The 72089-nt window shown below is 36.9% G+C and overlaps 2 protein-coding genes across 7 annotated transcripts; one reads left to right on the top strand and one right to left on the bottom strand.

Moving 5' to 3' along the window:
- The first annotated feature begins 38503 nt into the window (after positions 1-38503).
- On the top strand, positions 38504-53026 carry LOC149152929 (PRA1 family protein B1-like). 6 transcript variants are annotated; one of them, XR_016262682.1, is made up of 4 exons: positions 38504-39331; positions 46864-52262; positions 52356-52448; positions 52631-52841. XR_016262682.1 is itself a non-coding variant. In XM_089440104.1 (4 exons), exons 1-4 carry the CDS (start codon positions 51951-51953, stop codon positions 52816-52818), a joined length of 501 nt encoding a protein of 166 aa, XP_089296230.1. In that variant the 5' UTR covers positions 48386-51950; the 3' UTR covers positions 52819-53026. The 6 variants fall into 6 exon arrangements, 2 of the variants coding, with proteins under 2 accessions (XP_089296229.1, XP_089296230.1); XR_016262683.1 differs by having other exon boundaries at positions 38505-39331; positions 52176-52262; XM_089440104.1 differs by lacking the exon at positions 38504-39331 and having other exon boundaries at positions 48386-52073; positions 52176-52262; positions 52621-53026.
- LOC149152930 (uncharacterized) lies at positions 39417-42847 on the bottom strand. Its single transcript, XM_089440102.1, has 2 exons — positions 41992-42847; positions 39417-41912 (listed from the first exon to the last, which is right to left on the bottom strand). The coding sequence occupies exons 1-2, from the start codon at positions 42742-42744 to the stop codon at positions 39912-39914; spliced, it is 2754 nt and encodes a 917-aa protein (XP_089296228.1). The 5' UTR covers positions 42745-42847; the 3' UTR covers positions 39417-39911.
- Positions 53027-72089: the final 19063 nt, after the last annotated feature.

Here is a 72089-nt window from a genome sequence, read left to right as displayed (position 1 = left end):
CCCTTTGGTGCTAAGAGGGTGAAATAGATATTAGAGCTTGTGCATATTGATGTGTTTGGACCTATTTTAGTTCCATCACTAGGTACGTCTGTGTACTATGTGTCATTTATAGATGACTTCTCAAGAAATACATGGATATATTTCCTTAGGAATATATTTGAAGTCTTTGACAGGTTTCAATAATTGAAGGCTTTGGTGGAAAACTAGATCGAGAAGAAGATAAAAGTGATGAGGATAGATAACAATGGAGAGTTCTTCAGGAAGGAATTTGATGAGTTCTGTAAGAAGTGTGGTATAGCACGGCAGAAGACTACTCCATACACACCTCAGAAAAATGGATTTGCAAAAAGAATGAAAAGGATGTTGATGGAAAAGGACAACAACATGCTCAGTGGTGCCAGGTTAGGAAAAACATTATGGGCAGAGGCTATGGAGAATGCATGTGACCTATTTAATAGATCACCTCCATCTATGTTGGAGGATAAGTCTCGAGAAGAGGTGTGGACTGGTAAGAATCTCTCTCTTTCATATCTGAGGGTATTTGGTTGTGATGCATATGTACATGTTCCAAACAAGAAAAGAACCAAGTTGGATAGTAAATCTGAAAGGTGCATATCTATTTGGTATAAGGGTGCTTTAAAAGGTTATAAGCTTTGGAATCCATAAACAAGGAAGGATGTGTACTTCCGAGATGTGGTGTTTAGAGAGGTGAATGATGTTATTAAACATGAAGTCCTACCAAATGAACCTGAGAAGATAGGTTTTGAGCTAAAGGAGAACGAATCAGACTCTACAACAGAAGAGGAATCAGAGGATGAAGAGCCATAAACTCCAGCTATGAGAAGATCATTTTGAGAAAGAAGGCAACCAAAAAGGTATATTTCATCTGCTTTCTGCTCAACCTTTTCTTTATCTATTACTGATGGCGATCCCAAAACGATCAGGGAAGCAGTAGATTGAGAGGATGGCAAACACTAGAAAGAGGTCATGGTGAATGAAATGGCATCTTTGGACAAAAATGAGGCTTGGGATTTGGTGAAGTTATTGGCTGGAAGGAAACCCATTGGAAGAGAATTGTTGTTTAAGAAGAAGATGAATGTAAAAGGCAAGGTGAAGAAATAGAAAGCTTGGTTGGTGGCAAAAGGTTACTCCCAAGAGCTAGGAATTGATTTCGGTGATATTTTTTCTCTTGTTTCCAAGGTAGCTTCTATTAGATTACTTTTATCTTTTGTTGTTGCTTTTTATTTTGAGGTAGAACATATGGATGTGAAGACAACATTTCTTCATGGGGATCTGGAAGAAGAGATCTACATAAAACAACCTGAAGGCTTTGTGGTGAATCGTAAGAAATAACTAGTATGCAGGTTAAAGAAGTCTTTGTATGGGTTAAAATAGTCACCAAGGATCTCATATAAAAAATTTGATACATATATATGGGGACATGTCTGCACTAGAAGTAAAGAAGATCACTGTATGTATTTTAAATTAATTGGTGACCACGTTATTTATTTGGTCTTGTATGTGGATGCTATGTTACTTATTAGGAATAACAAAGAAATTACCTAGGAATTGAAGACTGAATTGTCCTCCAAATTGAAAATGAAATATATTAGTGCTAGAAATTATATTTTGGTCATGGAAATTAAATGAGATCAGGCAAAGAGGAAGCTCTATTTAAACCAGAGGAAGTGTGTTAAGAGAATATTGTAAAGGTTTAATATGTGGGATATGAAACTGGTGAAGGTTCATATTCACTTAGGTGTAAATTTATCTGCTGAACAGTGTCCCAAGGCACAAGAAGAGGAAGAGGACATGTCTCATGTTCCATATACAAGTGTAGTCGGAAGCCTGATGTATGAAATGGTTTGTACTAGACCAGAAATTACACATGCAGTGGGAGTATTGATCAAGTTTATGTAAAAACCAATGAAAGAGCATTGGACATGAGTGAAACAGGTTTTTAGGTATTTGCGTGGGACTGGTGATTACAGTTTTTGCTAGCAAGGAACACTAGGATTAGATAGAGTTTTGGACATCCGTGGCTTTTTTGATGTAGAGTGCTCTAGAGATCTAGATTAGAGAAGATCTACAAGTGGGTATGTGTTTAACCTATTTGGAGGTGCAATTAGTTGGATGAGTAAGAGACAAAGGACAAATACATGGTAGCCAGTCATGCAAGAAAGAAAGCAGTCTGGTTGTAGAGATTATATTCAAGTATGAGGTTAGTACATCGATATATAAGGATAGACTATGATACTCAAAGTGAAATTTTCTTGGAAAATAACCCTGCTTATCATTCAAAGATAAAGCACATTGATGTTCAATATCACTTTGTGAGGGATATTGTTGAGGAAAAAAAGGTGTTGCTGGTAAAGGTGGACACTTTAAAGAATACTGTCGATCCATTCACAAAGTCGATTAGCACTGAGAAGTTTTCTTGGTGTCGAGAAACAATGGGAATTGCAGGGATGGACCAATGACTAAGCTCTCCTATGACCCCCTGTGTAGAATGAAGAAAACAAGTGGGAGAATTTTGGGTTTGTATTATATTATTTCCATGACTAGCCCCACACGCTACCTATGTTTTTTTTCTTGGGTTTTCTCACATGATTTTGGGAATGATGTTTTTCTTCCCATGGTATCTTGTAGATCTAGTCAAGGGAACTGTAGTTATGTTCTAATCCAGGGTTAATGGATTGGGGTTTATGGATGCTTTGGCATGTATATATATGTATTATAACATTAAAAGGAATATAATGAAAAAACAATCTGGTAGTCCCAGTTTTGGGATCCAGTGGAAATATCTGTGTATTTGTTTTATATTTCTCACCATTGTATATTTTTTGTTTTTAGAATGTGTTTCCAGGTAATTTTTGTTCATGGCTAAAACCTACTCTACAAAAATCTTATCCTTCTTTCCCAAATGATGTGAATGATCTAGATATTTGGAAGTTCACTCTTGTATATGGTCAACTCATCTGTTTTCTATCTCCAAGAGCTTCACAACTTCCTGTGCATTCTTATAAATGCCAATGAGAGGAGCCATGACCTACTATATATGTATCATATTAACATATAGTCCTACCATAATATCTTCCATTAGTCCCACCTCTTCTTGCATGGATTACTGCAATTATGTTGTGTTCAAGTTCTGTTTTGACAGTCACTATTTCTCTGCTGTAAGATATTCTACCTTTTTCTTCACCGCAATTTTTTTTCTTCTCAACCTAGAATTATCATTTAAAAAGTACTTTGAGTTGTCCTGTGTTGCTGTAGAATGAATTTTTTTTTGCCATGAACGCCCTTGGATTTCTTCTAGTCTTGGGAGAGGTGACCTTGTTTATGGACACTGAGACTCGATTTCTAGCATCCATTGAGAAATATCTATACCTTTCTTTCACACTCTTGTTCTTTAGTTGATCAAACGTTGCACTTCATACATTTATGACTAAGGCTATTGGTGGGGGTTTGATCCCCATCTCTTTGAATGGAAGATAACTTCTTGTGAGAGGACACTCTCCTGGCGTACCTGGTTCTTCCTCAATTGGATGAATGGTATCTTCTTCCTCAAACTTCTCCTCTTTGAACTCCTAAGTCAACTATTAAGCTGCCAACCTTTGTGTTGCTTTGTCCTCCTAGGACTATTCTTTTCTTCTTCTATCCTCCTCCTCTATTCCTTTTCTTCTTGTTGATCTTTAATAAATTCATCCTACTAGATATTATTCTCTTCTTCTTTTGTTTCTCCTTTCTCCTACTTTTCTTTTCTATCTCCTGAGATTAGGGGATGAACATTCCATTTCTTTCTTATCTTAAGTGTCGAGGAATATCTAATCCTTGGGAGTTGGTTTCCTTACTTGAGGTGTTATCTCCTCCTTCTCTTTCTCTTGCAAATATTGAGCTAGTGGATTGTGGGGTGAATTGACCTCCAATATTGGATGTGTCTTCATGTTGGACTAATACCAATACTTTATCTTTTCATATTCTACTATAAACATAGATGAGTACACCATATTATGATTGATCCTTTCACAATGCTTCCTCACAATTCACCTGGGATCATATCCATGGAAATATTTAGTGGCAAAGTGTAGATAATATAGATCTTATATCTATCCTCCCATTTCCTTGTTACTCTTTAATTCATACAATCTAATCATCAATGGAAAGATAGGCCAAGGGGATTTGTTCCTCCTATGAAGAATTCTTAGTAATCCCTTATCTAGTTTATTTCCAACTTCTTGCATGACCACTTTGTTGGTCACATATCATGGCATAATATGAGTGGATATTTGATAACTAAATAACTTGATTTATGTACCGTCTAGAGGTGCAAACCAGTTTATGATATCTTGAAGTGACTCTTTTCCCTGATATGTCATGTAAGGAGCTCTGATATAAAAAATCATGTGAAACATGACTGCAAATAATTGTTCAAATAACTTGTTGTATATGCCTTTGAGCTCAACTTGGATAACCCTCTGTGGAAAAAGTAGACCGGGAAATTCTCCTCAGGGTTCCAGTTACAGTTCATTTCCAGGAACGCATATTGTGCACATATTGCGTCTAAGTCAAATGTAGACATGTAGAATTTCGGTACCTAGTTTTCCCATAAATATTCTTTAGCCCATCCCACCCGACGCTGCAACTCAAACGATAGGATATCCACCCAACTGAAAACATTCCCATGGGTCAATAGTATATTTGGGATGTATATCTAGTTCTCTTGGAACACCTCAGCATTCTTAAGCCAATACAATCGACAATACGTAACTATCAAGCACTGATAGACATCTTTGATAATCTTTGTCAGATACATTGCAAATGGGAAATGGTGGAACTTGGATTATTATCGGCACCATGTTTTGATAACATCAGTAGTATCAAGGGTTTCCCATCTACTTTAAAAGTAATCATTTTCATATTTAGTGGGCTTGAGCATCTTGTAGTATGATTGCATGTCTTTATCTTAATAGATGGCGAGTTATCTGCCACTCTCACTACAAAGCACAAGGTGAGAATCATCCATATGTGTAATGATCCATTTTATTACTTCTGCACATGGAATAACCGGGGACATGCATGCGATTGCGTGCACCCTAAACTTGTTTATGTTGATGTATGCATGCAAATACTCTAAGTCCCCTGGAAACATCTCCTGCATGAATGTGTTATATATTTTTCTCCATGTGATATGTGCACCTTTACAAATGAAGAATTTAGTATATATATATATATATATATATATATATATATATATATATATATATATATGGGAACATTGGGACTTGTAAATTACACAAGTTCATCATCGCTTTCTTCTAAAAGTTCCTTGGAGGTCACTTTGCGAGGCGACATGTCTCTAATACATGACGAAAATGTGGCAACACTTGTAGCACGAGAACCTATGTGGGGCAAAACACTCACAAAGATATTATTAACTTAAAACACCCAAACTATGTTGCAACACTTGTAAATCGCATTCAAAGAGGCATTATAGATGATAGGTCATGAAAAAGTATGAACAATAGCATAAAATAACTTGCATGCAAGAGAAAAATGACATGCAAACTAGGGCGGTGCACTTTTAAAGCATGAAGGGGGAATGCATGGTATTTCGGGGCTTCATAGTGTGCTCATGTTCTCAAGAAAGTGTGAATAAAGCAAGAAAAAACAATAAGGGCACAATGTCACATGTTGAAGGGTCAAAGGGATCGGAAGATGGCCATTTAGGTCTTCCCTATTCACCCATGTGCTCAAGGAGACAAGGAGGGCACATTGTCGCATTTCAAAGGGATGAAGGTTGAGATAAACAAGGATTTCGGAGTTCACCATGCACCCATGCCCTCAAGGAAAAGGAGGACACACTATCACATGTCGAAGGGATGAATGATGATGATTCATGCCTTCGTGATGTGCTCATGTTCACTAAGGAAAAGAAGGTACATTTTATCACTCTGAAGCGTCGAAGTAAAATACCCTTTGCCTTTGTGATGCACTCTTTAGCTCAAGGAGAAAACTTTTTAAACAAGGTGTAACTTTTGAGGTTAATGGGGCTTCGAGCTCAAGAAGTGTTCTCTACCTTCTAGAAGCCTAGAAATAGATTCAGTCAATGGGATTTGATGATAAGATGAGGAACAGAGATATCTGCAAGGATTTATAGTTGTTTTCACATGCATGATGGAAGATAGAATGTTTTAAGAATGTGAAGAGTTGAAACATAAAGATTCAGCATAAACGCTAGCAAACAAACTGGAAAAAAGAGATCGGTGGTAAGAAAAGTAAGATTTTGTAGTGAAATAATGAAATGAAATATAAGAATTTGGGATTAATACTTACCTGCAGCATTGGATGATGAAGAGCTTCTTGATTCCCCAGCTATGCGCTCAACTCATATGAAATGGTTATGCAAAGAATTATTAATTGAGTTTATTTAAATAAATTAACATGAAAAATGGATCGATGCATGAGTGCCACTTGTCGCATGAAAGGTTTAGTTAAGAGGAGTTAATAAGGCTCCTATTTTGTAAGAGTGTTCCCTTATGCAACAAGTTAGATCACGCATGCAACTAGACAGGGTGCATGTTTTAGATACGAAGAAGTGCACCCAAGTAGGGCGCACTTACTTGACATGAGTGAGTGCATTTTAGTATGGCGCACTGCTTCATCTGGAAGGAGTGTGCTCAACTCAAGTTCATGTGTTCATCAACTAAAATTGTGCTTTTCTTGTGAGATATTTTCTTGCTTTTGTTTACTTTTTTTTTTTTTTGAGTGTTTTTCGAGTGTGTACATGGAAATAAGGCATGTTTCTAATTCAAGAAATATTATGAGTTCATCTAACCATGGATTAATTAACTCAAGTTCTTTCTAAAGGTTAAGTGATGATGCATAAGAAACATTGACTTAGGAGGATGCAACGCTAGGAGAAGACACACAAATAACAAAAAAAACGACATGAAAACTCAAGTTGGATTAAAAGGAAAACTCTCGTAGTCTCCAAAATTGACATAGGCAAACATTTTGGAGAGTCGTTGTCGCATCGACAACACCATCATTTTTATAAGGGAAACAAATTGACATTTTGTCTATTTATCATATGCAAAGCAATGTATACATCTTTCTAAACATTTATTCATAATATCAGTTCATTTATTAGATTGAGGATGGTAAGATGAGTTGCGAGCGAATTATGTATGCAATCAATCAAATATTTTTGTCAACAAAATTCTAGTGAAAAGTGAATCTCTATCACTTATAATAGTCTTTGGTATTCCATGTATATCTTTTACTATTTCTATGAATTCTTCTACCAATGTAATTTCATTAAGAGGATGAGAAATAGAGAAAATGTTGGCATACGTTGTCATTCGATCTACCACTACCATAATGACACCATTTCCTTCAAATTTGGGTAAACATACCATAATTTCCATTGAAACTTCTTCCCAACATTGGCCTGGTATGGCTAATCGATGAAGGAGCCATGGAGTATTGAAAATCTCTCCTTTATTTTATTAGCATAGTACACATTATGCCAACATTTTTTGCAAATATACTTTAATACCTTCCCTAAAAAACTTTCTTCATCATATCATATGTCTTCAAGAACCCTAAATTTTCTCCTATTGCATAAATGTGTAACTCCAATAAGACCTTCTATTTGAGTTGAGAATTCTTACATGAGTGATCTTGATAATATAACAAATCATTTTTCCGAGTCAAATTTTCTCCTACATCAGAGTCCTCCTATAGTTGTTAAATAGTCTTGTATGTCTCCTCACCTTTCTACCATTCTATCCTTTCTTCACCCACCCAACTATATTGTTTAATGGAAAGAGAACACAATAAACCATTTTTGTCTTGCTCTTTCCTTGATAGTGCATCTTCCACAATATTTTGTTTTACATTTTTGTAGATAATTTCAAAGTCATAAGCCAACATCTTTGTGACCCATTTTTTTTGCTCCGTTGAGGATAGTCTTTGCTATAAGAATTACTTTAGACTATCATGCTTTTTTTTTTTTACTTTGAAATGTCTTCCTATCAGGTATGGATGCCATTTCTTAACTGCATGTATTATGGGCGACATTTCTATTTCATGGATGGGTCTAAGTAAGTTCATTCCTCTAAGTACATTATTTTGAAAGAGAGGGGGTATTCATTCTTGTATCCATACTACACGATTTCCATGGGGTGAGGCATTACACTCCATAATAATTATTGTTGTGAAGTCAAGTGTTCCCAACATGGGAGTTGTGAACACAAACTCTTTAAATTATTTTGTATTCCAAGAAAAGTTTTCCTTCTTCAATAATTTTGTAAGAGGCAGTCCTATTTGGCCATAATTCTTGAAAAAAATTGTGATAATATCATGCCAATCCTAAGAATCATCTTAGCTTCTTCAAGGTATTTCAGATTTTCCATTCCCTCGTAGCTTTGATTTTGTTAAGACCTACCTTAACACCGTTGTGTGATACAATATGACCTAGATGATCCACTTCTTGAACACTAGTGGCACACATGGAAGGATTTTACTAAAGTTGTTTCTCTTCCAATAGCGTCAACACCCTGTCAACATGTTGTACATATCCTTCCCAATATTTCTTGTAAAACAGTGTGTCGTCAAATAATACTAGCACACATTTTCTAAGAAATGGTTTTAACATAGAATTCATCAATCTTTGAAATGTAGAAAGTGCATTTGTAAAACCAAATGGCATAACAAAAAACTCATAATGACCTTCATGTGTTCTAAAGTCTATTTTGGGAACTTCTTCTTGCCTCATTCTTATTTGATGATATATGAAATGAATATCGAACTTAGTAAAAAACATTGCTCCATGCAATTCATCTAACAATTCATCAATGACAAGAATACACAACTTATCTTTTATTTCCATTTTGTTGAGTTGTGTATAGTTTTGACACATTCACTACAAACCATCCTTTAGTATAACCATAACCACTAGTGAAGAGAAAGCACTCTCGCTAGGTTGAATGATGCATGCCTCTAAGATTTCTTGAACCATAACCTGAATATCACTCTTTTTTGCATGTAGATATTTGTAAGGCCTAATGTTGGGTGGCACTCTTCCAGGCTGTATATGAATAGCATGGTCATGATATTAGATAGGTGTAAGGCCCTAAGTAATTTCTCAAGATACCTCAGCATGATTGTTAACATCTTTTTGAGGATCCACTAGAATGGAGGAAATAGATGTTTGAACATCCAATGAACACAATTGTACAACTACACCTTGGTGTCCCATTTTAGAAAAAATTGCATGCTATTAGAGATTATCACTTTTCTAGGTTTCCCTTAGATACCTCTAAGCTCAATTTTCTTTCTTTATGAGAAATATCTTATGAAAAGATATTGGAAATTAACAGGAACTATTCCCAATGATTTTAATCATTTGAACCCCAATACATGATCAACACCACCCATTTGGATTACAATCATGGGCCTAACCAATAAATACTCCCCCATATTCATCTTAATCGTATTATTGCACTTTCCTAAACAATTTATGGTACCTCCGTTTGCAATCATCACTTGAAATTGTGGTGTTGAATAAACAAAGAAATTAAGATTTTTTTCCAATTTGTAATTGATGAAGTTATGGATACTACCTGAATGAATCAATATTTTTACCCTTTTCCATTTGATGTATCCTACTAGCTTCACAGTTTGTGGAGTACTCATTTCATCCAATGCATGACAAGAGATCGTTGGAGTAGTTTCTTTTAGCTTTAGATGTTTTGAAGTCCCCACTTCTTGATCTTCCTCATCTTCACAGTCTACGTAGAATATTCTCTTCTCACTCCATGTATTCCCTTTACTATAATTTTTATCGAAAATGGAACATAGTCTGTTGGGTCCCTATAATACTAGTGATTACCCCATTACTATTGTAGTTATACCCCTTATTTATATTGTTATTAATGTGCCCATAGAATCCCTCTATTGTTATTTTTGTGGCTTTATATTATTATTGTTAGGTCGGCTGGATTATATTTTGACTCCATAGACTCCTATATATAGAAAGGAGGTTTTGTCATTTGTATCATCCAAGAATTGTTCATTTATGTAATGTAAAGGAGGTTGCCCCCTCGAAGAGGCTGAATTCTAAGGCGTGGATCTCTCTTTTCTATCTTTTTGTGCGCTGGTTTCATAACATTTGGTATCAGAGCTTTGGATTCTAGGGTTTTGCTGCTCCAAACAGGTCATCGTGGAAGTTTTGCTATATCTTTTTTTATGTGACGTTTCAGAAGTCGCAAAAAAAACCCATTTGAGAAGAAATCATGCTAAGCCTTAGGTCCGAATTTTAGAGCTTTGCACGCGATATTTTCAGAGATATGATCTCAGGAAGTTGGTCTTTTTGCAGACTCCTGAATTACGCTCAAAACATGTGACCTGGGGAAAATCGTCATGACTTTCTTTCTGAGCATCGGATTGAAATTTCATAAGAAGGTGCAGAAAGGGGACAGACTGTAGTTTTCTTCTGTATATTTTTCAGAGTCAAAGGTTGAAACAGTGACACGTGGCACTTCATACAAGTTCGCTCTACTGAACTAGTCTATAATCAGGTCACTGCGGGAGATTGGGCATAACTCTTTCTTGGAGAATCCAATTTGGTTCAGACTAGTGGCATTGGAAAGAGGACATAGAAGGCTACTACAAGTCACAATTTCAGAACTGGATGATTCGAAATTACAGAGATACATCAGATTCAATATCAGGCTTCTACAAAGTAAAAAAAGGTGTTTAGTTTTTATTTTTTATTTTTGCATAAGCTTGGTTTGAAGAAATTCAAAGGGCATAGTAAAGCATTATTATCGATAACTGATGCCCCGAGGAAAGAAAATGCAAACACCTAGTAAGGAACCTGAAAGCTCTAGCATGACTCATGAAGAAGAGGAAGAAATGCAACATGATATATCAAAATTACAAGACCAAGTGCAACAACTATCCCTTGCACAAAAGGGAACATAATCTAAGATGGATGGTTTAAAGAAAGATGTAGAAGCTAAGATGGATGGTTTAAAGAATGGTGTAGAAGCTAAGATGGACTATTTAAAGAAAGGCGTAGAAGCTAAGATGACTGACGTGGAAGCTAAGATGGATGATTTGAAGATAGATTTGAAGACAGACATGGACGAATTGAAGATAAATATGAGTAAGTTGCTACAAGAAATCGTCCCTAAGGGTGAAAGGGTACTAAAGGAAACTCATGATGAGAACAAAAGAAATGTTAATCATGATTCCATAGACGCTAATGTTGGATCGAAGAATCACCATATTCCAAAAATCGATATGAGGAAGTTTGATGGCAAGGATCCCGCCACATGGATATTACAGATGGAGCAATTCTTCGATCTCAATAATGTGCAAAACACACAAAACGTACGGATGGAACTTTATATTTGGAACCAAATCAGTTTGTATGGTATCAATGGCTTTGCTCTCGTAAACAATTTATCACTTGGGCAATTTTTACGGAAGAATTGATAGCACATTATGAGGATACAAAAAGCAACACTTTTTTTAGCCAATTGATAAGTCTCAAACAAAAGGGTTCAATAATGGAGCACATTGAGGAGTTCCAAAAATTGAACATAAGGGTAAAAAATATTCCAGAGGAGCATAGGATTGATGTGTTCATAGGGTCTTTAAAGGATAATATCCAACATGATGTTCGCCTTTGGGAACCTGATTCATTAGAGAAGGCATTCAGGTTAGCAAGAAAAATGGAAAGCAAAATTATGGCAACCAGGAAGCATACCACTCACAACTATAAAGATGGAAGTGTTGTTGCCCCTAGTCTTCCACAACCTATAAGGTTGACACCACAACAATTGGAAGAAAAAAGAGCAAAAGGGCTTTGTTACAGTTGTGATAGCAAATACACTAAAGGTCATAAGTGTGCTGAGAAGAAATTATTCTACATAGATTGTGAAGAGGAAGAAGAAAAGGAGCAAGAAAGGTCAAAAGAAGAGGATATATTCCAGGAACAAAGCCTAGATGAAGAACAAATAAATCCGACCATATCTTGTAATGCATTGGCGGGAATTACCACTCCTCAAACCATCAAGATAGAAGGACAAATCAAGAAGAAAAAGGTAATAGTGTTGATTGATTCAGGAAGCACCCACAATTTTATTCATTGTAGGGTAGCAAAAGAATTGAATTGCTTCCTATATCCAGCACCAGAGTGTCAAGTGATGATTGCAAATGGAGGAACAATAAATTGCTCTGGAAAGTGCCATAATATCAAGCTATCCATGGGAGAATATGTATTGACTAGCCCAATGCTTTCCATTCCAATGGGAGGTGCTGATGTTGTACTAGGAGTCCAATGGCTACAATCCTTGGGTACAATAGCTTTTAATTTTCAAGAACTTTTCATCAAATTTTCTGTGGAAGGAAAGGAAGTTGAATTAAGGGGTATTGCAGGGAAACCAGGAAAGATAATCAGCTCTAATGGTATGACAAAGCTTCTAAAAAAGGAGCAAAGAGGTGTAATTGCACAATTATGTTCGCTAGATGTTTCCACATTGGAATCATCTATTTCTCCAGATCTCCAAAAAGTCCTGGACAATCATTCCAAGGTATTTGAGACTCCCAAAGGTCTCCCACCTATGCGTGATCATGATCATGCTATTCATCTGATTCCAGGAAGTGTTCCTCCAAACATCAGGCCGTACAGATATCCCTATGTCCAAAAAAGTGAAATTGAACGTATGGTTGCAGAAATGCTAGAGGCTGGTATAATTCAACCGAGTCAAAGTTCTTTCTCTGCTCCAGTAGTATTGGTGCACAAGAAGGATGGATCATGGCGCATGTGTCCGGATTATAGGGAGCTCAACAAGCTCACTATTAAAGATAAGTTCCCCATTCCTGTCATTGATGAATTACTGGATGAATTGCATGGATCAATTTACTTCACCAAGTTGGATCTTCGTTCAGGATATCATCAAATCAGAATGAAGATTGAAGACATTCCGAAAACGGCATTTAGAACTCATGAGGGTCATTATGAATTTTTGGTCATGCCTTTTGGCCTTACCAATGCACCTTCAACATTTCAAGGTTTGATGAATTCAATTTTCAAACCATTCCTTAGAAAATTTGTGTTAGTATTTTTTGATGATATACTAATCTACAGCAAGTCTTGGAAGGATCATGTTGAACATGTTGACAGGGTGCTACAACTATTGGAGGAGAAACAATTATATGCAAAAAGATCCAAATGTTTCTTTGGAGTCCAGGAGGTGGAATATTTGGGTCATATTGTATCTCATGAAGGAGTTAAGGTAGACCCTAGCAAAATTAAAGCCATTAAGGAATGGAAAATCCCCACATCCATAAAGCATCTGCGAGGATTTCTTGGGTTGACAGGGTATTATCGCAAGTTTGTTAAGAATTATGGGAGAATAGCAGCACCTCTAACAACATTATTGAAGAAAGATGCATTTTCATGGACTCCGGAAGCAACAAAGGCCTTTGAACATCTTAAAGAGGCAATGTGCCAAGCACCGGTCTTAGCTACACCGGACTTCACAAAAACCTTTATTGTGGAATGTGATGCTTCAGGAAATGGAATTGGTGCTGTTCTAATGCAAGATGAAAGACCCATTGCTTTTGAAAGTCGTCCAATCAAGGGAAAGTTTTTAAGCAAAGCTATTTATGAGAAGGAAATGTTGGCAATACTCCATGCACTTAAGAAATGGCGACCCTACCTAATGGGAAGACACTTCAAGGTAAAAACGGATCATGATAGCCTTAAATACTTTTTAGAACAAAGATTATCCTCTGAAGAGCAACAAAAGTGGGTCACAAAGATGTTGGGTTATGACTTTGAAATCATCTACAAAAAAGGGAAGCAAAATGTGGTGGCAGATGCACTCTCAAGAAAGGATGAGGATGTGGAAGCATTGTTGTGCACTATTTCTATTATCCAACCAGATTGGATAAACGAAGCAAGGGAGGAATGGAAGAATGACGAAGAAGTGTGGGCACTTATTCGAAAGCTACAACAAGATTCCAGTACGTCTGATACATTTAGCTGGAAAAATGATTCGTTATGGTACAAAGATCGCTTATACCTCTGTAAGAATTCCCAGCTAAAACAAAAGATTCTTATGGAATTGCACACTTCTCCCTTAGGAGGGCACTCAGGATTTTTAAAAACTTACCACAGGGTTAAGAAGGAATTTTTTTGGGATGGCCTTAAATCAGATATTCAAAAGTTTGTGGCGGAATGTTTGGTTTGCCAACAAAATAAAGTTGAAACAATTAAGACACCGGGTCTATTACAACCTTTATCCATTCCAAGCCAACGTTGGGAGGAGGTTTCAATGGATTTTATCACAGGTTTACCCAAGTCTGAGGGAAAGAGTGTCATCATGGTGGTAGTTGACAGACTTACCAAGTATGCACACTTTTGTGCATTATCACATCCATTTAAAGCCAGTACAGTTTCTACTGCATTTATGGAAACAATTCAAAAGCTACATGGAAACCCAAAGATTATTGTAAGTGACAGAGATCCCATTTTCACTGGAAATTTTTGGACACAATTATTTTCTTGTCTTGGTACTCAGTTAGCTCATAGCTCATCTTATCATCCTCAATCTGATGGGCAAACTGAGATAGTAAACAAATGTTTGGAAGGATATCTTCGTTGCTTTGTATCTGATAAACAGACACAATGGGTCAAATGGTTGCCTCTGGCTGAATGGTGGTATAACACTTCCTTCCATACAGCAACAAAAATGACCCCATTTATGGCACTTTATGGGTATCAACCACCATCCATCACATCATATTTAAGAGAAAATTCTAAGGTTCAGGCAGTGGAACATCACATCGAACATCAACAACAAGTCCTCCAACTCTTAAAGGATAACCTCGTGTTGGCACAAAATAGAATGAAACAACAGGCAGATCAACATCGCAGTGAAAGAAGTTTTGATGTAGGTGATTGGGTATTCCTACGGCTACAACCATATAAGCAAATGTCCCTAAAGCAAGCTAAGAAGGATAATAAATTATCACCAAAGTATTATGGTCCGTACAAGGTGTTGCAAAAGATTGGTACTATGGCATACAAATTGGAGCTTCCTGCAGCTTCTCGATTGCACCCAGTTTTCCATGTTTCATGTTTAAAGAAGGTTATAGGTGACAAGCTCCCAGTTCAAACAATATTGCCAGAACTTGACGAGGAAGGAAAAATTATATTGGAACCAGAAGCAGTCACAGAAACAAGAACTCGACAGCTACGAAATCGATCAATTTCAGAGTATCTTATCAAGTGGAAGAACTTATCCGCTGAAGATTCCACATGGGAGGATGAGAATTTTATGCAGAAGTATCCAGAACTACTCAAGCGTTGAGGACAACACTTTTTTGAAGGAGAGGGGCATGTTGGGTCCCTATAATACTAGTGATTACCCCATTACTATTGTAGTTATACCCCTTATTTATATTGTTGTGCCCCCATTACCCCCATATTGTTATTAATGTGCCCATAGAATCCCTCTATTGTTATTTTTGTGGCTTTATATTATTATTGTTAGGTCGGCTGGATTATATTGTGACTCCATAGACTCCTATATATAGAAAGGAGGATTTGTCATTTGTATCATCCAAGAATTGTTCATTTATGTAATGTAAAGGAGGTTGCCCCCTTGAAGAGGCTGAATTCTAAGGCGTGGATCTCTCTTTTCTATCTTTTTGTGAGCTGGTTTCATAACATAGTAGCTTTGCACTTCTTTCTTCCATTTGCTAAGGAGTCAACCTTGTTAATTTAAGAAAGGGAGCATGATTTTCTCTATAGTTATTAGTGACCAATTTTTTAGTGGCCATATTTTTACTTTCTACTTCCATTTCCATACTAAAAGAATTCTCAAGATATTTACCTTTAGATAGATACATCTCATTTTGCAAATTTTCCTTTAAAGTACGCACAAATAGGTCTAACATTTTATCCTTTGAAATATTCTTTACAATAAGACATAATTTTTGGAATTGTTAAATGTGCTTTATAATTGAACCTTTTTGTAAAATATTTACCAACTGAATAAATAACTTTTTTCTCTTGATATCCCCATAATGTGAAATCTATTCCTGTATAAAAATGAACCCGAATAGAGTAAAATCATTTTTCCTTTCAAAAAAGGATAGAAAAAATTTGAACTCACCTATTTGAGACAAAATTTTAGTGCATACAGGAACCCTAACTTACATGGAGCATATCTCTAAAACTATAGCAAACCAATATCTGAAACTTGGACCATATTTTCACCATGATTTCATCTCCACATGCTTGAAGCTTCATGGTCTAAATCCTTATAGAAAAAAAATTCTTAACAAGAAAGTTGAACTAAAATATTTGAGACATAATTTAGGAGTTTTCAGAAACCCTAACTTTCTTCAACCATATCTTTAAAAATATAGAGAAACAAGATATGAAACTTGAGCCAAAGATTTATCAATATGTTCTCTCATTCTTCTCTATCTATCACCATTTGTAACTTCCAGAAAACATTTATAGTAAAAATTCCATGATTAAATTTGTCAATGTCACATCACTACTCGCTTATTAAATTCAAGGCCGAGGATGACCATCCTACAATTTCAGTCCCACACATGGCCTGATGGTCATTCCTGGGTGTGGGCTAAAAATTTCAAGTAAACACATTCCCATTGGCACATTACACTATAAACATGGGTTCCAAGCCCCAGTGGGCACTCCTAGGCATGTGCACATCGGATTGCACTAAATTGGGTTAACGGGTGGAGGAGCACTAGCGCAAGAAGCGTGCCACCTAGATCTAATGATACAAGCACCCGTAAATCGAACAAAACTTATCACCCCATGCCACTAAGTTGCATGCGCAATAACAACTAGAGGTCATGTGAAGGAGGCCACTTTTCAGTAGGATAGGCCTCTCACATGCCTTCCGAACTTTCAAAATATGTTTCCCACCTAATGTGAAATGATACCATGTGTCTTATCCACGTCACCCATGGCCCATTGCAACACCATATCACCTTGTCATTACTAATTTTCCTCCTCATTAGCCTCCACATGGATTTTCCATAACACTTAGCTCCATTCCACCTCATCCACCACATCATCTGACATCAATAGCCACATCTCCATTCCACTCTCCCGTCACCACCCATGTATCAAAGTCCCACCACAATAATGTTTCATCTTGATGTCAAGGGGACTTTGGTGAAAGTTCTCCCACACAAATCTTACAATGGTTGAGATAACCCATCGAATGGTTGCAACAAACCTTGCACCAATAAATTGCATGGTAGCTAGCTGGGCCAAGGGTTTTGGAGAGGAACGTGTGTTAGCCTCATGTTACCTCCATATCACATAGAGGCCTTCCATAGCTAGGATTTCTATGATGTGGCAGCATGCCACATGTCCCCCACACCAACTACACCCCACACCCTACCAACATTAGCATGAAGTCACTAAATCTTCCCACCTAAAAATCTCTGCATAAGTGTCAAGTCTTGATTACTATAAATTGCATTAGGAGGCTCATTTTGGGTTAATTATCATACATTAAAGTGGTTGTACTTGTTTCTTCCAAAATTTACAAATTTGGAAAATTCGAGTGCAAGCTTAGCACCCTCAAAGTATAGCTGAAATACGCCCTATGGTCTTTCCCACTAAGGGTTTTACTTACCAAAAATTTAACAAATTTTGTTGTCTTTATCTCAGTACCAATAGGCGAAGAGAGAATTTTCTGCTATAGAGAAGGACAATCTCCTTAGAACCAAATTCCCTACAATTCACATGGATTAATACCCCTCAATATATTATTGAACCAAATAATTCCACATCTACTTAATTAAGCCATTTTATATTAAAAACCCTCCAAATCCATCATTAAAACTTAAAATGTTATGCCTGGACATGAATTATATAGACCTGGACACAGCCTAACCTCGTCACATCAACACGTGGTGTTGCTCCTCCCTCATTTCGAGGTATGGAATCTAGCTCAATAATGGCCTCTTCCTCACATATAAAGGATGTTGTGGACACGAAAGGATAGGAAGTAGAAATGTGTTGTCCCAATGTCAACATGAGAAAGGAAGTGTGCCTATGACAACTCTATAGTTAAGATAGTTCTTTCATAATTTGATAAAACAAATGGGCTCTTGGCACATGTCAGAAGACTATGAGGGCCCATAACCATCCTCCCTAGAGTGTAGACAGAGGCTAGAAGTGATGGAAGTAGAACCTCGCTAGGAAAAGGAGTATAGTAGAAGGTTTGAGATGCGACTCTTTCTGAAGAAGAAATAAAATTCCAATAGAATCTCTCTTAAAACATCCAAAAAACATTTCTGGGAGAAGATCATATGGTTGGTTAGCAAGCACTAGGTATACTTGAAGTTGTTGCAAGAAAATATAGGGGCAGTGAAGATAGTTGAGAAATAAAAGGAGAAACACATAGTGAGTATTGAAATAACTTCACAAAAAAATTGCAGCAATCATGAGTTTTATTAATCATATGATGAAATAAGAAGTTCTTGAAGCCAATATCAACCTCTCTCAATGGGCGACGAGAGAAATTCAACCACAAAATAAACTTGAGCTGATAGTGGATGTAGAGAATAGAGCAAGGTACATGACCAAGGAAGTACAATCTGTGCCCAAAAGAACCTTTTGTAAATCGCTTAAACGCCAAAAAGGAAATCCAAGAGGACTTGGAGGAGGGGGATTATGTGGTGCAAGATAAAGCCATTGTGGACTTATACGGAAATCATTTTGAATTTTTGTTCATATTTAAGAGTCTTTTCAAGGAACGAGGATAAGTGGACTAAGATCCCATTATGAGCTTGGTGCAAGCAATAGACAAGTTGTGAGCATGTACCCCAATGATGGATGAGGAGTATAATTATATGTGGAATGTATATAGGTCAATTGTTTGAAATAAATTAAAGCTAAGGAAAAGGAAAACCACAACAGGAACAACCTCGAGTTCAATGACATCATCACCTCAGGTGACACATCAAACACAATCCTATCACAATCATCATCTAAGAAAGAGAACAAAAGGTGGCACCCATCCAAGAGAGAGAGAAGAGCTACCCAAGCCAAATTTGGAGGGGCCCAATCTACAGTCAGAAGATCTTTTAAGAAACATTGAGCAGAAGATAGTTACAATAAAACTGGAAATTTTTTAACATTTTTTGAGTGGTTTCACAAATACCACTAGTAGTTTAGAATAAGATCAAGCTTCTTGAATTCCTATATAAAAGGGGGAGAAATCTTGGTTGCATGGGAAACTCTACCAAAATTTATAGTGAATTACTAGGAGGTCTTGAAGAAATTTAGGGAAAGGCTTCTGAAGTAACTCCTGGGTCATTTGGTTTTCTTATCATGCATGTTTCCATAACACCTTATGTTTCGAAGTTTACTACTAATGAAATACAAGTTTATGCAGTTTTCATGGCGTTTTGAACTGTGAACCTGATCTATTATGTAAATTGTGTAGAATTGTATGAATATTTTAGGTTGAATGAACTATAGCATCACTATGATAGTTTGTTTTAGTTTTGCAAGATCTATCAATTTATTTTGAAGAGTATCTTGACTTTCTTGTTATTTCTTGCAAGGGTTTTGCAAGATAATGCTAAATTTCAATAATATGTGTTTCTAATGGTCGAATTCTTAACTGCTCAGTCATCCACTAAGATTTAATTGGTTTAAACTAATTCTTAATTAATCCTTTAAGTTGGGTAAAAATTGATTCTCCACATTTCATACATATTTACCTTTTAGAACTTTTATGTCAAACCCAAGTGTTATGAATGCTCTTACTCAAAATCAATGGAAATGCGGCCCAAAAAAACAATTAATGTATGGTGTTTTCCTCCAATATTTATTCCCAAAAATTTTTCTAACAAACAAAGATTTCAAACAAAATTTAGATAAAATTTGAAAGATTTTTTGTTCATGCGACATGCTGATATGAGGAAAACTTAATGAAATTTGGATGTGCGTAATGAATATTTTTTAGGGTTACTTGTGATTTCAATTATGTTATTTTACTCACATGCATTTCACTACTAAGAATATTTGTTTGCATAGAGATGGGATTCAATGGCTATGATGAAATTCTTCATGTGATTTCCTATTCTTGTGACCCTTAAAGGGGAAACTGAAATACATGTATCTTGAAAACGAATAAATTTTCGTTATATTAGATGATTTAAGTCTGGCTTTTTTTTTTTTATTTTTTTATTTTTTTTTTGTGCGTGGTTCACGAACATCTTCAGTCAACGGGTGATGCTACGTCCACTGGAAAATTCTAGGCTTGACGCCCCATGGCCTATTGCAAGACCTGGCCCCAAAAGCTTTCGGGAATTGATCCTATGACCTCCCATCTGGCGAGGCCTCGTCTTGACCGATTGAGCTAACCCTTGGGGCTTGATTTAAGTCTGAATTACATGGTCATTTATATATTATATTTATAAAGATCAATTAACATATGATTTTATTTTCCTATTTTAAAATCATCTTGTTTTGATCAGATTGAATAAAACAAACCGACCCAACATAGTCATAGGTTCTCAACATAGGAAATCGATCGAGAATTGTAAGATGGTCACTAACAAGATTCAATCTCAAGATTTTTCATAAACACGACAGTATATTTAATCACATTTAGATGTCCCCAGCTCTGCATTATGACACAACGAGTGTGACTAGAGGGTGTTAACATCTCATGGGGCCATTACCAAGGACGATTTAACATCATTCCCTAGGAAAGATGACATCTATTACATACCTTTTTGGTGGACATAGTTTGAAATTTTTGGTTATGCCTTCCACCTGGCAACTGCACTTTTCAAATTTTCTTCTCATACCATTCATCCATACATGTCTATCTATCCTACTCAATAGTCAGTGACAATGACCAAAGCCCTCATACATCTCCGTTGTATGTATTCCACTTATCATACTCTATATTAACCACTCTTCCATCATTTTAGCATCGTCTCCCCTATGCATCAATACACGCTAGGTTCATCAAGAAGACATACACAGAGTGATCTCGATCAAGATCTAGTACCTTCACTTTCAAACCCTAATCGTCTCATGTACACTTTGAACCAACAATATAAAACCTTATTTGTCGAGCCCTCGGGAACCCAAGTAACCAGAGACCTACTTATGCCATTAGCAACAATGATAACTCAATTTTCATGCTCCGAGGCTAGCGATACGAATTCCATGCCTTCAAGTGTAGTTCATGGACATATCAAGTCACTCAGTCCTAGAAGAAAACCTAAACTGTGTCCAAAAACAACTGAGAAAATGAGAACCCCGAATTCATCTGCCTCTGGGGATGGCATCTTACAACACATTATGGTCGAACATCATCAACCTTGTAAGTAGCCAAATCAACGAAATCAACAATTGGCTTGGGTGGCATCGTGATATGCCACATTGGCTTTACCTTGAGTACTACATGGCATGCCTAAAAATTAGTTAAAAGTTCTAACATAAATTAGTAATAATAATATAAAATAATTATTTTATATTATTTTTTTTCTCTGTAAAAACTAATTCTATTAAGAGGAAAGAAAAATATAGTTACAATGAGGTAGTAGCCTCAGCTGAGAACATCTGAGTTTCTTCTGGTTATCAAAACTGTCCCATGTTTGGGAAAACCAGTTACACTTTGCAAAAAACCATGCAGAAAGTCGGGAATACAACAGTAAAACCAGAATGAGAGCTTGAGAGAGCACCATTTGAAGCATTTGAGACAACATCATATGACAGATTGCTACACAAGTTAGCAACAGAACCACAAATGCCAGAACCACAAAACTACAAACAGTATCACAAAAACCACTAACAACAGAGCCTAACCAGTCAGCAGCAAAAAACTTGGGTGACACGTGGGAGACCATGTGGCATCACATAGGGAAGTCTGGGTCCAGTGGCTCCTCAATGACGGGGCACTCATTCCCATACCAAATCTCGCCTTCCTTCACCACGCCACCCTCCGCCCCGCCACCTGGAGGTTCCAAAGCCTGAAGGGTGCCACTCGAGCTGCCAGCAATGGCCATTGAAATTGTGGTGCCGTGAGAGCTGCCACCTGGTTGCCGAGTGTCGCCTGCAGCATCACCTTCCTCATGCTGCCCGCCGCGCCTTGCTGCTCTACCTTCATCCGCCGAGAGCTGCTCTGAGCCATGTCTACCAACAATTCTACAGTTGTCCTAAGGTTGCTCGGCCGGTTACGCTCCGGAGCCCTGTACTAATCTTCTTCTTCAGAGAAGATGATGGTAATATTAGCAGTGTTAATGGGCCAGTTCAGGTTGCTCTAGAATCTAAAGTGAGTTGACTAGAAGGCATTGTGTGGATAGACTCTACGAGGTGAGCTAGGAGGGGGAGAATTAGCCTGGGATGAAGTCGGAGAGGCAGGTGGTGGTGGCTGCTCCACGCTTTGCGCTGCCTGAGAGTGAGCGCAGCCCCATCGGCTACCTCCATGGTGGCTCCTCATGCGGTGACGAACCATGGTAATGCAGCGAGGGAGAAGCGCAGCTGAATTGGGTGCTTGGATGGGAAGCAGAGAGTGCGCAGAGGGGGCCTGAATAGGGTTCAGAGGGTAGAGCTGGGAGAGTGAATTAAGACAGCAAGGAGTCAAACAACGATTTCCTGTAACAATTCTGCTGCAGGGGTTTCCTGCTTGGAGCAGGCATATACTGAAGGAGGGAGGACAGACAATGGAGTTGATGGGCTTATGCACCATGTTTAATCTAACCATCTCCTTATCTCGATCGGGGCATTCATTTATTATGTCCTGCAGGCGGATCTGCTCTCGCCTGAGGTGAGTTTGCAGGTGCCTGAGCTGGGCATGGAGATTAGCGCTGGCCTGCAGCTGGCTGGGCCGAGCGTCGTCGTTCCTCTGAAGCGCCATTAATAGCTTTGAATATCACCTGCATCCAGGTAATTATTTTATATTATTATTATTATCCTTAATTTACTTTATTATTACTATCATTAATTTATATTAATTTATTATTACTAGTGGTTTATATTTAATTCTATTATTATTATAGCCATTTATTATTATATATTATTATTATTATTTAAATATTGCTATTATTTATTTTTAAAATTTCTTTTAATATTAATTAAATTATTTTTATTAATTTTTATTTATAACATTAATTTTATTCAGCATAATAAAGAAAAAAAAATAATTTATTATAAAATAAATATTTTATACTATTATTATTGTTTTAACCATAAGTTTACATTATTATGATTAATTTACGTTATTATTCTTATGATTGATTTATATTAATTTATCATTATATATAATTATGATTATTATTGTTATTAATTATTACAACTTGTTATTTTTTAAATATTGTTATCAATTATTTATATAGTTTTTATTTAAGTATTGAGGGGTTTTCGCAGTGCATTATATTAGATATCGTTTTTTGGGATTCAACTACATTAAGTAAGTCATTCATCTATGACCATTTCCATGAGGGGTAGTCATAATTGACTAAGTTCTCATGATTTTTGAATATTCCACTTAGCACTCATTGCATTAGGTGATGCTCAAAAAATGATATCTAATATAATCCACTGAAAAAACCCCCAACACTTAATTCAAAAGAGTGAAGGGAACTCTTCTTGAATGGTTCATGATGCACAATACTTGCTAAGGTTTTGCAAATGGGGTAGCAAGCTAAGTGGGCTTGATTATGGGGAAAACTCCACAGTTAAGCATGCTTGAGCCACAAGTGATATGGGATGGGTGACCTCTTGGGAAGTCTTGGTTACCGGGTGCAAGCCCCAGAAGTGATGATTGAAGATATGTGATTTATTTCACTAGTTTCAATCCCACTTCTTCACCCCTGTGAGCATCACCTAATGCAATGAGTGCTAAGTGGACTATTAAAAAATAATGAGAAATTAGTCACTTACGACTACCTCTCATGGAAATGGTCATAGATGAATGACTTACTTAACGTAGTTGAATCCCAAAAAATGATATCTAATATAATGCACTGTGAAAACACTCAATACTTAGTTCAAAAGAGTGAAGGGAACTCTACTTGAATGGTTCATGATGCACAATACATGTTAAGGTTTTGCAAATGGGGTAGCAAGCTAAGTGGGCTTGATTATGGGGAAAAACCTCCTGGGAAGTCCTGATTACTGGGTGCAAGCCCCGAAGTGATGGTTGAAGCTATGTGATTTATTTCACTAGTTTCAATCCCACTTCTTCACCCATGTGAGCATCACCTATTGCAATGAGTGCTAAGTGGACTATTCAAAAATCATGATATATTAGTCACTTACAACTACCTCTCATGCAAATGGTCATAGATGAATGACTTACTTAACATTGTTGAATTCCAAAAAATGATATCTAATATAATGCACTGCGAAAACCCCTGATACTTAATTCAAAAGAGTGAAGGGAACTCTACTTGAATGGTTCATGATGCACAATACTTGCTAAGGTTTTGCAAATGGGGTAGCAAGCTAAGTGGGCTTGATTATGGGGTAAACTCCACAGTTAAGCGCGCTTGAGCCAGAGGCGATCTAGGATGGGTGACCTCCTAGGAAGCTCTGGAAACCGGGGGCAAGCCCCGAAAGTGATGATTGAAGCTATGTGATTTATTTCATTAGTTTCAATCCCACTTCTTCACCCCTGTGAGCATCACTTAATGCAATGAGTGCTAAATAGACTATCAAAAATCATGAGAAATTAATCACTTACAACTACCTATCATGGAAATGGTCATAGATGAATAACTTACTTAACTTAGTTGAATCCCAAAAAATGATATCTAATCATTTTTATTGTTAATAGAATTATTACTTATTTAATAATATTTATATTAATAATATTAATAAATAAAAAAAAATTATTTTATTATAAAATAGTTATTTTTTAATAATATTAATATGGATTATTATTATTATGTATATTATTAATTTTTAATAATATTAATCCCGATTTTTAATATTTATATTAAGTATTAATATGATATACATAAAGGTATATATTTAGTTAATTAAATATGATTGTGCTAGTAATAGAGAAAGGAGTATGCTGTAAAACTGCTTCTGCTTGGCTAAGAGCTCGTCTTCCTCGGACGTAAGGAAACAGGTTAACGGCCCAAGACCCAGAGGCATCTGGCAGGAGTGAGAGCCTGCTCCCGATTACGGACCACCAGGGTTATACCAGGTGGCGTGGTTTTCCTATTTAACAGTGATGAGTCAACCCAGCATTCGCGGATAGCAGCCAGAGATGGTTGTCCTCACTGTTGGTTTGACACCTGAGTTGATAGGTTTTACCACCTTCGGTAAAAAAAAAAAAAAAAAAATAGAGAAAAATATACCACCCTAATGATATTTTATTTACTACTAGCCTTTATATGAACTAGGTAAAGAACTCTTCAGCTCTTCAATTTAGTTTGTTTTTTCATCTCAGATGCCAATAACTGATAGGATAGGAAGTTTGCGAATATGGGCTTTCGTTATTCCCTACGAATTGGGAATATAACCAACTATTAGAGGGTTAATACAAGGCTTGATCCTTGCCTGTGGGTTCTACCGAGTATGTCATTCACAATAAAACATGCAATTCAACCCCACTATCCAGTGACTTTCTCAAGAGGTTGGAAGGACCGCTACAGCCCATATTTCATCCATTAATGACATCCTACCATACTGTATTAAGGATCAAGGGTGGTAACTTCAGGACCTTGGATTTTTCTCGGTTTGTCGCAAAACTCCTGCGCTAGGTCACTGTCTCTTTCACCTCTATCAATTATACCTGTCATCCTGTTTCAATCAACAACGTAAGCTTCCTTACACCCAACGAGCCCATTTCTTGAACATAACCGCTTTTTTCGCCACCGATTTACTTGATAAGCCTCCCATGCCTTTCAATTGTACAGAATCCCCACCTCAAAACCTAATGGTATTCATAGCACCATACTTGACGATGCAGTTGGTATTTCCAAAACACATGAATGCTTACAGTGGAAAATCATCCTCCACATCTCCATGGCTTTAATTTCAATCTCGTTATTGTTATGAGTGTAACACAGTACAACAATTGGATTTTTAAAGGTCTTTGATGTTTATAGGATTGATTTCAGATATATCATGATAATAGAATTATAATATAACCAGTGTAAATTTGTTTTAATCCTCATATTTGGAAACGGAGGTTAACTTTGTTCTGATATAATTTTTTATTATTATTATTTTTTTTAAAGATTGTTAAGTGATTTTAGATTTTTTTAAATACGATGAATTAAAAAATATGTACATTGATTTATTAAACATTGAAAAAATTATATTTGGCGTAAGTTTTAATGACACATTATTAAAATGTTTTAACTATACAATTTTTTTTTTTTAATTAATATTTCCTAAAATATTATTAGAAAATTGGAAAATTTACATAGTTTTTTTTACTAATTACTTACTATTTGTTTATTATATTAGAGATATTGTAATGTAATGTAATTAATTTTATTAGATGAAAATAAAATAAAAACAATTTAAGGTAAACATGATTTGGTAGAATTATAGGTGGTTTTTGAGGTATATGAGAATCCATAATATTCATGTGGAATATATCCTATTTAAAGAGCGAAATTAAACCACCCTAAATCTATCTTAACTCCTATGAGGGATCAAATCACTTGGAATGGAAGCCTTTTTTGGAGTGAAAAGAGATTTTATTTTATTCATCTTGAGACTTTAGATCCACAGTTAAGATGGATCTAGACTGGTATTTAAACTAATATAACCATATATGTCGTGAATCCACTTATACATATTTTTATATCACACACAAAAAAAAAAAAATCCAAATTTAAAGTACCATGATAACTATCAAAGAGGTCCTTAACGTTTATCATCACACTAATGAATATATATTACATGATTTTTTTATTGTCATTGACCTTACGAGTTTTGGTTTCTTACAAAGCTTTTGCTTGGTACTTGAATTTCCATTTAAGTCAAGTTGTTTTGTGTTTATAACCGTAGTGAAATTATAAGTATACACATATATGGGGTTATTATACACATCCTTGTCATAAACTAACTAACCCAACATCAGGCTTAGCAGCTCCAGAGTTCTCGAAGTTTTGGGTGCTCCACAACTATGTTACATAGTTCTTGGGATGGAGTTTCCATCCATGGTCCTCCGCAACTCGTCCTGTATAGTTGTACTGCATGATCCTCAAGATGGGGTTTCCATCCATGGTTCTCCACTACTCATCGTCAGCAGAAGGTGGGCAAAAGAACACAGTCTCCTTGGTTACTTTCTCCTCCCGCGCAAACGATGTTAGAGTAATTCTCCGTTTCATAGAGGTCTCCTATGCCTAGGGTTTGACCTAAGAGGTCATGAGGTCATTTTCTCTATCATTTTAAAGATTCTTCTAGTTGAATGATGTTTGTGCAATGACCTTTTAACCACAACAAGGCATGACTTCCATCTTTGCATTACAGGGTTACTGGAATACTTTCCTCCTTTTGGCATTATCAATTTGTACACGGGTATAGATGGTATCCCCCCATTCTCTGTGGTATTGACCACATTTTTAATCCCTATTTGCATTTCAGTAGGTTGGTCCAGTACGGAAAGTTATGGGAAAGAGTATGTTATAGCATTTCCAATTCGCGAATTTCTCATGATCGCCGTGTCTCGCATGCCGGATCTTTCACTATTTCATGTTCTTCCCGAAAGCGTGCTAATCCCTATGTTGTGCGGAGCTGAGCATCTTATATTCGCTGGGGTACCCACCCTCTGCAGGAGCCTTGTGCAGTAAACCCCCTACGGGCGGATCGTCCGTCGTCGTCAAATTGAGTAGTCGAGGGGTGCACACGGGGTTTGATTCTCCAAAGCATTAGAGAGTTGAGTTTCCCAGCCCTACCTCCACCTCCAATTTATTCATAAAAGGGGCCTTGTCAGCATGAGTAGGCCGCTTCTGATTGAGGGAAAGAGTAAACCAGCAGCCCTCTACTAATTGATGCTGCTTCCCCTTCAATAGTCATCGGGGGGGGGAAATCATCTCGGAATTGATTCGGCATGGACGAGCCGCTCTTTCGATCAAATATTCGATAGCGTAATTACATATATAATGATCTTTATTTCGTCTCTATCTAGTTACCAAAAGACAAGAGAGATATAGTGATTGACTAATGAAATTCGATTGAAACCAAGCAATCTGCCTTACCTTTCACCGGCCTCTCCGAAGAAGTTAGTCCGAACTAGTTCAATCGATAATGATGGCTTCACCATAGTCTCCAGGTAATTATTTTATATCAAATTTCATATTTACAAGTTTGTTCACTCCATTGTTTTAACACATTAATTTATTGGTGCAAGGCTTCCTTTCGACCTTGTAGGATTTGGCTAGAGACCCCACCAACCTCCTAGAGAATTACTACGGAAAGGCTTTCAGTCACAATTCTGGCTTGCTTCTGGGTAAAGTGTACACCAACACACCAATTTCCTATATTGGCTTAGTGTTCAATTCTGAGTCTTGTTTATTTTTTATTCACCCTTTATTGGCCTGTGACTATAAGTCAAAACTAATTGGGTCGATGGTTTGATAACGCCCTAGTTCTAGGCTTGGCTTAATGTTGTATGTTATGATAACATTCACGTTGTTTTCAAGTGTTTTCCTATTGAATCTAGAGGTTTTGATTCATGTTCATAACATTAAGTTATTTTTGTGAAAGAGTCCCTATTATATGTATTTTCCAAAATTTTGTTTACTTGAATAGAGGTTTTCTTCCTATGGAAAAACCCTAGTTGTAAGGAGTTTTCTAAATTAGGGTTTTGTTTTGGAATTTGAGATTTTTTCCCTCTGTTTACAGTTTCCATAGAACTGAGTTTCCATAGAACCCTTGGTGAATTTTCTTATGGACTGAGATGTTTGAGTTCTCTGAGTATAAGAACTCATATGTATTTTACACAACGTTTAGAAAGTACATGTTCTGAGTTTCCTTTTCGAGCTTGGTGATCCAATGCATTCTTTGTTATTTAGCTTATTACTATCTTCTCCTTAATGTTGTCAAATTATCTCTTTTAAGACATTATTACTTGATTGGGTTTGCTACAGGAAAATGTTTATAGATGTTAGAAGTATTGTATGAATTAATATAAATTTATATCCATTCCTATAATTCTACTTAGGAAAAATTCTGACACTTATTTTTTGAAAAGAAATTGCATAATTTACTCATTTATGTATAGTGTGGCATTTATGTCTCTTACTGTTTCTATCATTTCCATTTTTTCACTCAATTTCATATTCACTATGAGTGACATACAAACATAAGAAAAAAATAATACAACCACTCATAAACTATTAAGTACTCCTATTTAATTTAAATTAATAATAAATACTTATCTATGGTCTACATTAGTTAGTACACTACAACAAAACCAGCGATTAGCGTCCCTTTTTACTTCTTTTTTTGCATCTAGAGCCCATTTTTGGTGCTATTTGCATCCATTTATCAAATATGGTGCAAAACTTGACACAAAATTTGCATCAAGTTTTGCACCAAATCTTACACCAAGTTTAGCACCAGGTATTGCAATAGGTTTTGCACCACGTTTTGCACCAAATTTTATGCCAAGTTTTGTGTCATCCTTTACACCAGGTTTTGTTCCAGGTTTTGCATCAAGTTTGGCACCTAATTTTGTTTGACATACTTTTGCAACCTCATTTGCATCCACTTTTTGCACCTACACTTGCATCAACTTTTGCATCGACTTTCGCATCCTTTTTTGCATCCTTTTTTAAATCATTTTTTGCATCCATTTTTTCATCCATTTGTGCATCCCTTTTGCGCCAAGTTTTACATCGTGTTTTGTGTCTAGTTTTGCATAAAATTTTGCATCTACTTTTGTTGCATCCACTTTGCCCTCTTGTTTGGCATCCATATTTACATCCTCTTTTGCATCTATTATTGTACCCACTATTGCATCTAATATTTTTGTGCCACAATTAGCGCCTAGTTTGGCACCTCCTTTTGCACCCACTTTTGATTATAATTTTGCATCCACGTTTGCATCCTCATTTGCGTCTAGGTTTTCATCAACTACTACATCTATTTTTGCATCCCTTTTTGTATCCAATTTTGGACCAGGATTTGCATCGGGTTTTGTGTCTCGTTTTGCATCTACTTTTGCATCGACTTCTATTGCATCCACTTTTGCACACAATTTTGCATCCACTGTTGCACCCATTTTAAATTTCACTTTTTGCATCCCTTTTTACATCTTCATTTGCATCATACTTTGATTCTTTTTTTGCATCTATCATTACATCCACTTTTGTTATGCCACAATTTGCACCATGTTTTGCACTCACTGTTGTATCCACGTTTGCTTCCAATTTTGCATCCATGTTCACATCCTCTTTTGCATCAAATATTGCATCTATTTTTGCATCCACTTTTATGTCAGGTTTATGCATTGGGTTTTGCATCTCGTTTTGTATCTACTTTTGCATCTACTTACATTATATCCATTTTTTGCATCCAATTTTGTTTTGCCTGTTGCATCAATGTTTGCTTCCACTTTTACATCCATTTTTGCATCTTATTTTGCATATTTTTTGTCTATTGTTACATCCACTTTTGTTGCACCATATCTTGCGCCTACCATTGCAACCACATTTGCTTCCACATTTGCATCCCCTATTGCATCCACTTTTGTTTCATCCATTTTTGCATATACTTTTGTTTCCGTTGTTGCATCCACATTTGTTTCACCACAATTTGTGCCAATTTTTACACCTACCATTGGACCCATGTTTGCTTCCACTTTTGCCTTCATGTTTGCATCCAAGTTTGCATTGACAACTGCATCTACTTTTGCATCCACTTTTGTGTCAAGTTTTTCATGTTGTTGTGCATCTACTTATGTTGTATCCACTTTTCATCCAATTTTACTTCTATTGTTGCCCCCATTTCTATGTTCGCTTTTGCATCCCTTTTCCAACATTCAACATATTTTCTGCATTGATGATATTCCTTATGGCATTGACAATTATGAACAATTGATGACAATGTCAATAATATTGACAATGATGAAAATGAAGATGATGGCGATGACATGAATTGTGATTATGATGATAAAGACGATAGTGGTTACAATGACAATGATGATGATGGCAATGATTATGATGAAGACGATGCTAATGACGTTGGCGAATCTTCCCAATTTTAGATGTTGTCATTGTCATAATCATAAGCATTATCTTTGGTGTCATGATCATCATTTTCATCTAGGTCATCATCAAAAACAATAATGGCATGAATGATGATGATGCATGATTACAACAATGTCGATAGAAATTACATTAATGATGATGATGGGGATGATAAAAATGACAATGACGATGATAATGGTGGTGATGATGATCATCATCGATCATCTGTCAAAAATAGAGTTGTTATTTCTCTTACGTATATCAATGTTTCCTAAACAACCCTTTTCTAGCACTGATCACATTTTTTGGGTTGATGATATTTCTTACAACATCTACAATTATGAACAATTGCAAACAATGTCCATAATGATGATGATGATGGCATGAATGGTGATTATGATGATAATGTAATGATGGCAATAACAATGACAAGGATGATGGTGATGATGATGACAATGATTATGATAATGAGAATGACCTTACAATCTTATGGATTCGTGAACAATTACTAGTTTCAATACCATCTTCTGGATACGTATTACTATCATACTTTTTAAATTTTCTGTCTCTCTTGAGGTATCTTACTATAATGGTGTTGTCAACACTAGAAAGATATCTTGTTGTAATGGTGGTTCTAATGTTAGCACTAGCAAAGTTTAGTAGGGAGGATGCTACTACAAGAGGAATTCCTTCTAAGTGACTATGGCATTCAAAATGAGGCTTTATGGGCTGCTTGTTAACACATGTTCTCATGCTCATATGAAATTAATTTGAAAAGTTGCTTTAATTGGTTCCCATGCATAATTGATATTGATAATGGGGTGGTATAAAATTGTAATGGGCATATCCGTTAGTTAGTTATGATGGGTCAACAACATTGAAACCATCCAAGTGACATTTCACCTTGGAACAATCGTCGCTCGTGCGAAAACACGAAGTTTATGTAAATGAAAGTTGTGATTGTAGTGGAATTAAAACCATCGAGAAATATCAAAGAAGACGCTGCCTACCAGTTTTGAAAGACAACCAAGGCATTGAACAACTATTTGCGTTAGGATGTAGTGAGGGAATCGAAGGAAATTTGGCAGCCCTAAGTTGCCATTACTATTTCCAATCACACATTCAATAGTAACCATAAAAGGTAGCCACATATAAACAGAACCTCGAGGTGTTGACAGTCAGAATCTATTGTAATAGCTTTGACGTATATATAGTTTTGTGTTTAGATGAGAATGAAGTGGGCTTCATCCAGGGTTCGGCTCAATCCTCGTCCATTCCATGCAGTGGTGTTTAATTCGCCAAGCAAGAGAATATTACGTGAGTGTTCAGAGTTAAATCAACAGAAATCAAGGACGTGTGATTGTCAAATTATTGCTCCTCCCTTATGATTGAGCGCTTGATGCGATGGTCATTATCCTTGGGTGATACTTTTATTCCCCATTTTCTATTGAAAAAGTAGCGTTTTTCTGTTCGATTATGATAGGATTGGATGAACGCCGGTTTGGGTGGATGTAGACCCATGTTTTTTTGTGGTGATCTTCAAATGTCTTGAGGATAAGAAAAAAATCCTTGACCAAGGTCCATGGTTTTGGGGATGAGTTGGTCTTCTAGTGAAGCCATGGTTTCCCAACTTCAATCCTCTCACTATGTTGCCGATGACTACTCTAGTATGGGTAAGATTCCCAGTTTTCCCATTCACTTTACCCATCTAGATCTCTTAGAAAAAGTGGGCAATTTTATTGGAAGATTCGTCAAAGTAGACAGGGAAAGACTTTTGAAAGGCATTTTCACCTATGTTTGCATATGTGTTTAGGTAGATCCCAATGAAGTTTTGCGAGATAAAATTGAGCTCAAGTGGATGGGAATTGTGTATTCCCAACCCCTGGACTATGAAAATACAACTTTTCGATATAGGAATTACCAACAAGATAGACACCTTCAAACTGTCTGTCCCTTTCCAATAGGGGCTTCCTCCTTACAGTCATTTAAGAACTCTAGCTGCAGTTGGAGGGATCTTAAGGAAAGAGAGGGATCCAAAATGTAACACCCCTCCCTTGTGTGTCAAACTTTGCAAACCTAAGCTGAGAAAAGCTAGGTATGATGTGTAATATAAAAAGTAAATACATTATTAATAAATTAATCACTTGGAAAAGCGAGACACCAAGAGATGAGATTCTTGCCAAATCACATTGGTGAATGGGAAAGGATAATTCTTTCATGGTTAAGCTTCTCGATTTAATTCTAGATAAGTTGGATGGATTGGAGATAAATATCCATTGAGAAAAACATAAAAGTTGTGCGGGAGAGAAATTCAATCTTCTATGAGGAAAATCCTCATGGGAGAGAAAGGTGAGCTTTTATGAGATAAGCCTACGCAAATGGATAAAAAGATCCATAAAAGCGAGACACCGCTAATGGAAACCATATCATGAAATAAGGTATTAAATACCCATTGCATAGATCAATTGGAGGCGGTTGATCCATGGCAAGAACCTCGACTCGGTGGTGAACTGAAGAGTCATTTCTAGGTTGGGTAGCGGTGCTCTGTTTTCCAAGTGTCGTTCTCTCTTTTGATCTAGTTTGACTCACTTGCGTGGATTGTTCTGTATGTTGGTTTCTTACCCTCTATGTTATAAATTCCTTAGCATATGAGAGAATTTGCTTGAGTTTTAAATGCACTGCATGTGGCGTTAATGAGATGATTTTATGGATGCTCGCATATGAACAATCATGGTTTGCAATCGCATAAACATTGCCCCAGAATCGATCCACAAGCCACCAGATCTCTCTCTACACGACTTCCAACAGTTCATCTGCGTTTCTTCGTGGTCAAAATGATTTCAGAAAAGGTATTTTTCTGCAAGAGAGTGCTAAAATTGCAAAGCGCCATTATTTTCTTGTCGCTGTCATGAATCCTCTACGCCTTGTCCTAATGAAATTATTTAGAGTGCTTGATTGGAAAAATTTGCCATATTTCAACTTTCTGGAAATATTTCATTAAATAAGCTACCGTATTATCTAAAATAAATCTGAAGAAAGAGGCCGTGCTCAAAACAATGTTTTAAGCAGCAAATTTCACAAGGGTTATTTCTGGTTCAGTTATTCTGAGCTTTCAATGGAAAATTTTGACTCTATTTTGGCTTACAGGCAAGATTTCATAAACTAACGCTCTCTATAAATGGACTAGACAAGGTTGTGCTCAAAATTTTGTTTAAAAAATGGCAGAGTTTGGGAAGAAGTTCTTTAAGTTAATGGATCAGCATTCAGATGCATTTCAAGTGGTTTGATTGAATGATTTCTGTCTCAGTTCCGCACATTTAAAAGTTTTGGAGAATGGGAATTGATAATTCTGGTATTTGATGGTGTTCTATTCAAATTACACAGAAGAAGATAGAAAGCTAGGGCTCACAACCCCTACCTAAGAAATTCTGGTATTTGATGGTGTTCCCCGACCAACCAATTGTTAGGCTCACAACCCGGCTAGGCAAGGTCAAGTTTAGGAACAACCTAGCTAGGCGAAGTGAGAGAGTACCGTAGTTAAGCGCTGCAGGGTCAAAGAGAGAAGGTGAAGGGTTGGATGCCTCACCGATCAATGGGCTAAAGTAGGGGTTGGGTGCTTTGTCAAGCCCCCCCCGCTTCTTATTCACCAGTGTCGTGTCGAGAGCAAGGAACATTTTGGCAAATTCAATATTAAGCATCAATCTGCGATGAAACAGGGGATTCCTCTATAATCGGCTATGGGCTTATCTAGAAGGGCACCTCCTGGCCTTATGACTGGCATCTACACCTCCTTCCTTCCATATGCTAAGGTCAATGGTGAAGTGGGTCTAATCTCTTGCTATGGAACTTCATGCATGGACAAGGAATCAATATCTACCTACTATGCCAAGGGAACTATTAGAAGGGTACTAAATAGGACTAAAGACTATTGGCTATTGGAATGGCTAAGTTATACTAGATCTAGATCTTTATCTCGGTAGAGAAGAGAGTAAAGAAGTGAAACGTAGAGATGCGAGTATCATATGTCTAGACGAGTATAATATGTATAGAGCTCGAGAACGAGTATCATATGTCTTTCTTATGCTCAAACAATATTCTCATTATTTGCTTTGTAGCTTCTCAATCCATCTCTCAAACTCCTGAGGGTCTCCATCTAGTTAGGGGAATTTTTCTTCAACCTCTTTCCCACCGATTCCTCTTCCTAATGATGATAGGATTTGGGCATTTTGTATTCTACCATTCTACTGCTCATTTCTTTATCCTTGCTAGAATTTTCATATTATTCCGTGTGTGTGTGTGTTTGCACACACATGAATGTTAGCCAATAAAAAATAAATCAACTCAATTTACTGATCACCTCAGCATATCTGTAATAGGCATGTTGATATGAAACTAGCTAAAATTTTAAATCCCATAACAATATGCATATTAGGAATCAAAATAACATTTAATCAACCTCTCAAACCAACAATCACATCAAATGCAAAGTCATCATTAACACACATGTACCATGTAACAATTAAATTATCAAGTCAATTTTTTTTATTGTGTGGGTGTGTGTGAGCCTCTTCGGGTTTAGTGATTGCTCTTTTATGATCCACTCTGTAACTCTTAACAAAGCTTCTAACTTTATCTTTCAAGGCCCATCTAGTCCAAGTGTTGGACTTGGACCCTGATACCACTATGTAACTACCTCCCTTCCACCCCCTTAAAGGTTCCCAACCAGCTGAGGGGGGTGTTACTTATCGTCAACCCGATCCCCAGGGTCCATTACGAAGATGGGGTTAGAGAAAACTCTAATTATTGTAAGTCTATGGAATTAACTTTCGATATCACCATTGCATTTAGCTTGTTGAGAGCTTTCCGACAATACCAATTTTACCTTAATCATATTCCTAGATCAATAGTTACACTTGATTAAAGCTCATCCTATCACAAGAGGCCATGAAAACATATAAACTATGGCCTTTTCATAACTTTGACAAGACATCTTGGTGAGTCCCACCATCAGGCCCACGTCATATCGTTACAAGTTATTCTACCCACGGTGCTCGATGTCAACCAAGAAGAAGGGTGGCAGGAGGCGAGCGGTAAAGGTGGACTCAAGGTTCCACTTTGGAACTTTGATTGGGTCAGCCATGCCTCCATTGATGCTCTCACTATGTTGTAGGTTACAAAGAACTCAACAACAAGTGATGAGCAGTGGATGGCAAACAACTCTCCCAACGCTCTTAGTTCCACCTAGGCCCCACACTCAACTCTTTTGTCTACACTAAATTGCGTTGGTTATTGTGTTGATTTGATTGGTTTATTGAGGACATAAACGACAACTGATGGGTGATGGTCGGCGCCAGTTCATGCGGCATGGTTTTGTTGGGATGTGGTTCCACTAGTGCCCACTTAGTCTCGGGCTCACTAGCATAGGGATGAAGTTCAGTTCTCACACTACCTACCCGTCCTAATGACGTGGATGTAGTGGGCTTATAAAGTAGGATGATTGCTACCTCACCTAGCCTAACTACTCAAGGCCTTAATGTGTAATATAACCCAAGGCCTAAAGCCCAACTCTCGATTCACACTAAATAACCAGTGCATGAGTGGTCTGAACTATATGTTCATCAACATGTTCTTAGGGTACATTTACGTATACATAAACACATAACTACACTTTCATCATGAACATAATAATAAATAACATAGCCCAAGTAAGTATCGAAACCATAATTTTGCAAATGTTATTCCACTCATGAACATATCAACAAACTTCACAGCCAGGGAATTATCACATTTACAAACACACAAGATATTGCTTCAAAACAAAAGTCATCATAGTCCATAAGACAATATACACAAACATGTTACACTTATCTATGTGTTTCAATATGGTTGGAAACTGAAGGAGGGACTTCAACTCTCCATCCAACCATAGGCTAGTCACACTGTAGCCTTTATTGTAGCTAACCACCCGCCCCTTCGAACCAGATCTAAAGTTCGAGGGGATGTGTATTCAAGGAAATTCACACCCAAGGCTTAATCACATAACCATGATGAGGAGTCCACTGTCTAGGTGGTTTATCAATCACTTTCTAGCAGTAACCACCATAGTGATTCACTTGCTCTTTGGGTTAAAACACATGACTTTACCTAAGGCTAAATGGGTTATATCTCAGTTCCAAGAGGCGAAATCCACGGCTTTTGGTGGTTTATCAGTTGCATATTCATGGCAAGAATCGTAGGGGTCCATAATCCAATGTCCAGGTGGTTTATCAACCTCATGGAAAGCACCATAGTGACCCAATTCCTCCAATGAGTTCCCACTGGCCCTCCAAGCTTAAACACATGGTTCAATGGCCTTCATGTGGTCACAAGAAATGTTTTCCTAATTCACAAAGCATTGGGTTCAATCGCACCCATCTTTACACATGTTATCTTCTCACCAACAACTTGACACAAATTTCTTCTCTAGTGTCTTCTCCCAAGACTCCCTTGTTTCACAGTCTCTAGCATTCTGCATGTTCTTTGTGCAGCAAGCTTCTGTACCCATTATTATGTGCCTCTTCCACACACTTCGACTACTCTTCCACACTCTTCAACTTGTTGTCTAGTCATCTTTTTGTTTTCCCTTAAGGCTATCATCCTGTCTCAGCCACATTCCTTGAGGAAGGGGGACAATATGGGTGATGTCCTGTCTCAGCCACATTCCATGAGGAAGGGGGACAATATGGGTGATGTCCTTCCCCAATCTGCCCATTCCAAACTTCACTGCATGTTAGCGCAGTCAAGGTAGTCATGAGTTTATTTTCACATAATTTACATATATTCAAAATTTACATAGTTGTATTCACATACACCAAGTACAATAAACTAAAATTATTACACATACCAGAATTTATCAACCATTTAATTTATATAACCACATTAATTATTAATTATCACAATTATATTATTTCTTCTAACATACATCACCCATCACCTAACACCACGCACCACCTAACACAATCCCATTAACAAATGCAAATGAAAGAAAATAACTATAATCAACCATTTTTATATTTATTAATATATTGATATTTTAATTCATAAAACCATTTTTCAGTTTTCCTTCCCACACAAAAGTCAACCATCCACTCTTACGACTACATAATTAACTAATATATCAACATAATATATACTAACTAAACATATAAAAATCATAAATGTTGAAGGACACACCGTTGGGAAATGTGAAAACCAAAGATGAAAAAATTAGTCTCAGCAAATCAATATGAAAACGTAAAATTAGAGGGCTATTCATATTCATTGTTATGAGGCTGGTGTTGCCATTCCACACCGATAATACATTTTGATTCAGAAGGCCTCTGCTACTGCGCTGCTGCGATCTTTTCCATGTAGTTCCCTGCTTACAGACTCTAATTCAGACCAGAACCAGAAAATGGCAGCTGCTTATAGCCCTCTTCCAACATTGTCATCTGCAGACACGGTGCCTACAATAACGACGTTGCCAACGACGCCGACCGCCGCTCGTGTTTTCTTCTCTGGGCTCTTAGAAGGTACCAACAACGCCCTTTCCCAAAGGAGGCCATGGCTAGAGCTCATAGACCGCAACTCCCTGGCAAAGCCCGCATCCATGGCAGAAGCGGTCACCAGGGTCCGCAAGAACTGGACATACTTCCGCGTGAATTACCTCCTCCTGCTCTCTGGCGTTCTCGCTTTCAGCCTTTTGTCCAACCCTATCTCGTTTTTCCTCCTCGTTGCTCTCCTAGGGGGCTGGATCTTCCTTTATCTATTGAGGAGGGAGCCCCTGGTTCTGCTCGATAGAACCTATAGCGACCGGGAGGTGCTGGGAATCCTGACAGTCCTTACGATTGTTATCGTCTTTATGACGAGCGTCGGGGCTGTGCTCATTTCGACGTTGATGATCGGGGTAGCGATGGTGTGCGCACATGGCGCGTTTAGGGTTCCTGAAGATCTCTTTTTGGACGAAGAGGAGCCCGTTCCTGGATTTCTCTCCTTCCTCGGCGGCCCTACCCCGGCTGTTGCCAATGTCTGAGGGGTTTTCCATGTACGCAAATTTGTTTAATTTCTAATTTTTCAGTTTGATCTGTATGAATTTTAAGAAGAATAGCAGGTTTAAAACTAGCATTTGCACCTAATGTTGCAAAGAAAACGCCGTAAGGCATAGTGTGTGGAAGACTATTCAAATGTGAATGGGCTTTTATGGGCTTTTTTGAAAACAAGGGTCGATGTATTTGAGTTTTAATTTGAGGAAGCCATGTCGAAAAGCGTATTTGGGGGTTAAAGTGGCTACGAAAAGGAATGCAAGTAGTCTTAAATGTCCATTGAACTTGTCTAGACCCCTCATATTTGGATTGAAATTGCGTAGTTGAAGGTGAAGGTAAAGGAAGGGGGACAATATGACTTTCTATCTCTACTCTATGTGATGCCACTGCTAAATAGACTTCTTCTTGCTTTTTAGTCATTTCCTCAAGTTCTGTAGTTTTTGTGGTCATTGCAGCCTGAAGACCCTGAAGCTCCATCATCTTTGCATCACCACTTTCCTTGAGCTTTTCAACTTCTTCAGATAATTCATTTAGCTTTTCTATGAGTTTCTTGATACATCCTTCGAGATGCTCCCCATTAATTCAGAATAAAGATAACTCCTGTAGATCTTGATCTTTCAATGTTTCAATAACCATATCCAATAGTCTCTTCATACAGTCTTCTACAATTAAATTCCTATCAGCAATGCTTGATTCCACAGGGGACTCACTCATAGGTTGATCAACAAGATCATTGCATAAACACTCTTTCCGGGATGCATCTTGAACTGCTTGCTCGTTTAGAGATTCAAATTTAGAATTAAGCTCCTCGAGGCTTTTCACATATTCCTGTTTTTCATAGTTTACTTTCAAGAGATTTTCCTCTAGGCTTTCTATTCTCCTCTTCGAGTCCTCCACTTCAAAGGCAGATAAGTCAGCAATTCTTTGAGCATTCTCAATTTCATGCTTAAAACAAGCTGCATCTTGTTGGGCCTGCGTTAGTGCTCTGCTGAGCCATTCAATCTGAAATTCTGGATCAGTATTTCGCATAGATGTTGGCATATCAACATTCTCAAGGATTTGTTCCCATCTTTGAATAAGATGGTTCCTTTCCAACAAAGTCTTCTCCAGTATATCTGACTGCTCAACTACACTACGGTATTTATTTTGTAGTTCCTCGTACTCTTCTTTTAGATCTTCAAGATGACTCTTCCCAGTTTTGTCATCATCCACACTTGTTTCAGACATAGTGTTATTTACTCCAAGAGATGATTTTGCAAGCCACTCAACTTTATCAATTATTTCTTTGGAGTGGATTGCCTCTGGCAAATTCATCTCCCCAAAGACATTTTCAATTTTCTGAAGAAGTGAGTCCTTGTTAGAAACTGATTCCCGAAAAGCACTTGCAGAATTCTGAATATATTCTAGCTCTAATTCCAGTGCTTTAACACGCTTAGAAGCTTTCATTTCAATTTCATGCAATGTATCATTTTGCTTCTGCAATTCCTGCAAACATTTTTCTAGCTCATTGGACTTGTCCACTAATGATTGTCTTAGTGTATTGCGTTCCTGAACCAATCCTTTTCCTTTAGCGATGGCCAGACTAAGCTTTTCTCTCACTGATGACAATTTGCTTTCTGTCTGCTCAAGCTCAGTTCTCATTTTGCTGTTATCCATGCTCATTTCTTTAAGATTCTCGTCAAATTTACATAAATGGTCCTTCAGTTCCTTAATTTCTTCTTCATGCTGAGTTTTAATTGAATTCATTACGTTTACTTCTTCATTTAACTGGTCTACTTCCTTTTCTTTGTAACTGAAGACTTCTCTGAGGAACACATCCAAAGAAAGTGTCGGTTTTTTTTCCAACAAGTTTCCATAATTAGAAGCAAGCTCAAGTAAGCATTTATGAACCAGGTTCACTTGTGAAAAAGCTACCTTATACTCCTCAATAAGAAAAAGGAGGCTTGTCTCCAGATAAGACATTCTCTCCGAGCAAGGAACAGATGCCAAAGTCTCATCTTGAATGACTTCCTCAATGGCAGCTATTAACTCCTCTATGGTAGTGTCAAACTGGTGTTTCAAGTCAGAATAAAATTCTGAAGAAGCTTTCATTAATGTTTCCTTTTCTGAAAGAGATTTTCTAAGGGCATCTACCTCCAAATGTAAGGAATCTCTTTCATTTGCATTTTGGGCTGCTTGAAAAGCCATTTCAGTGCATTTTTCATCCAGTACTGTGCACTTACCACTAATCTCTTCAAGTTGGGCACATTTCTGAGATAGCTCAACTAACTTAACATTCATATCTTGAATATCTTGGTCCTTTGAAAACAAAACAGACTCAAGTTCTCTTATAGTGGGTTCAAACTGTGATCTTTCATCCAATGCTTTCTGCAAATGTTTCATGAACTTGCTACAGTCAGCGACCGGGATGTCCAATGCCACAAAAGATTGCATGTTTTCTTCTCCAACTTCACTGGACTCTGCATGCCGCAGACGATCAACTAGCTCTTCACTATGCTCAGTCATCCTCTCTTGCTGCTGGACCAACTTTCTAAGCTGATCATGGATAATAGCAAGTTGTTGTATAGCTGAATCTCTCTCCCCCTGCATCACAGAAACTCCTTAGTTTTTCAAATGAATTTTGCATTTCTGAAATCTCTAAACTATGGAATTCAAATATTACCTGCAAGATTGTACATTTTGCAAGCTGTTTTACTGTAAAACTCACAGCAATAGCAAGCTGCAAATCAATATTTGAAATTTCTGATTCATTAATAGATTTAGATGGTTGAATGGTTTCCTCAATGTTTTCTGCCTTATGAACTGTTGAATTTTGACAATCAGTTTTCTGAACACCCAATGATGTTTCTTGGTCAGTATACTCTCCATGCAATGGTTCTGTTTGACTCTGCAACAAAGCTGAGTCGCATCTTGCCTCAGGGATAGGTAGAAAGCATTCACCCTCTACCTCTGTTAACATATGTCTATGCTTGCACACATTGCTTGCAAAATTCATATTTTCTGATGTAGCTTTATGAAGCTCAAGTACCATATCTCTCAATTGCTTATCACGTTCTGATTTTTCATCTTGCCTCCTTGATAAATATTCCTTGCAATCATATAGCTCTGCAGAAAGTTTGGCATTCTCCTCAGAGAATCGATTCCTTTCTTCTTCATGTTTTTGGTGGAAATCAACTTCTTTTTTCATTTGCTCCAGCTCAGCTCTCACTACATGAAGATATTCAGATAGCTCTGCTCTCTCATTTTCTAATTTTTTGACCAAGACCTTGAATTCATCAAGATCGTTCATCGCTTTAACCTTTTCAGCCTCTATTTCATGCATTTCATCACTAAGTTGAGATATTTGACCATTAAGTTCATCAGTCAGCTGCCTTGTTCTCATAGCTTCTGTCTCAAGTTGTTCTTTTTCAACCATTGTAGAACATGTCTCCAGCTTATAACATTCAAATCTCTTGTAATCTGTTCTTTAGCTTTAATAGCTTCATCTAGAACAGGTCTCATTTCAACCAATTCATTTCTTACAAGCTGATTTTCTTGTTCTGCCTTTGCCATATTCTTTGCATGCTCATCAAGCTTCGTTAAAAGATTGTGATTTTCATCGTTCAGACTTTGTTCTTGAGTTCTGAGTTTTTCTAACATTTCAATATAATTTTCTTCTCTGTCCTTGGCTCTCTTGATAAATCTTTCAACTTCAACTTCAAGACAAGCCTTACCTTCTTTGATTTCACCCACTGATTCCACTCGTACATTTTGTTCAGCTTCCTTGATTTTAGAAAAAGCGGCTGCTTTCTCTGCTTCAAGATCCTCTAATTTCTGTCGCAGAGTCTTAAAATCAAGTGGACATTGATTCCCATTCTTTGTCAAATGTTCCCCATCTGTTTGAGATATCTGGGGTTTCTCTTCCAACAAACCAGTTGCTTTTTCCAAGTCTTCAATGTAAGTCACTTTTGTCTCAGAATCACTGGCAACTGCAAGTGTACCTTTCTGTTCAATGGAATCATGAAGATTCTGCTGTGTAATTTCCAGGGTTTTGCTTTGCAGCTGGGATCTCAAGTCATCCGAGGTATTTGCCATTTCTAATTTCTCCTGTTCCAAGTCATGAGCTATCTGTCTCAATTGCTCTTGTTCTACAAGTAGTGAAGCGGGTTTTTCAGCTTCTTCACCGCATGCATAAAGTTTTGATAACTGACCTTCCTTCTCAAGAAAATTACCCTTCAGAAGAAAACTAGACTCTTCCAGACTTGCACTTCTACTTTCCGTCAGATGGTCAAGCGCATCCACAAAGGACTCGTCCATGCTCATATTCCTGTTCTTGTCACCTTTGAAGTGATGTAGGGTATCAACATGAGAAGGCTGTGAACTGCAATTTTTTAAAAATGCAACAGGTATATCCTCACTGCACTGTCCAGCTCCCCGTAGCTCTCCATGTTCATCATTTTTCAAGTCCAGAACTGGAGACCTGACTTCCTGCAAAACCCTAACCAAAACAAGGTGAGCTTATAAATGAATAAAGACATCCTCAGTGCCCAATATATAAGAAAATCAAAACAGCAAACGAGTTTATTTCATCCCCTGCAGCAACTTTGTCCTCCAAATGAGCTTTTTGGCTCTCTTAAGAGCCTTCAGAAAAATTTAGATTTACCTGTTCTAATTCATTTGCATTATCAAACTCAAGAATTGCAAGCTCAACATCGGTGCTCTCCAGAGCGTGTACTTGCTCTTGCAATTTAGGATCTCTGTATGGCATGCTATCTTCATCTTTTCCCAATTCAGAAAGTGAATTCCCTATACCACTGTGTTCAGGTGCAAGATCTCTAACAGCATAAACACTAATTGATTCCCCTTGTAAGGAAGGAGAGTCCATATCATTGGTGAAGTTTGAAGGAGAACTATGTACGGATACATAAGCTTCCAATCCCTGCTCTACCAGCACTTCTCTACCTTTGGAACCTTCCTCCTCTTCCCATGAAGCAGACACAATTGAACCATCAGGCCTAGAGGGACAACTGTTATCCCTGGAAAGACCATCAACTACCAAATTAATATTCTCTGCTCCCCCAGACTGATCAACCACCAAATTAATATTCTCTGCACCCCCACGCTGATCAACTACCAAATTAATATTCTGTGCACCCCCAGACTGATCAACTACCAAATTATTATTCTCTGCACCCCCAGACTGCTCTCCCATGGCAATTTCTGTCTGCACAGCACTAGAGGACTTCAAATTATCACTGGTGTCTGATAACATTGGTAATACTATATCACCTGGCTCAGAATTGGGTGTCTTCCCTGGATCTGAAGCATTTTTCCCAGATAACACATCGTCCCCAATTTAATGTCCTGCCGAGGAATGCATAATCCACCGCTTGCAGCGCCGATTATGAATTCCTGCCTACGTGAAAAGCCCAGCCCAATCTAATATCCTACCAAGGAATGCATAATCCACCGATTCCAGCGAACCCTTTCCTTGAGAATTCATGCCTTCTGCTACAAGTACTCAGACTCAGAGAAAATAATTAACGGAGAAAATTTTTCAAAACACAGTACGCCTCGTATCCGGTACGCCTATCTCAAACCCCTGATATTTCGAGAAGATGAAACTATTCGATGCCAAATGAAACGCCCAAACCGTTTGGGCAACCCTTTTGAATCAACGATCAACGGCTGAAATTGTTGCAATCGTCTAACATATAATCGTGTGGCTTACAAGATGACAGGTAAGCAGAGAGGGGAGTTGATCTCAGAGGGAACGCCTTACGGCGTAAAAAGACCATCTTAGGGTTTCTCTTTTTTCTTTATCAATTGGGGTTATTTGAATCTGGGAAAAGACATCAAGGTTGAATTGGGTTTCTATGGATAAAAAAATCATCGTAAGGTTTCTCTATTTTTGTTTATGGTGGGTTTATGTGAATATGGGGGTAAACATTATGGTAGAATAGAATTTCTATGGATTCGAATAAAACGCGAGGGGAGAAAAAATGACTTTATATCTTTTTTTTTTTCGATCAATTTATGCAGTTCTCTGGTTCAAAGAAGTGATGGAAAATAAGAGACAGACGATTAATTGAAATTGCCATTGTTTAGAAAACTTGTGAAATAATTCATCCCACAGTGGGATTCATTTTTCCCTTGCGTTTTATTTTTCTTTAATTGTTTTATCTCTGTCAATTTTAAGAAGAAAAGGAGAAAAAACAACCATCTAAGGGTTTCCTTCTTTTCCTTTCTAAATTATGTTCGTGTGAATTTTGGGAAAAAAAATTAGGGTTGAATCGTGCTTATTCGGTTTATAAGGAAACTCGAGGGCTGTAAAACAATGTGTATATGCACCCTTTTTCTATCAGTTTATGGTGTTAGCTGATATGACAAGAATTGAAGACAATTTAATGGCATTGCTTTTCTTGAGCAAAAATTGGTAAAATAATTCATCTCCCCGCGGGGTGTTTTGCCCTTGCGTTCTGTTTACCTCGGTGAGAGTTTACCTGGTAAATCGGTGAGAGTTTACCTCTCCACTGGCCTAGGTTCGAGTCCAAGTGTGTTGTTTCTTACATCCTCTCACATATACGTGGTAATCCCCTGGGCGACACGTCCTAGGAGATTGATCCGTTCCTTCCAAAAAGAATGAGTTGTTTCTGTTAAAAAAAAAGACGAGCTCAAATAAATGGACCCGCATCCTTTTTTAATTATATCAGGTGATGTCTTGGAAAATCTGAGTAGGTACCCTCTGTAATTTCTTATTGGCCAGCAAATGGGTTTATGCATGCTCAGTGTTTCTGTTATGGTAGAACTGGTAATTGGGAAAAAGTTCCAGATCATCCTTTCTTGTTTAATTAGTGAAATGGTTTTTTCATGTTCCTTAATTTAGCTATCTTGAAAGGGAAAAGCTTGACTGTGGTGGGTTTACCGTTATTCATGGAAGAGTGAACCTGGTGTGCTTGCCAGTACAAGTCAAGGTGTTAAAGTCCCTGATTCAGATCTGTTCTTAGTGGAGTTTTGTTATGTGCAGATTTCTTTAGGTTTGAACTAGCAGATATTGTTCATAGAAAGCATTGCTGCTATGTCCTTAACAAGATCCCATTGTATTTTTCATTTCTTATGAATTTCGGAAAAATAGATTCAGTTATACTGCAAATTTGATGTCGTTTATGCATTCCATACTCTCCATGCAATTGTTTGCCGTAGTAGCAGTATATATGGTTTTGTGAGTGGGATTTTGCTTTAAAAGAATTTTTGCTCCATATTTTTAGAATTGTAGAGATGGTTTCATTTAAGGGCCGTCGAAAGCTGTTTTCAGTTATTAAAGTTTTTCATATCTGTAGTCTTTAGTTCCTGTTATAAAAGTGAGTGGGTATTCTTTGCTGCAAGGAAGGTTCTTGTTTTGGGGGTTGATACCGATGCAAAAACTCATTTTAAATTTGACAACATCCAATTTCGGAAAAATTGCATGTGAAATTTAATTTTGATAGTTTTATCATTTATGATTTGAATTTTATAGTCATTATCAAAAGTTTCTTTATATGTTGGACTGTTGTAGTTGACGGTATCCGTAATGGACTCTGCATACACTCTATATGGATGGAAGATAACTTTGGAGTAACGCACAGCCTACAAGCAGGAGAGTGAATATCTGACACAGATTTGTCTGACTGCTAGGTTCGGATTGCAACCAAAACTTAGGCTTATGAGAGATTTTATTTGAACTCATCCATGAAAACTTGAAAATTGACTGACATGACCCAGCTTATAGATAAATGTATCACAAATAGAATAATGGTTACAAAGTATGGCAGATTGTCATAAAATGCAAATTCGTTTTTGCAACCTTCTGAGAGGTTGAGCAGATTTGGAATAATCAAAGTTGACTGTCTAAGATGACTGAATCCTATACGCTCTGTTCATATGTCTCCCCGTTGTCCAATTCTGCTCAAATTTTGTCCCTTTGTACACCTATGGGCAATATCTCTAAAAATATGTCCCTCCACACATCTAACATTCCTCTGTAGTAGGTTGTTCATATTTCTTCATTTCGGTAAATGTGGATGCATTGCTTTGTTGTGCATGTTGTGGGCATGTAGCCCCCTGCTGCATGTTGTAGGCTTTAAGAGATGGTCCCTGCCTTCCTATGTATTTTCTATAAACTCCTAGAACATGTGTTCTTGGTGCCTCCCTATTCCCTATACATGATCCAAAATCTACAGCTGCTAAATGACTTTTCTTAGGCCCTCAAATAATTGGCCATCAAGGTGATCTGTGATGACCTCCACCCAAAGCCTCCTCGGCAACACATGCTCCTTGAACCTAATGCAAGGTGCGAGGCATTAGTATATGAAAACTTTCTCAAAAACTTTCAATCCATATACAAATTTATATATTTTTAAACGTTTCTATGTTCGAGTGAGAGATCTCAATAGCCCCGTGAATCTAGATTCACAATCTCCTATGGCTCTGTCTACTGGGTGCATTAACTTCATTCAATTAACTTTCTGTAAGCCCTTTTGAGAGGTAACGTTTTTGAACTTGCTACTCAATAATTACCTAGTTTACCAAAGGAATATCTAACCCAAGCTGCAGTAATAAAGTCTTCCACCATAATAAGGTGTTACTCTTAACATAAAAATTCAGCATCTGTTCTTTGTGATTAGTATAATCATGTACCTAGCCATGTTCTCTCTCCACCAATATCACACCAAAACCTTTTCTCGTTCTTTATATGGGTTGCCTCTCGGGAAAATTGTTGATTCCTCACTCAAAATTGAATTACGACTAGATTCTATGTTTAGTTAGTATTTTCATTATATCAGTGATTTTTTGAAATGATTGCATCGTGATTATAACTTCACAAATAGATATACTATTCTGACCCCTCTCTCTTTGTTGAGCAGGTTGGCATGTAATTTGTACTTGGGTACTTTCCATATTTTTTGTTTTGTTTTGTCTTTTTACATCAAACAATAGTATATTTATTAGAACCATAGTCAACTAAACAAACAGGAAACAATTTATTTGATAGGTGGAAGAAGTGATAGGCTTAGAGCAATTGAATTGTAGGCCATGCTTCTTGACAAATTGATGAATAGATGTCTCCTTACTTGAGATTTAGGTTGGCACCATGGCACCATCCTGTCCATCATTATACACTAATCTTGTCATTATCTTCTTCACTGTGAATGACTGGCCTGTTCCCTGCAAATAGATCTGAGCATAGAGGAGCCAATCCAAGAACAGTAATCTCTAGCACAAGACAATATTAATGATCTAAATACCTAATCCTGAAGCTTGAGTTTGGATTTTCTCTACTGGTTCTGAATCTCTGATTGAGAATCTCCCACTCGTCATTATCAAACCTTCTCCTTCATCATTGGCATCAGCTGCACTGCTGAGGTACTTTGGTTGGTTGTCATTGGACTTGAGAGCTTGAAGTTTCAAATGATTATAGTAACAGACAGCCAGAAAAGCCAGTCCACACCCACTCAAGTTTATGACTGTAACCTTTTCATTTATTACAGACAAAGATTATGTTATGAGCAGCCAGTCCTTGACAAGACCAGCAACATTCATAGTCAAGACTGAAGTCTTTCCTATCAGAAGAAACACTGCAAGATTAAGAGCCAAGGCACAAGCAGAAATGTCATGTAATCCAAATCAAAGGAAGAGACCCTGATTATGAGAAATGGGTATTCTACTAAGGCCCAGGGGGTGCTGAGAAAAACAAGGCAACAAGGAGCAACAAAGATGTGATGGGATTCAACTTAATCCCTTTTGATGTTCGTGGAATTTGTATGAGAACCAATTGGGTAGTCTCACATGCAACTGCACTTAACTGGAGAATCACCTCCCATGCATTCATCTTGGCCTCCCCATAAGCTAAAATAGTAACTCCAATGGATATGGCCAACATATTGGCCTCGGGCTCACCTTTATAAGCTTCTTTCTTCAGGGAAACCACAATCAAATACACAGCAATGGGAATTAGAGCTTTCAGCATTTGAAATAATGATACTGAGAGGAAAACATAGGCAGAATTTGAAAACCAGAGACCCAAAGAATACACTTATCAATACTATGGGTTCAACGAGCTTGAAGACTCTTACAATAGCAACAACCAGTGTTGAGTAGAAGCCCATGTGAATCATGGTGGGATTGATCACACTAAATTTGTCAAGCAATGGCAACTCCAATGGATATGGCTAACATATTGGCCATGGCCTCACCTTTATAAGATTCTTTCTTCAGGGGAACTGCAATCGAATGCATATCAAATGGGCACAAGAGCTTTCAACATTTGAAATATCGATACCTTGAGAGACATGCACCAAGGGCTGCATCATTTAGGATTTGTACTCAGTTTAGGTGTCATATTCAAGGGGAAGTTGTTATGCTTTCCACCACTTCATAGATTGTTAGAGTGATGAATCAAAAGAGGCTCCCTCTTGAGGCTAGATTATGTCATTCATATCAGCTGTGTTGTTGATGTCCTAGCTCAGCCAGGTCTTGCCAAAACTCTGTTGAGGTTCAAAATTTATTATAAACTGAAATGTCTTCACAAGAATTGACCTCATAAAATGCCATAATCACAAGATATGCCATACATGGCTGTGATTATGGCTCGCAAGACCCTTAGACTTTGAGCAATGAGGCTCGCAACATCACTTATGATTATGCACTCTACAATTCTGTGACCAGCTGAATGTCAAGCAATTGAACCGCGATTTAAATCCTATTTTGTCAGCAATAAGTACTATACTTTGTCTTTATTTAGTGTAGAGAACCAAGCACTTATTCTGCTCATCTATAGAAGGGACAATGGTTGTTTGCCTATGAGGTATAAGGAAATCCTATCAGATGTTTTGTATTTTCGTATGGAATTGAATCATACTCCTGCACATTGTAACATTCATATATATCAACCTGTAGAGGCTTTAATAACCCCTGGTATTCTGGTTAGTGATTTTATTGGACCTCATGTGCATATCCTACATGCACAGGATGGACTATTCATATGTTACAGGGTATTATTCTTATTATTTAGGGTGCACATCTTCAGGTGCTCAAGAATGATTACTAGAACAGTCAGTTAATTCTGCAATTTAAAGGATGAAAAAGGAGGTTATAGGAGTCTAGTTTTGGTTCTCATCCACAATGTCACACTAGTTTGCCTGGGCATGGTTCTCATGGTTTAATAGTGACTTGAGGAGTCATAATACCACAGATCACTAAACACGAACAACTAAGGTAGCCCAAGGACAATAGCCATCTTTACACATTAATTAACAGGTCTTACATTAATTATCCTAGGGGGTTTTAATACTTCCAAATGCATAAAAAACAGTTAGCAGAGCATTCACATTACACATTCCAGCAATCTTTTCTATAAACCAACCAAATGCAGTCAGGAGAGCCCTCCTTTTAAACTATACAACCTTATTGTTAGTATGATCAACCTTATTTTAATATATAGTGTGACAAACCGAATGTGACAGGCTGGTGGAAAACTTTTCTCGCAATTGACTAAGCGACGTCCTGCGAGCGAGACTTGAGACGGAAACCCTCGTCAGAAGTATATGCTTGGCTCTTTTCCAAACAAATGAAGAGTTAATGAGGTTTTGTGTAATCACTTCTGGTATCGTATTGGGTTATTGTTAGAAGCGATAATTGGATTCGGATTCTCATCGAGTGAGTTGTTTTGCTTTCTCAATTTGAGAGGGTTTGTTTGGAGGGAAAAACGAAAGAGGACATACAAGAATAGTGAGGGGAAAGATGCAGAGGAAGAGGATTGAGAACATCGCCAGCAGGTAGGCTACATTTTCCAAACGTAGGTGGATTGCTGAAGAAAGCTTACGAGCTCTCGGTGCTCTGCACTGCAGAAGTTGAACTTGTGATTTTCTCCCCAGCAGGAAAGCTCTATGAACTGTTTTTTAGTGCAAATCCTACTATTTTGATTCTAATAATCATGGCTATGCAAACCTCATGAGATTCTTACTAATAACCCCGGTGGTGCAAGCCCTAGTAAGTTCGATGTTGAAAAACTTAGTGTAAAACCTCCAAATCACTGGTTTTGTTGTAGTGCTTATTGGAGAGTATATAAAAAATTTCAGACCTTTTTATGAGATATGGGAGGAAAACATGTTAAAGATTTTTAATAAATATAAAATTTCCAAAATGATGCTAGTTACGTGTGATTCTTTTTTCATTGTTTGTGATTATGAAAAATGAAACTCAATGTTTTTTCATTAGTGCACATATATTTCATTATATAATTGCATATAGAAAAATCATTCCAGAGCCAATAACAATAAAAGTGAAGAATTTATGGTCCAACGTTATATTTAAGGGAGATGTTTAAGGATGACGTTTGAATTTTGTTTTTCATTTTAAGACATTTGGAGCAAATATTAGGAAGGACTTTGAGAAAGGATTGTCCTTGATTTTCGAAAATGGAGTTGTTCCTTTCCAGCCATATGCCCCAAGTGACCATCAAAGGGAGAGCTCATATGTTTTTTGGATGTTTTCTTTATAGCCATTTTTTTACACATATCCATAGAGTCCCCATGCCATTGATGCAAATTACTTGTTCGGTTTTTTTTAACCAAAATTTTTACCCAAACAAGAAAAATTAAAAAAATGCCTCAAGATCAAAGACTGAAACAAAGACCTATTGACATACCTTTTAAAGTATGGAAAGAACTTGTAAAATCATATGAGAAGTTGGATGCACAAAGAAAAGCCGACAATGAGAGCATTCAGGTATTGAATTTTTCATTAAACATTATTTAGAATGTATTAATACTTATAAGTATCTTAGACATGTATTTGTGTGAAAATAAATTGAATTGGTTTATGTTTAAGGACAAGGCATCCAAGGCGAGGTTAACCAAGACAAAAGTCACTCATCGTAGTGGCCAGAAAGGTTTAAAAGCACTGATAACAACCTTTGTAAGTATATTAAACATGTGATATTTTTTTAATAAATTTTGTACTAGAAGAAAGTCATTGTTATCTAATTTCTCCCTATTTACTGATTGATAGGAACTAAAATATGGAAGACCTCCAAATCATTTGGAAAAGGAGGTGTTGCAGCAAAAGAGATGGGTTGAATTTGTTGTTTGGATGGACTCTATGGTATGTAATCTTAGTTGGATTTCCAATATACTTTTAAACCATATTTTCATTTTATTTTTTAGTACTATTAGATATTATATCTTACCTCATTTTATGGTTAACATTGTATAACAAAAACATGCGTTGTGTTATGTAATTAATACTAACATGTAATATTGATTTTTTTTGTCAGAATGCTATAGGTAATGATTGCCAAGACGATGATCCAAATTATGTTCAACATATATCAGGAGATGATGAGGATGAGGATGAGGATGATGGTGGTGAAGGAGGAGATGATGATGATAGTTGCGGTGTTGGTGATGATGTGGATCAGAGTAATGAGGATGGTCAAGATGATCATGAGGATGATCTTGGTGGTGGTAGCTAGGCATGCACATGCATTGTTTTTTATGAAGAAATTATTGTGTAGAATGACATTGCTATGTTTAGATGGGTGTTGTGAATTTACCCTATATCAATGAGACATTTTGATTTTGTAATCATACGATGAGTTTGATTTATGTATGTTGTTAATTTATCGTAGAATAACGATATTCATGAAATATTTTGATTTGTTAATCATATTTGAATTTTAATTGTTTTGATTAAAAATAATACTGATTTTATTAGTATTATGTTGCTATTTTATACATGTTTTGAAAATTGTTAATGACACATTGTTATTTTTTTGGATGGATGTTGTCAATTTCTCTTAAATTTCTTTACAAATGATTTTGAATTGTGATATCTGCTTTAATGATATTTAGAAACTATCATATATTTCACTATGAATCTATAAAGGGGATCATATATGTAAAGAAAAATATACTCTATATAAGAAGTCAAATGCGGATGTAACCATGGATGCAAAATAGAAAGTAAAATTGGATGTTAAACTAGGAATTAATACAAAATGCCAACAATTGACATACAAAGTGTTTTAAATTAGAAGTGAAAAATTGTGCAATAGTTGACACAAAGAAGGGAACAAAACATGGCATACAAAAGGATATCAAATTGGGAAAAAACAAGGACACATAAATGGGCACCAAATTAGATGCAAAAAAAGACAACAACTAGATGTAAAATAAGATGCAAAGTTGAGCATTAAAAAGAAGCAAAAAACGTTACAAATTAATATGACAAATGATGATGCAAATAATGGTGTAAATTTGGGATGCAAACTTGGGTGCAAACAAGGAAAAGAAAAAAAGATGTAAGAAAAGACATAAAACAAGATGCAAAATGGGGCTGAAAAAAGGTGAAACCAAGGATGCCATATTGGATGTAAAAAATGATTCCTAATCACATGCAAATTTAGGCTCGAACTCAGACACAAAATTATATCCAAATGTGGACACAAAATGAGGCAAAAAAAGATGCAAATTTGGATGGTGAAAACGATGTAAAACTAGACACCAAAAAAATGCAAAATTGGATGAAAAAGTCGGTGTAAATAATGGTGCAACATTCGACACAAGTAGACACAAAAAAATGGTGCAAAAAGGGGCATAAAATAGCTTAAAATTGGATGCAAAACTTGGTGCAAAAACAAATACAAAAGTAGACGTAAAAAATGGCTCTAAATTGAATGTACCATTAGACACAAAATAAGATGAAAAGGTGGACACAACACATGACTCAACATAAGATGCAAATATAAATGCAAATTTGGATGCTCAAAATGATGTAACATTAGATGCAAGAGATGGTGTTAAAAATGATGCAAAATTGGATGAAACAAATGACGCAAAATATGGTGCAAAATGAGATGGGAAAAATGGAGACAAATCAAACGTAAATGTGGATGTAAAAAATGGTCCAAAAAAAGATGCAAAAATGGGCACAAAAATGGATGCAAAATTTGGTGCTAAATCAAATTCAACACATGGTGCAAAGATAGGCACCAAAGCTGGTGCAAAAATAGAAGCAAAAACTAGTGTAAGACTAGATACAAAACCTGGTGTAAGACTAGATGCAAAAACTGACACAAAATGGAAGCATAAAAAGACGTTAAATTGGATTCAAAATACAGTGTAAACTTGATGCAAATGATGGTGCAAAAATGGAAGCAAAGAATGACACAAAATAGGAAGCAAAAGAGAATGAAAAATAGATGCAAAAAATGACACAAAACTAGAAGCAAAACCTGTCATAAAATAAGATGCAAATCTTGGTTCAAAATTTGACGCAAAAAATGATGCATAGTTTGGTGTAAAAAATGATGCAAAATCTAGCGTGAAAAAGGATGCAAAATCAGGTGCAAAAAAGGACGCTTTAAAAATTGTACAATAGAGCCAGATTTAGCGCCAGGTTGCTCATCACAATTACAAAAAAAATGCACTAAAATCTGGTGCTAAATGTGGCGCAAATCGCTGGTTTTGTTGTAGTGGTATAGAAGAATTGTTCCATTTTTTGAAGGAACAATGTTGATTTTCCTCCCAGCGAAGAGATCGACTTTTCTGAATCTCCCCCCAAACTATTTCTCACATGCATGAAATTATATAACTACCAGCCAATTCTCGTTGAGGCTATCTAGTCCTAACTAAAGTTAGCCTAGCTTGGCCTGAGCAATCCATCTATCATTTTAGCATGGATTCCATATGTTCACAGTTCTTTTCCTTTATTCACCTCAGGTACCTCATACCCTATCGATTCCTTTTTCCTTGAGAATAAATCTTCAAGGAGTAGTTATGTGTAGGTAATCGTCTGCTCTAACTACCTAACATGTGAGGAATATTAATATGTAACTAGCATTGTCCAATATATTTAATTCCTGAATAGCTTAATCCTATTATTTTAAACATAGAGAAATATCAAATTATTATTTTAGTCTTCCTAAGTCAATTACTAGCATCAAATTTGTGTGACTCTAGTAATTAAATATTTACAATTATTAGGGACATCACATCTTCCCCCCCTTAGATCAAACATCCTCACAATGTTTATTCATTGTAAAATAGACTTGGATCAACCTCCTTTATAATATGTTCATCCTCCTAAGTGGCTTCCTCTAGCCTGTAATGTTGTCATTGTATTTCAACTTGGGTGATTACTCGCCTTCGCAACATCACTTCTCCCATGTTGAGAATACATAGAGGCTTGACAAAGAACTTGCCTTTCGGTTTGACCTACAAAAGAAAAAATTAATAGTCATCTTTCCTCTAAATTTCTTATTTCAATCTCAATGTAATAAGCAAATTTTCTTATGACCGTACCAATTACCTGTATGTCCTAGCAAATAGTTATATGGTTAGGATCATATACATATTTTTTTAAAAGTGATACATGAAAGACATTATGTACACATATGTGGCTAGGTAAGGCAAGCTAATAGGCCACAAGCCCAATTCGAGCTAGGACTTGGAAGGGTTCGCAAAATCGGGGTGTAATTTAGCACACCTACCCTAATGTAACGTACTCTTCTTGGATCATACCTGTACATAAACATGGTATCCAACTTGAAATTCTCAAAAACTCCTCTTCATGTCAGCGTAATTCTTCTATTGGTCTTGGGCGATTTTTAAGTTCAAGAATACTTTCTTAATGGTATCCTCAATTTCCTTTAACATGTCAGGTCCTAGCATTAATTTTTCTTTGGTACCACCCCAATTTGAGGGTGTTCTGCACTTGTGGCCGTACATCACCTCAAACAGACTCATTCATGAAGAAGTATGGTAACTATTGTTGTAGGAAAACTTCACTAGATGTATGTAATCCTCCCATTTAGATCACTCCTGCATTACATACATTAACAACATGCTTTCCATTATGCGATTCACTCGTTCCATTTGTCCATCAGTCTGAGGATGGTAGGCCATGCTAAAATGTAATTGTGTGCCCAAGCCCTCAAACAAGGCTTTCTAGAATGCAGATGTGAATTTCACATCTTGATCTAAAATTATAGCCTTTGGTATTTCGTGCAACCTGAAAATTTCTTTCATAAATGTGTTGGCAATTTGTATGGTCTCGAAAATAGATTGTATAGGTATGAAATGAGCAGACTTGCTCAACTTTTTGACTACCACCATTACTAATTCATTCTGTCTTTTAGACTTAGGTAATCTTATAATAAAATCAATGGAAATGGTTTCTCACTTCCATTCTCAAATAGATAATGGGTGGAGTATTCAAGATGGGTGTTGGTGCTTTGCTTTCACTAGATTACACTCCAAACTACGGGATAGATAGTCAGCTACTTCTTTCTTCATACTGGGCCATAAATATTCCTTTCGGAGTGTAGTGATTAACTTCTGATACCCAGGATGGGCTGCATAAGGATTTTTATGGTACTCATCTAATATTAGTTGTTTAATATTTTTCTGATTAGGTACATACATTCTTCCATGATAAATCAACATTTATTCTTGATTTACCTCATATCCTAGCTGATCTTCTCTGTTATTCAAATTCTTAGCTTGGTTCCATAACAAAATGTATTTTGGATCCTGCTCTGCTACTTCTCTAATCTTCTCTTTGAAGGTGGTATGAACTTCACTAAAAGTGGCTTTATAAATACTAATCACTTTTTGACTCAAGGCATCCACGACTCGGGTTTGATTTCCTTCTAAGTGTTTGATTTCAAAATCAAATTCACTCAGGAACGCTATCCAACGAGCTTGTCTAGTGTTTAGGGTAGGTTTCCCAAAATAATTAGTTTATTTTGATGATCTTTCATCAGTAAGAATTTCTTACCCAATAAATAATGTTGCTACATTTTTAATGTGTGGATGACTGCTGCGACCTCCATGTCATAAGCAGAATACTTATGCTCATGTTCCTTAATATTTCAGGATTCATAAGCAATAACTATGACTTCTTGCATCAACACCCCTCCTACACAATCCTTGTTGGCATTTGTACGAATGACCTATTCTTTATTTAGATCTACAATGCTGAAAATAACTACAGAGGTAAGCAAGTGCTTTAATCGGTCAAAACATTTTCGACAATCTAAGGTCCATATAAAAGTTTTTTGTTTTTTTTGCAAGGATGTAATAGGATATGCCACCCTGGAAAATCCTTCAACAAACCTCCTGTAATATTTGGCCAGACCCATGAAGGATCTTATATCACCTACGTTCTTTGGTATTGGCCATTCCATTATGGTTTTTATTTTTTCCAGGTCCACCATAATTCCATCCTTGGTGATGACATGTCCTAAATATTGAATCTTCTCTTTACATAAATCACATTTGCAGTATTTGGTGTACAACTGGTGCTCCCTTAAGGTTTGTAGAATAGTTCGTAAGTTCTCCTTATGTTCTTCTACATTTTGGGAGTATATTAGTATGTCATCAATGGAAATAAACACAAATTTATCCAAATATTGATGAAACACATTGTTCATCAGACACAAAAGTCGCAGGTGCATTCGTTAATCTGAATGGAAATACAACGAACTCATAATCCCCATAGTGAGTTATAATGGTTGTTTTGGTTATGTCCTCTTCTTTTATCGTGATTTGATGGTACCCTAAACAAAGACCAATCTTTGAACATACAGTAGCTCCCTTCACATGGTCATAAAATTCATCAATACAAGGCAAGGGGTATTTACTCTTAACTGTCAACTTTTTAAATAGCCTATCATCTATGCATAAACGTAAAGTTCCATCTTTATTTTTAACAAAGAGTACGAGAGCTTTGACGAGTATACTTCTTTTCAAGTAGCTCCTATAGTTGCATCTTTAGTTCCATTAGTTATGGTACACTAATGCAGTATGGAGCTCAGGATACTAGGACAGCTCTGGGAATCAACTCCATAGTAAAATATATATCTCTCTTTAGAGGCAGTCCCGGTATCTCTTCAGGAAATACATCCAAATTTTTTTGTACCATAGGAATATTTTCTAAGGTAATAGATTTTTACTTAGCGTTTGAATATCCTACATGTATGGCATAATTTTGGCATCCCTTTTGTATGCATTTTCGTAATTGAGAAGCTATTACTAGTCTTATTTTCAATGGTCTTTGTATACTGTGAATTTCTTGTCTTAATCCTTCTTCATCAACATAATTAATAGTTTCATCTTTACAGTTAATGAGGTAGTAACGTTTCTCTGGCCAATCCATACCTATTAGGACATCATATGATCCTAGATTTAAAATATTCGAGTCTACCACAATGAACTGACCTGCTAGCTTCAAAGGGAAACTGCTGACTTTAGCCAACACCCTTCTCTTTGCTTGTTTAGAAAGTTGAACTAACCTCAGATTCTTAAATTTAACATCTTGTAAGCAACATTGTTGAACTACTTGGGGACTTACATAACTCAAAGTAGCTCCTGGATCAATCAAAATAGATATGGTTTGGTCGAAGATATTACCTTCAAATTACTTCTTGCCACATTTCATACTATTCATTCTTCTTGAAACTAGGCAACTTGATAAGTTCCTTTACAGTACAAACAATTTTTAACATAGTGAGGTCCTCCACATCCCCAGCATTGTACTGGGGGCCTGGCAGTTGTTTCCACCTCACTCTTATTTCATTGCTCATTTGGCTTGGATTCATTTGGGAATTTGAACCTTGCCTCATTTTTGTGCATATTTCTAGTTTGCAGCCCTTTATCAGGTCCTTTATTAACAATGGTCTTATTTCCTTTACTGGTGGGTGGAAACTTGGCTCCCTTTTTATCAATCCATCTCTTTCCTCCATCCCATTTTTGCCTAGTTTTCTCATAGCGAAAGCGATTTTCTTATAACATCACCCATGGTCTTCGAATTATCAAAATCTAAACATTCCTTCATAAATAACAACAAACTACTGATAAATCGTTGTACCTTTGCCTTTTCTTCCCGTATGTAAGGAACATATCATAGTAAGGATGTGAATTTCATCCATAGAAAACTGTCCAAATCAGAGATCATGAACCTCCTGTGCCTTCTCATTGTAAAATATTTATGTTAAATACCTTTCCTTAAAGTACCTTTGAAATTTTTCCCAAGTCACATTTTGTTCATTTATTTCACGCACTAGGTTTACCTCCTCCCACCATAGGGTGACTTTTCCTTGTAATTGATAGATGGCTAAGCGAGCTTTTAAATTATAGTCATATTCATACAATTGAAAGAACTTATTCATATTAATAAGCCATAATTTAGCATCCTCCTCTTGTTCATCGTCAAAGAGGGGAGGTTTTATCTTTCAAAATTCCCCTTATAACTGATTTTTCTGCCATTGTTGTGTTTTATGATACGATACATTGTTTGATTCTTCCTCCTGATTCTCTTCGCCACCTTCGGTTTCTAGGTGCTCACTTTTGAATTATTGATCACCCATCCTATTTCCCTATTCAGGGCTGGGAATGGTTTGTCATTGATTATGTCTGTTTGACATACCTTTCATAATATTCTCCTCTTATTGCATCAATCGTTCATTATCTTCCCTCAAACGAGCCATCTCATTCTTCAATTCTTGCACTGTCTCCAGAATGGTAGCCTTGGTATTATGTGACTCTTCCCCCAAATGTATCCAGAACTTAGGATTATTTTCTAGAAATGGCATTGTTTCCAACATCGGTCTTAGCGGTGTGAGTCCAGTAATCCTCATGCTAGCTGCTTCTCTTTCTCTCCCTCTTTGCGCACATCACAATTACTATCACTCAGTTATCACCAAGAGGTCTCATCTTTGCAGCCTGAGCTCTGTGATACCACTTGTCATGAATCCACTTATCCATATTTTTATATCACACAAAAACAATAAATATAAAAATTCAAGTACCATCATAACTATTAAATAGGTCCTTAATGTTTATCATCACAATAACGAATATATATTACATGGTCTTTTGATTATCATTGAGCTTACGAGTTTTGGTTTCTTACAAAGATTTTGTTTAGTATTGGAATTATCATTTAAGTCAAGATGATTTTTGTTTATAACCCTAGTGAAATTATAAGTATACATATATATATAAGCTTATTATACACATTCTTGTCATAAACCAACTAACCCAACCTTAGGATTTGTGGATTCAATGTTCTGGAAGTTTCAGGTGCTCCATAGTTGTGTTACATAGTTCTTGGGATGGGGTTTCCATCCACGGTCCTCTGCAACTCGTCCTCCATAGCTATATTGAATGATCCTCATGACGGGGTTTCCATCCACGATTCTTCGCTACTCATCCTCATCAAACGATGGGAAAAATAACCTAGTCTCATTTGTTACTTTCTCCTACCACGCAAACGATCTCATAGTAATTCTCTATTGCATAGAGATCTCCTCTGCCTGGTGTTCGAACTGAGAGGTCATGAGGTCATTTTCTCTATTTTTTTAATATTCTTCTAGTCGAATGATGTCCGTGAAGCTACCCTTTTAATCACAAAAAAGCATGACTGCTACCTTCCAATTACAGGGTTACTAGAATAGTTTCCTCCTTTTGGCAGTGGGAACTAATTCAATCGGTAGTGATGGCTTCACCACAGTCTCGAGCTAATTATTTTACAGAAAAGTTTGTAATTACAAGTTTGTTCCCTCCATTGTTTTAACAAATTAATTTATTGGCGCAAGGATACCTTCCAACCTTGGAGGATTTGACGCACAAACCTTACCAACCTCCTACAATACTACAATGGAAAGGCTTTCAGTCACAATTTCAGTTTGTTTCCAGGTAAAGTGTATATCGACACAACAATTTACTATATTGGCTTATCATTTAATTCTGAGTCTTGTTTATTTGTTATTCACCCTTTACGGGCCTGCGACTATAAGTCGAGACTAATTGGGCTAATGGTTTGATAAAACCCGAGTTCTGGGCTTGGTTTAATGTTGTATGTTATGATAACATTCACGTTGTTTTGAAGTGTTTTCCTCAATCCTTAATGTTATTTATTTTCTCAAGAATCAAGGGTATTTTCGTAGTGAATCCGGGGGTTTTGATTCATGTTCAGAACATTAAGTTCTTTTTGTGAAAGAGTCTTCGTTAGATGTATTTTCTAGAATTTTGTTTACTTAAATAAAGGGTTTCTTCCTATGGAAAAACCCTAGTTGTAAGGGGTTTTTGAAATGAGGGTTTTATTTTGGAATCGAAGATTTCCACCCTCAGTGTACAGTTTCCATACAACTTGGTTTCCATAGAACCCTTGGTGAATTTTCTTACGGAACGAGATGCTTGAGTTCTCTGAGTATAAGAACTCATATGTATTTTACACCATGTTCAGAAATTGCATGTTTTGAGTTTCCCTTTCAAGCTTCGTGGTCGAGTGAAATATTTTTTATTTAACTTATTACACTCTTCTCCTTAATGTTGTCAAATTATCTCTTTTAAGACATTATTACTTAATTGGGTTTGCTACAAGGAAATGTTTATACATGTTAGCATTATTGTATGAATTAAGTTGAATTTATATCCATTCCTGTATTTCTACTTAGGAAATTTTGGCACTTATTTTCTGAAAAGAAAATGCATAATTTACTCATTTATGTCCACTCTCACTTTTCTGTCTGTTTTTGTTTCTATCATTTCCAGTTTTTCACTCAATTTCATATTCACTCTGAGTGACATACAGACATAAGAAAAAAATAATACAACCACTCATAAATTATTTACTCTTTTTTGTTTTCAATTAAGAGTAAATACTTATCTGTGGTCCGCATTAGTCAGTATAGAAAAGTCATTCTAGTTTTTGAAGAAACAATGTCAATTTTCCTCCCAACCAAGAGATCAAATTTTCTAAATCTCCCCGGAGCTATTTCTCACATGCAGGAAATTATATAACCGACAACCAATTCTTGCTGACGCTATTTGGTCCTAACGAGACTTAGCCTAGCTTCGCCTGAATGTCAAATTGGAAACTAGGTCCAAACTCCACGAGGGACATCTGATTCATGGCTGATAATATTTTTATTAAATTCCTCTCATCAAAAGGTGTAGGATTGATCTAAATACCATCTAATTCCGATAAGTATTTATGGAGATATGAATTTAATTTGATTATGGAATTATTATCAAGCCAACCTACAACTCATGTAAGCTCAGAAGCCCAACAGGTGCATCTGTTCAAACATCAACAGTTGTGTATAAATACAGGAGGACTTTTCCTCATTTGCACTCACTCATTCCTCACATCTCTCTCTCTCTCCTGTGTAGAAAAGAGGCTCCTCTCTATTGCGCAAAAAAGAGACCTTTCTCACACATGTGGAGGAGCAGTTGCAGATTTTAGGGTAGCAACTACAAAAGTAAAGTTTGACCTGCGTGGACTAGAAGATCTCCTCATCAGAACTGTGTTGTAGGTCCATCTGGATCTCCTCTGAAGGCCGCAACTTTTGGTAGTGGAATCAAGCCAATCTGATGGTCAGCTTCCGAGATATTGACTGCCCTAGTTTGAAGGAAGCTACTGAAACTGAAGCTGCAACTGTAGATCCAAACTTTGACCAGCATGGACCATCAAACCTCCTATTCTAAACTACGTTGTAGGTTCATCCAGACCTCCTCTGAAGGCCGTACATTTTGGTGGTGGAATTGAGCCGATCCGACAGTCAGTTTGTGAGATATTGTCTGCCCTAGTTTGGGACTGATCTAGGATTTGTTGCTGCAAACATAAATCTGATTTATGTACTATTTCTCTCTGTTAGATTATTGAAGATAAAGGAAGATTTGATCAAAGGGTTTCCCCACACATTGTGGGGTTTGTCGCTGACTAGCCGCCACATCTCGTGTCTCTTGTCTTGGCTTGTTTCTGTGGATATTTTAATGTTTTATCTGCACTTTACTTTATGCATATGTGATTGCTAATTTGCGAATAATAATAACAATAAGAAGTAAACTGTTGTACACATAGAAAATACCATAACTTAACATGGTATCAGAGCTGAGGTGAAGACAAAGCCCGAGCAAGAGAAAGGGCAATCACCAAAGAGAAGATTAGTAAGGCTATCCTAAAAGAACTATGGGGTCCTCATCACACTTTCCTACTGAGGACAAGCTCCGTGAGAAAGCTGACTATCACGGATGGAAGATGTCTATCGATCTAACCCTTGAGGATCAAGGAGTGTTGGATCATGTGAGAGGCAATATTGTTGAGCCTCCATCAAATGCACCTACTGCTGCCAGGATCAATTGGAAAACAGATGAAGTCAAAACAAAGAAGATCATTAGGGACTCTATTGACAAATGTTTGGTGGCCTACATCTCCGACCTGAACACCTCCAAGGAAATGTATGATAGACTGGTGAGTTTATTTAAAGTTAATGATGCAAATCAAGTCTTGTTTCTTAGAAATAAGCTAAAGGAAATTAAGAAGGGTAAGTAGGAGAGTATGCAAGCATACTTATTACGAATCGCTGAGATCAAGAACGATCTACAGTTTTTCGGGGAGATAATTACTGATAGGGAAATGGCACTCACGACTCTTAGAGGATTACCATCCTAATGGTATGTGTTCAGGACTACTCTTCTGAACAATAACATAATTCTTGGATTCGAAAAAATTAATGGAAAGATGCATTCAAGAAGAAACAAGGATAGAAGAATAAGAAATGCCCATGCCTAAAGGTCCTCTTGCTGCCTTTTCTTCTCATGCTAAGAAAAGAAATAATTCCAGTTCTAAATCTAAAAGAAAGGCTGGACCTAAGGATGGAAGAAAAGGATGATGTTAGATTTGCAATAAATCAGGTCAGTATACAAGGGAGTGCCCTAATAGAAGGGACTCACACCGGGATGATGATCAAAATCCCTCTCATGGAAATCAAAGGAATGACAAATCAAATAGCAGAGGAAAAAGGAGTGTTGGAAATCAAGGAAGAGGACAACCATTCAAGAAGGCTAGAAATTCCAAGTATGAATCCAACCTTGTTGAAAATAAGCAAGATGAATATTATCTACCAGCTGCTCTATATACCTCTGCTCCTATGGACTCAATAGAAATTTGACTCATTGATAGTGGTGCCTCAAGGAATTTCACAGGTTACAAAGAAGTTCTCTATAATCTGATAGAGAAAGAAACGAACCTAGAAATTGTCCTTGGAGACAATATGAAATATCCCATAAGAGGTGTAGGAAATGTCTCTCTAAAATTGAATCAAGGAAATATGATCCACTTACAGGATGTATTATATGTACCTAACCTCAAAAAAAAAAAACTAGTGTCCATCGCAGCAATGGAAGAAAAAGGCTACAAGGTAACCTTCAGCAATGGCAAGGTACGTATATGGAAAAATAATTTTAAAGATGCCTTCACTCATGGGTTTCAAGTTGATTCATTATATCAGGTCTGTGGAAGTCTGCTAGGTGTCATGTCTTCTGGCACATCTCAAACCTTGATTGAGAATCAAACCAAAAAGAAGATCAAGATCGTAAGGACTGATAATGGGACAAAATATGAATCTAACGAGTTTCATGATTTTTGTAAAGAGGTTGGCATTAAGAAGGAGACTACTACACCACATACTCCTGAGTAGAATGGTGTGGTGGAAAGGAAGAACCATACGATTGTGGAAGTTGTTCATACTATGCTTCATGATCAAAGACTTTTGAAGTTTCTATGTGTAGATGATGTATCAATGCCTGATATGGAGGAACCTATGGATCCTATTTATAAACCCGAGCCTTCCTCTTCTAGGAAGAGGCCTGCATGGCTTAGGGGGCTACTTAATGATGTCTGGGAAGTAGTTCCCAAACCCCAGGAAAAGATAGTTGTCACTTCTAAATGGATTTACAAGATAAATCATGCAGCAGATGGAAGCACGGAAAAGTATAAGGCTCGTTTTGTTGCTCATTGTTTCTCCCAGAAGGAAGGTATAGAATATCATGTGATATTTGCACCTGTTGCCAGATATACGACCATCCATAGCCCTTGCACTTCACAAGGATGGAAACTACATCAGATGGATGTCAAAGACCGCGTTCTTGCATGGTTTGATCAAAGAAGAGGTCTACGTGGAGCAACCTGAAGGATTTAAGATTTATGATTGAAAATCTCATGTATGCAGGTTGAAGAAAGCTCTCTATGGGCTGAAGCAAGCGCCTTGAGCATGGCATGAGAGGATTGATAGCTACTTGATGAAGCTGGGATTCACTAGGAGTGAAGACAATCCTAAACTTTAATTTAAGGTTGAGGAGGACAAACCTCTCATACTGGTGCTATATGTGGATGATCTCTTCCTAACAGGTGCAGACCTTGTCATTCACAAATGTAAGAGGGAGTTGGCTTCTGAATTTGAAACGAAGGACCTAGGACTAATGCACTATTTCCTAGAACTTGAGGTATGGCAGAAGATAGGGGAAACTTTCCTATCTCAAGGAAAATATGTGGTGAACATACTGGAAAGGTTCAGTATGGTGGACTGCAAGCTTGTATCTACCCCGATGGAGCTTGAATTTAAGAAGTTAAGCAGTAGTGTTGTTGGACCTGTTTTACGACATGCCAATGAGTATCGGCAACTCATAGGAGCATTAATTTTCTTGGTGAACATCATCCAGACATATACTTTGAAGTCAACACATGGTTGAACCTCACCGCATAAACTAGATTGGTGCCAAGAATCTATTAAGATATCTTCGTGGAACAATCACATATGGGCTCAGATACACTGCCAGAAATGTGAGACTATTTGGATACACAAATGCTGATTGGGTAGGCAGTGTAGAGGACCGTAAGAGCACATCAAGGTGATGCTTCTCCCTGGGGTCTACTTCGATATCCAGGATGAGCAGGAAGAAGAATTCGGTGAGTTTGAGCACCGCTGAAGCAGAGCATATTGCTACTAGCATGGCCTCCTATGAGGCAATCTGGTTGCGAAATATCTTCAGTGAGCTGTTTGGATTTACATTGGATACCATCATGATCCTATGTGACAACCAGAGTGGGATTCGTCTATCAGAGAATCCCATGTTTCATGATTGCTACAAGCATATCGATTTCAGGTATCACTATATTCAAGATATGGTGCAACAGGGCACTATCAGGCTCCAACATATCGGTACAGATGAACAGGTCACCGACATTCTGACAAAGCCCCTAGGGAAAGTAAAATTCCTTACTTTCTGAGAACAACTTGGTGTTGTTCAAATACCCTCCTATGAGGGTCCTGTATGATGTATTGAGCTCTGGGAGCTCCGGGGGTGTGCGGTACTTCTTGGAGCGACGTATGATGAACAGGGTAAAAGAATCAAAACTTTCCTTGTGACACCCCGTGGTGACTATGTAGCAGGATGATTAGTTCTCCTGTGAGGCCTGGATGATGTGTTCTCCATGACGACTATGTAGCAGGATGATTGGTTCTCCTGTGAGGCCTAGATGATGTGTTATCCATGGCGACAAGATGATTCGATCTCTTGTGGGATAGGATGTTTCGCTCTCCTGTAGACAAGATTGGTTAGTTCTTCTGTGAGGCCTGGATGATGTGTTCTCCATGGCAACATGATGATATGCTCTCTTGTGGGACAGGATGATTCGCTCTTCTGTGGATAGGATTGATTAGTTCTCCTGTGAGGCCTAGATGATTTGTTCTCCATGGCTGCAAGATGATTCACTCTCTTATGGGAGAGGATGATTTGCTCTCCTATGGACATGATTGATTAGTTCCCTTGTTGAGGCATCCTACCCATGCAGTCTTGGACTCATGGGAAGTACCTCTCATCTGATCAATGAGCAGGGAAGTGAAGATAGGGACAATAGTAGTATCGATGGATGCATCGCTATATCTACTGTACTCCCTACGCTAGGATGACCTTCATTGATCTGGGATCAATGATACTGGTCTGTGACTAGTGGTAGGTTTTGTACATACTATGAAGCTGACTTTAGGTCAGTTGAGAGTAGTCTGGGACTAGTGGTACATACTCCGAGACTGACGTCGTGTCAGTGCAGGACTGGTCTGGGACCAGTGAGAGTGGTACATACGATGACACTGAGTTCGGGTTGGTTGAGACTGGTCTAGGACCAATGATACACTCTCTGAGCCCGCGATACTGGTCTGGGACTAGTGATAAGAGTGGTACATACGATGACACTAACTTCAGGTCAGTTGAGACTAGTTTGGGACCAGTGGTACTCACTCTAAGATTGACTTTGAGTCGGTGGAGGATGATATTGGTCTGGGACCAATGGTAAGAGTTGTACCCACTATGACGTTGACTTTTGGTTGGTTGAGACTGGTCTGGGACTAGTGGTACATACTCTGAGATTGACTTGGATTCAGTATGATACATCCTTGATCATTTCTTCCTCTTCATAATTCGGACAATGCAGAGCAGAACAAAGCAGATCAAAACAGGGCAGAACACAACAGAGCAAGAGTAGGCAGAATAGAGCAGGGGTCAAGCTGTACAGGGCAGTGCATTTGATGGATGAATAGTAGTGACCAATAGACAGATTCAGATGGAGTTCTCCCTAGTTGAGAGGGAGTGTTAAATTGGAAACTAGGTCCAAACTCCATGAGGGACATCTCATTCATGGCTAATAATATTTTTATTAGATTCCTCTCATCGACAAGTGTAGGATTGATCTAAAGATCATCTGATTCCGATAAGTATTTATGGAGATATGAATTTATTTTGATTATGGAATTATTATCAAGGTGACCTACAAATCATGTAGGTTCAGAAGCCCAACAGTCGCATCTATTCAAACATCAACAATTGCGTATAAATACAGGGGGACTTTTCCTCATTTGCACTCACTCATTCCTCACATCTCTCTCTCTCTCTCTCCTATGTAGAAAAGAGGCTCTTCTCTACTACGCAGAAAACAGACCTTTCTCACACATGTGGAGGAGCAATTGTAGATTTTAGGGTAGCAACTGCAGAAGTAAAGTTTGACCTATGTGGACTAGAAGATCTCCTCATTAGAACTGTGTTGTAGGTCCATCTGGATCTCCTTCGAAGGCCTCAAAATTTTTTAGTGGAACCAAGCCAATTTGACAGTCGGTTTGCGATATATCGACTGCCCTAGTTTGAAGGAAGTTGCTGAAACTGAAGCTACAACTGCAGATTCAAACTTTGACTAGCGTGGACCATCAAACCTCCTCTTTTGAACTGCGTTGTAGGTTCATCTAGACCTCCTATGAAGGTCGTACATTTTGGTGGTGGAATCGAGCTGATCCAATGGTTGGTTTGTGAGATATTGTCTGCCCTAGTTTGGGTCTGACCTAGGGTTTGTTGCTACAAATATAAATCTGATTTATGTGCTATTTCTCTCTATTGGATTATTGAAGATAAAGGAAGATTTGATTAAAGGGTTTCCCCACACATTGTGGGGTTTGTCCCTGGCTAGCCGCCACATCTTGTGTCTCTTGTCTTGGCTTGTTTTCTGTCGATCGTTTAATGTTCTATCTGCACTTTACTTTATGCATATGTGATTGATAATTTGTGGATAATAACAATAAAAAGAAGTAAACTGCTATAAGAATAGAACATACCATAACTTAACACTGAACAATCCATGTGCCATTTCAGCCTCGATTCCATATGTTGACATTTCTTTTCCTCTATTCACCTCAGGTAGCTCATACCCTGTCGGTTCCTTTTCCCTTGAGAATAAATATTCGAGTAGTTATGGGTAGGTAACCGCTTGCCCTAACTACTTGACATGTGAGAAATATTAATATGTAACTCACATTGTCCAATATATTTAATTCATGCATAGCTTAATCATATTATTTTAAACATAGAAAAATATCAAATTATTGTTTTAGTCTTCCTAAGTCAATTAGGAGCATCAAGTTTCTTTGACTATAGTAATTAAATATTTACAATTACCGGGGCATCACAATATAACTTTTTCGAAATTTTTTGGGTTTATTTTCCAATTTAATTTGTGTAAAATCCTACATGGATTCATTGAAATCATAAGTCAATTAGGAGCATAAGTTTGTTTGACTATAGTAATTAAATATTTACAATTACTAGGCATCACAATATAACTTTTAGGAAATTTTTGGGGTTTATTTTCCAATCTAATTTGTGTAGAATCCTCCAGGGATTCATTGAAATCATAAGTGTGACAGGATTTGACTATAGTAAATAAATATTTACAATTACGAGGGACATCACAATGTAACTTTTTGGAAAGTTTTCGGGTTTTCCAATGTAATTTGTGTAGAATCGTACATTGATTCATTGAAATCGTTAGTGTGACAGGTGAACTCTTACAACATGAGTTCCCCAAGGGTTCTTGAGGGTGTTGCATCCATATATGTTGTAAAAAAACACTAATTTAAACAACCAAAATCAAGATTTGGCCCCAATTTTTTTTATTAGGATTTCAACGAGAAACCAGCCAAAAACTCCAAAACATTGCACTTAAAGACTACTCATGAGTATTCTTTACGTAAAAATTTTAAGTAGACTATTCCAAAGACTACTCCTTATAAAAAAAATCAATACATGATTTAAACATATATGCATTTTGAAAAAATATATGTAACATGATTTTTGATCATGGAAATTCAACAAGACTTTACCATGGAGAAGTAAATAGACTTTTGTTACAATACCATTGAAAAATAGCATCATTGATTAATAATAAATGCCCAAAAAAACTCATGTTCATATGACATTTTTTAATTAATTAATGAATTTAATTAAAATGATATAAAATACATGACCACTTTGAAGATAAATTTAAATCTTTAATTTGTAATGATTACATAAAATATTCTAAAATACTCATTAAAAATGAAATCACTATATTTATCTGATATTACATTATATAAAGCACATTTCAATATAATAAAAAAACATAAATATATATAATTTAAACATTATCATTACACACCAATTATCACGTAAGTATAAGTTTTTGAAAAAAGAGATAGACTTCCCATTCCAAGCCATATTGTTTCCTCGCCATGATCTCCCCAGGTGAACAACATCCCAACGTGCTCGCTGAACCATATCTAAATTTTTAATTTTGTAGATTATATTGCCAAAAATGAAAATGTGTTTGACCCTATCTCCGAATATTTTTTTCCTACCAATAAATCAAACCACCTCCCATTGTTGGTGTCAAATGGAAATTATTCATATAGTATATATTTGTTTAACCACTAACCATTTTATTACCGAAAGCATTTTACATTTTTCATTATTTCTATGGAAAGGTATGCTGCTTTAAATTGGGCAGGAGGTTAGGAATAAACGGCAGTGCTGCTCACTCTACTTTATGCGATAGGATTTGACCTCCTAAGCGTGATTATCTCACGCTGGCGTTTTTCATCTCTCAACCACAAAATATGTATTTAAAAATAACATCATAATCATGTCCGCTATTAAAGGTGTCGGCAGCTGACGTGAATTATATGACGGAAAGTTTATATGTTGAACCCCACCCGGCGAATTAGGTGCTACTGAAAGATATCGAACAATGCAGGAAGCCACTTCTTTTTTTGACTTTATATATACAACTCAACTTTCCCTCAGTTTTTTCCTTCTAATGGGGGACTTCATGTTCCTTATACAAGTAGATGTAGCGATTGACGGACGATAACGTGAAAAAATCTGCGGTGGAAGTGATGGGTTAGTTTACTTTTTCATCTTTGTTCAACCCTTCTCTCTATAAATACTAGCATTTGCACCTAATGTTGCAAAGAAAACGCCGTAAGGCAAGCCAATAGAAAATGAACTAGTAGCTTGATGTGTCTTGTAAAATCAACAACATTATAATGTTTCAAAAATGATATATTTACAATGTTCAAGATCATTTAGTCAACATTTATTACCATGAAAAATAACAATATAAAGGCCTAGAAAATAGGCTTTTGATCACCCTATGAGTACACAAATAATAATGTTGAAGGTACATTTGAGATAATTTCACAAAATGGCTACTGAAGATGCAATATCCACTTGCAAAAATTAAATTAACCTGAATAAGCATAGAGGAAGAGTGGGTTATGTAGATGGAAAAATTAAGAAGAAGCCCAAGATCATAAAATGAAGGAGAAATAAACTTCAAATAACAATGTTAAATTGACCCTCATTTTCTGAATACAACCATGACCATGAACAACAATGGTGTGATACACTCCATTCCTAGATCTCAACTATAATATTCTATACAGAACGTTTGTGCCCATTTTCACTGAAGAAAAAACCATTACATATAATAAGGTGACAATAAGACAAAGATATGATAGATATGAAATGGGAAATAACCAATAATTGGCGACAAGACTAAAATAGCTATGATACTAAATTCGACAAATAAACTTCTAATTATAATAACAGTTCAATGAATGGAAAAGTAGCTCTACAAAATCTAGAAATAGATGTTGACTTATGAACTTCCATTTAATAAAAATATCCTATTTACGTTAAGAACTTGTAAAAGTACGGAATCAACTTGTAGGTGGAAATTACATGCATTGCTTCCCCCTCCTTATCACTAGATTTTGGGCCTTTCATTGGTCCTTCTTCACCAAAAATCTTTCCCTCATCCATAGCAATTTTCTGATTTGTTTCTTTCTTTGTTCTCACATTAGCCTTTGCTAATAGATACAAAACAACCATTGGCATTTTTGCTGTAGAATTTTTTTTTGGAGGTGTTGTAGGATGAGGATACTCAAATAATGAGGGTGTGGCGTGGGAAAGAACCTTAAATTTTAGCTAAAGAACCTGTGTGCCCATTTTCGTTGAAGAAAAAACCATTACATATAATAAGGCGGAAATAAGACAAAGATATCATAGATATGAAATGGGAAATAAGCAATAGGGT

The sequence above is a fragment of the Pinus tabuliformis genome, chromosome 9 (genome assembly GCF_031772625.1).
Source record: "Pinus tabuliformis cultivar Carrire ecotype Pingquan chromosome 9, CPIR1, whole genome shotgun sequence".
NCBI classification, from domain to species: domain Eukaryota; kingdom Viridiplantae; phylum Streptophyta; class Pinopsida; order Pinales; family Pinaceae; genus Pinus; species Pinus tabuliformis.
This window is presented reverse-complemented; position numbering and strand designations above follow the sequence as displayed.

What these genes read in the sequence shown, in the direction of transcription:
- LOC149152930 (XM_089440102.1), bottom strand. Translation starts at nt 42,744, where the DNA reads ATGGTTGAAAAAGAACAACTTGAGACAGAAGCTATGAGAACAAGGCAG. An exon ending in CAAAATGTACAATCTTGCAG is followed by an intron (nt 41,913 to 41,991) that starts GTAATATTTGAA and finishes TCTGTGATGCAG; the next exon opens with GGGGAGAGAGATTCAGCTAT.
- LOC149152929 (XM_089440103.1), top strand. Translation starts at nt 38,702, where the DNA reads ATGGCAGCTGCTTATAGCCCTCTTCCAACATTGTCATCTGCAGACACG.